The 67887-nt window shown below is 29.8% G+C and overlaps 2 protein-coding genes across 3 annotated transcripts in view; one reads left to right on the top strand and one right to left on the bottom strand.

Annotated features, from left to right (window-relative positions):
- Positions 1–9300: 9300 nt before the first annotated feature.
- Positions 9301–31630, top strand: LOC119682596 (nucleolysin TIA-1; the record flags this gene model as incomplete). 2 transcript variants are annotated; one of them, XM_038096074.1, is given in 7 exon segments in its annotated part: positions 9301–9388; positions 13080–13155; positions 13319–13415; positions 23187–23376; positions 23516–23890; positions 24062–24218; positions 31552–31630. In XM_038096074.1, coding segments are annotated over 5 exon segments (837 nt in total). In that variant the 3' UTR covers positions 31594–31630.
- Positions 31631–60827: 29197 nt separating this feature from the next.
- The window catches only part of LOC119677055 (homeotic protein labial-like), a 54346-nt gene continuing 47286 nt past the window's right edge, over positions 60828–67887 (bottom strand). The window contains exon 2 of the mRNA XM_038088324.1: positions 60828–61003. Coding sequence (XP_037944252.1) covers positions 60828–61003 — 176 coding nt within the window. The remainder of the gene's footprint in view (positions 61004–67887) is intronic.

Raw genomic sequence — 67887 nt, 5'->3', positions numbered from 1 at the left:
CACGCCTGACTTTATTAAATCATAATTCTCTAAAATGTATATTATTAAGTTTTCAGAATTTTTGTACTTCAAATATTTGCTTATTGATGAATTTTCATGACTAAATAATCAATAATAATTATGTTTTTAACTATCGTACGTCCTTGCCCAGATACAATACATTTATACAAATATAGAAAAATACAGAAATCAATTTATACCAAAATGCAAATATTTTTTTTTTTTTGCTTGTATAATTTCATGTTTATGAATATAGTTAAATGCTTTAAACAGTTTCATATCCTGTATGTCCTTTCACCATTCATTTCAATTCATATTAACAATTTTAGTGTACAAAGACCTTTTAGCATAAAAACGGTAGTAAAAACAAAAATTATTTATTGACGATATCCTTATAGATACTAATTTACATGGTATGTAGCAATTTGGGTTTTGTTCATCAATACGCATCAATCCAATCAAGGATATTTCATCAAATCAAATATTGTATTTTTCCTTAAACGGCAAATTTATGAACGACCGCATAAATTGCTCATATAAATATGCCCAAAAGGAAAATTTTCAAAGTGAAATCGTTACAACAACTACAACAAGTACAACAACAAGCAACAATTGGAAAATTTCGAAACAAATCAAAGGAAATAAAAGACCAATCAAAACATAAAAAAGAATCCTAACTGCATAATGATCAAAGTCATAAGTCAGGCAATACGAATTTCCATACAAATATTCCTTTACAGTCAAGTAGCCTTTTTGTGCTTTGGCCACCCTTAACCACACACTCCATCCAAGATGCGTTGTGTTGTATGCCAACTGGATTATTAACATTTCAATCTAACAACTGCCCACACTCTCAAGCTCCCATCCTTGGTTACTCTCGCCCTCGCCCTCGCCCTTACAAATATTCCACCCACATAACCAAATAAATTCATATTTTACAAGTCATGCTGCGTCCAAATAAAATGCGTATGTGTTCGTATTTTGCTGACGGCAGCTAAACAGCATCAAGAAAGGATACAGAAATTTACACAAGACATCAAAATCCAAAAACACACACAACACACAAACAACACAACAAAAAAATGAAACGAATAGAAGGAGAAAAATACTGTCCTCAATACTCGTAGAGCATAAAATATTCGATATTTTGTATGTTGATCCCTTTTGCGTTTTGTTATCCTTTTCGCTGTAGCCATTTTCAAAAATTTTGATTTGGATTTGTGTTGGGTTGTATGAAATTTTAACCTTTTTCGAAAGTTCGTTTGTGGTTGTCCACTGAAATGGACCCTTACTGAGTGACTAATTTTGGGCTGACTGTTGCGATTGTGGTCAATTCTCATGTACGTTGATCTATAGCATTACGCACACACATATATATAAAATGAAAACCTATACGACTTCCTACTCTACATGCACCATTCAAAAATTATCTCTGAAAACAAATGAAAGCGTAGCATTTTTGAACAAGTGATGCGTAAGGATTTGATGTCCTGAATGCTAAAACGAAATGTATGAATTTTAAATATTTCACTTGCGTGCTTCATTATTAGTTTTCCCTTTAATGAACTCACAAATGAGAAATTGGACAACCAAAATATAAATAGGTATGAAAGTGTCAATGGAATAAGGATATTCTAGAGTTAAATAGTAAATATCCAGAGTAGTAATAGCCAAGAGTTACAGGTAGAAAAAGTATTGATTGCTTTAAGCGTAAATTTCGTGCACATACCAATTTTATTAAAAAATTTGGATTATATATGACCCGACAACCGTAACTGCGGAACTTACTTAAAAAATATTTTGTAAATTTTTTCTAAAACCTACCCATGGAGCTTATATTCTATATTCAGTAGTGGGAGCTAGAACTATTTAACTGTATAGTGAAAAAAAAAACATTTCAGAAAAGATTTTTCTGTTGTCTTACTCCAATTTTATGGAGTAGTTTATCTCCATGTGTTATAGTTATATATTATTTATATATTATTTATGCACATCATTATAAATTAGTGTTAATTTAGGCTCATACACCACAACAAATGTTCCATTATCTCATTGTAATTAGTGTTAATTTAGGCTCATACGTCGCAACCTATGTTGCATTATTTTATTGCATTTAGTGTTAATTTAGGCTCATACGTCGCTATAAAATACCATTAAAAATATATATAAACTAAAGAAATGGACTAAATATAATATAGTATCTTACAACTACACAACTCATACAATACGTTTTTGCAAAGCATTTCTCATTTAAAAACTTCTTGATAGTTTGAAGTATTTATAATAGATTCTTGAAAAACTTCTTAGGCTCTTGCATAATTTTGGCACCACTTTTAGTTGTTGGAAAAGCGCATTATTGTTAATCAATCAAGCAACGTGGATTTCATAAATGCGGTTTTTATTACTTCCGCAGCCACAATTTCAATTTCCTTTTTTCGCAACTAAACGGAACACAAAGCGGCACAATCGTAGCTTGCACGCATCATATATTACTCCATTCTCATGCCACAATAACATACAACACTATTATATCGAATCATTCCAACTAGAAGGCGCCCCAATATAATATTCATGAATCCATAGAGCGCAAGTTTCTTTGAGGTACGGGTACTAAGGAATTAGCAATAACAACAGCACTAATTGAAACCAAACGTCAATTGAAAATGCCAAGAGGCGAGGTTAGACGGCCTACCAATGAAAATGTAGTTGCTGGAAAATATTGTACAATACGAGGAGTTGCCAACTCTGTAAATTCTATTTGGCAGAGTTGTTATATAGAGCGAACAATAAATAAAGAGATTAACCTGTGCAAAAAGCAAAGCCAACGCGTATTTTTTACACCTTAAAGGAAAGGATGTGTGTGTGTATAAAGTAATTAAGGGAAAATATAAGTAGCAAGTATTCTATGCAATGCTCAATATACTCGTAATTAAAATTGCAACTGTTCTACTTATCCTTTTTGAAAAACAAAATAAACTAGGCTTTGAACTATATACCCTATAAATGAAATACTCGGGCAAAGCTAATAAGTTAATTCGGCTCAACCTCAGTTCTTAACGTTTTGAATATACATTATAAATCCCTTGTTCTTTATATGTAATCGTTTTATTTTTATTTTATTTTATTTTTTTCTTTGCTCTTAAGGGTTCCCTGTTCCGTTTTATGTTGTTTCTGTGCTGTAATTTAATGCTTCCTTGTTGAATATGCTAGGATTGGCATATATTATCCTAGAGCAGATAAATATGTACCGACCGATGAGTCCTTATACTCTTCGCGTACGTCTGTGTTTAAGTGCGAGGCAGTGTAAATGAGCTGGTAGTGGGTTATTAGTAGTACAGACAAGTCCTTATTGTTGAGCGTTCCTCACATACACATATATGGTATATATGTTTTTATCCAAATACGCTTATATAGCTTTAGGTAGCGGTACCTGTGGATGTGTGTGCTTGTGTGAGTTGGTAAATGTTGTTAAACTCATCCAGCCGTGTGCATTCATTAAGTCGGAAGCCTTTGCCGCCGTTGCTGTGAGTATAATTTTATCCTTTTTACACTGCGTTGAGCTGTTATTCTTATTTACCTATGGTTATACGTTGTACCTATCCTTACATGTTGTAATGTAGTATTGCCGCTCATACATTTACTAAAACAAATTTGTATTCATTTACATTTATTTCGTTATATCTCTTATTTCAGTATATTTCAATTGTAAGTTGATTTTGTGCAAAAAAAAAAATGAATATCTTATCCTTACAGCGGCTTATAGAGAAAGAGAAGTGCATTCCATGCTGAAATTAAATATCTTCTTAATTATACGTAAATGCTCAAAGCAAAAAAGTTACAAACAATTTCCATGGTTTTCGAATCAATAATATAAAAATATATTATTCTCTATAAATTTGGCTTGTATTAAATTCTTAATAAAATTTTTTGAGTATTTTTAAAAACACTATTGTTCTGGAAATAAGAAATTTTAATTACAATTTAATGGTAAATCCGAATAAAATATGAAATGAATTTTACTTTCATGAATTTAGTGCATTCACTCTAAGTGTTAAGGGCATGTCAGATAATTTATTAAGTATATTTCTAACATAATATTATCCTTAATATTTTTTTGGTACATTTTTTTTAATTTAATTTAGTTCAAATTTAGTGCGCAAATGTGATGTGAGGAGTGCATATTAAAATATTTTTTTAAAAAAACTTTCAAGAATAAAATCATTCAAAAAATGCAAATTAAAAAAAAAATTTAATTGTAATAATAAATAAAAAAAAATAATACTTTTGCTATGTATTTTTCAAAATCTTATTTAACTGAAATTATGTACGCATATTCGTGAGGTACTCGTACATTATAAAATAAAATTTTGAAAATACTTCCAAAATTACTATCATTAGAGAATTTTAGTTTTTTTAAGAAGTTTCATTATGAATCTAAGTGAAAACGAAAAAATTGAATAGTTTATAGGCCGTGTACGTGTTCGTGTAAATTGAGGTAAAGTGAGTTAAAATTTTCTAGGGATTTTTTGCACTGCACTTACGTAAATACTTATTTATTGCACTTATTTATTATTTTTGGTTAAAAGTTTTCAAATTTATTTATTAAACATTTTATAAAATTTTTACAATGGTAATTGTAATTAATTTACCTGATTTTTTTCTAATTTACCCCACTCGAAATTCTGGTAAATATCAACATTCGCTGCCATACCTCAATTTACCATTAATTTACTCGAACTCGCACACGATTATAATTTCGTTCGTATTTAAATCTTCAAAAGTGCTTTGAAAGGTATCATTTAAAAAACAAAAAAGTAATACAAAACTTGGAACTTGATCATTGAAGGTTTGTGCAGCCTTGGTAACTTGTGGAATAACGCTATTGACAGCCACGAGTTCTAAGCCTGGCACATGACTGGCCTGGTTATTGATCATGAACAATGACTACTTTTTCTTTTCAAAATTAAAAAAATAAAGCTTAGACTTTAAATATACAGACTATAAACATATGAAAAAAAATTCGAATGGCTCCTAAGATCAATAAGACAATAATCGAAACTCGTATTGTCAGCCAAATTTTAATAAATTAACTAAAATTTTTGTTGTTATCTTTTCATTTCTAATCGAACCCTTCGAAGTTTAAAATTTTTGCATAATAATAGGATTATTTTTCAAATTATCAATTAATTTTAGTAAGCAATTATAAACAATTTCATATATATTATGAAATACAATATTTGCAATAAGTGAATAAATTGTAGGGCTCTAGGTTGCACTAAATTGTAACTCTCTATCAATTATAGAGCTTCTCTAGAATCAGAAAAATATTTAAAAGTTTTTTTTCGCAAGACACGGGTATTTTTATTTTACGAAAAGGAGTTGAAAAAAAATATTTTAACTAAATCGATCAAAAATCGTTAAGCTTAAAAGAAAGACCTCTACATATTTTACATTTGAAAATTAGAAATTAGAAATCAATTTCATACAGAAAAGGGGACATCTTTGAATCTAAAGCAACATTTTTAATCCAGTAAATTTTTGAGCTAACCAGCTCTTTCGTATGTCGTAATACATCCTTGAACAGTGATCTTAGGAAATATCTATTTATAAAATATTTTTTTTAATTAAAAAATATTTAATATTTAATTTATTCTTTATTTCTTTTTTTTTTATTTTTTTTTAATTTTTTTAAAATAACTTTTTATTATTATAAATTTATATATATTTAATCGATCTCTTCTAATTATTATTTTTTTTTTTCATTTGTATGTAATCTTCACTTACGTTAAACTTCAGCGTTTTCTTAATGTTAGTAACATTCAATAGAGTTCTTCGACTTATTTCTAATTGAAACACATTTTTTTTGTAATTTATTAGTATTTAAGAATAATGGCAATTTGTTGTATGCCTTCCTTGCGTCTTTTTTCAATTTAGCTTACTTTTCGCCAAGTTTCGTAAAATTACCGGAAACTTTAATTCCTTCACGTGCGCTTACTGTTTGCAAAACCCAAGAAATTATGTAGACGACTACAATGTAATCAAAAGACACAAGCATAAATACAAAGATTTACATACACTGCGCACACATCCACTAACACTAACATGCATACCTACACTCACTTAACAGCAGCACATGTGTTGTTTTTGTTTAATAAATCCTTGCAACGGTTTCTTAGCGTTTCGCCTCGGTGAATAGTGCTAATTATTTGGAGTAAGGATTTGGTTTTCAACTTTCTTGGGTTGTAGTTACAACAGTAACAGTAACAGAAACAGCAACAACAACAACAACAACAACTACAACAGCGACAACCGCAACAGCAATAATAACAATAACAGAGAAATAAAAATAAGAACGAGCACAGTAACACAAGAACATAAGAACAATAACAGAAGAAGCGACTGAAGCCGAAAATGTGGAAGACGCACGGTATAAAGGACAGGCATTTACAAAAACAACGCCGACAGCAGCGTCTTTTGCACAGACTAAGAACAAGAAACATAATGAATAATTGTGCATGTGTGCGTGAGTCTAAAGGCAAAACTTTACTTGATATTTTTTTTTTTTGGTGGCTGTGAGTAGGTGTGTGTATAGTTAGTGGCGCAAATAAGTTTATTGGTAAGGCAATGAATGACTTTGTTCATTGCTTAGTATGTGAATGAGTGGCTGAGTGTGTGTGTGTGTATGTGTGTGAATATCTTGCAATATGAGCGCACTTTAGTTCAAAAACTTGAAAAGTAAAAAGTAAATTAAAAGTTTTCACTGCAGTTCTGCACATCCACAACTTAGAATCGCAAATGCATTGCACGCAACAAACACAGCAGATGCACGACATATGAAGATACAAGTATATGAACTATTCATGCCAGCCTTTTACAAAGTGTAATAAATGTCTTTTAAAATGTTTAGCAGCGAACGTAAATATTTCAGACAAAAGATAGAAAAGAATTTCAGAATTTCAAAATTCCCTGTATCTTGTATCTTGTAGCTTCACTCTTTTAGTGCAGTCGAAGCTCAGCTGTGCCGTGTCTTGTATTGCATATGAAAAATAGCGAAATTTTGTTAAAGAATTTTTGGTGATTTTATGTTCGGATTTTGTGAATACAATTTGAGATTCTTTTTGCTTTTTTATGAGTGATAAAGTTTGAAATACTTTCGTTAACGATACTATAAAAAAAAACCCAAAAAGAAAGAGAGGAGGTAAGAATTGGAATTTTGTAAATTTTGATTACAAGGACGAGATTTGAAATACTTTATTACCTACGGAAACACTGTTGCTTTTTATTAAAAATAATTATTTTACTATATTCAATTATAATTTTTTTTAATGCCTTTATTATTTATTACAATAATTATGTAATTTATATTATTTATTTATTGTTTATATTATTTATTTTGTACTATTCACATAAACATAATTTATTTACTTACTTATTTACTTAAATGGCCATAATAATGCATAACTGGGTTTCGGTCTTACGTCTCTTACATCAATTTAGGTTAATTAATTGGTAACTTGATCATTCCATCAGAGACACAGTTTACCTTCACTTGTTTTTCCATTAATTATCGCTTCAAATAACTATAATTATAACTATAACAACCATTTTCATAAGTGGATTGGTTAGGCAACGAAGCCACTGAATGTTAATTTGCTAAATTATATCAATGTCGTGTTAAAGCTCGTACAGTTCGCAGTTTATTGGGTTGTGATAATCACTGCCAACTCCTAAAGAACGGAAGATCATACGAAAATGAAAGTCTTCCAGTGCTGCTTTATCATTCTGTGATAGCTTCCATACAAAAGCACAGATAGGGTGTGTCAAGAGAGAGCTCTACATCCCAATTGGTAATAGTGGTTCTCTGATCTTCAGACTGACATCATTTTCAAAGTTTTTGAAAAGTTAATGAAGTAGTCTAGAGCGTACTTTTAAGACTTAACTAGTCTTCAAAAATATAGACTATTATATCAGAGATACTACTGTATGAGTTTGAGTTAATGATCTTAACATCAGTACTAAGTTATAAATCCCGAACTTGGATGTTTGTTCTATATGCAGTCTGAGCTCTAAGTTCTACGGAAAAATGTAGGTTCTATTTATGAGGAAAATCGATTCGAAAATCACTACCATATTGTCAAAAATATAGCCTAGTAGACTTCGGTGAGCTAAGTGAATGGGGTATATAGCTCATATGAGTGAATGGATACTTGTTGAGCGGACCTTTAATACTTCATGCTATTATGGAGTATGGATGTAGAAGAATTGATAAAAACAAAATTTGTCGCCTAAAGGTCAGGTTGCCCAACTTGCTGACAATGGCACGTAGTCAGAAACAGTAAAGAGGACTCTAGAAGGAACCGAGCATTAAATTAAAATTTCAATGGTTTTATATGAAAATACTTTTAGCTTCAATTAAATATAATATGTTAGATCATTTCTTAAATGACTTTTAAGATAAATATTTCTGCTTTATACATTCAGAGCAATTGTGTTATGTTAATTTTAAATGTATAATAAATAAAGTGATTGAAAGTATATGAAATATAAAAACGAAATATCAATATATCATTATTTAAATTGATTAAATAAAATAACATATCTGTAATGCAGAAACTATTTTAATTCAATTATCCTGAAATGTAAATGTAATGAGTTCATAACCTGCCCTGTCGTAACTTCATATGCAGTTTTATAGTTTTGTAATTTTATTTTATTATTTTATTCATCAATGGAAGATGTAAATTACTACTTTCTTTGCAGTGGAATAATTTTTCCACATGAAATGACTTCGTAATGGAATTCACTTTTGAGCACTGCTCCCAGTGATTTGTAGGAGCCGAGCATTAAATGTTGTGGAATTATTTAATTAAAATATATGTAAATTTTTATAATAAAACTGTTTGATGTAATGCAGTGATTAATTATCTGCAAATGAATTTAAGTTCATCATTTCTTTGCAGTTTTCGATATTTATCAATTAACATAACAAATTAAATTTATTTTAATGAAAAAGTTATTACGCAATACTTTTGTGGAAATTTCTGGGAAAAGCTAAAGTAATTGATTAAATGTTTAACGTATATAAAAGTATTCAATATATAATTATTTCAAAACCATTTTAGCGTGCATTGCATGCAAATCAATATTTATTCAAAGTAGCTGAGTCCATTTTAATAACTCAATTAATATAAGTTTATAATGGAAATTTAAGTGCATTTAAGTAAATAAATAAATTATTATATACATTTTATATATAAAATTTAACTAATGTAGAATTATTTCTCTTATTTTTCTTTATAGAACAATTCCATATTTTCGTTGGCGATCTCAGCTCAGAAATTGAAACCCAACAACTGCGTGAGGCTTTTACGCCATTTGGTGAAATATCGTAAGTATTTTAAATTGTAAAAAAATTATCTCATTTTGCTTAATATTAACTTCCATAAATAAGAAAAAAAATATATTTAAATTTATTTTAAATCTTGTAATGACTTTTATGCAAATTACTCCCTTATTGAACCCTTTTAATCCCAGCAACATCCTTCGTATTTCTGCGAGGCAATCTGCCTTGTGCCGCTGTTTTTCATTTTCTTTCAATAAATGTTGTTAGCAATTTTATCCTTTTTCATTTGTTATTGTTGTTTTTGTAGTGATTTTGTATTTTCCATGCGTTGAAATTCAATTGCCAATAGATGAAATCATCTTCCAGCAATTTTAGGCGACGCCACTTATTAAAGACTAGCTCATTTGCACGCAGGACGCCAAAGCAGATGGCGCTAGGCACAACATTGATTTTATTAAAAAAAGAAATACCAAACCATGTTTGAAAAAAAAAATATAAAAATATACATCTTGTATACATAAATATATAAACTTAAATTAACTTCGATAACAAGAAAAACTCGGTCAGCAAAGTTGTTTAATTAACTTTTCCATAAAACTTATCACACTACGTACTGCCGCCTAGAAAGTCCATGGTTGCAATAACTTCAGTTTATGTAACCAGATTTAAAGGCTCCAGGCCTGAAAGCTGGAAATCACAGTTTACTTTTGTGTCAAAACTTGAAATAGACTTCTTCAGTTATTTACTTTAGTTAGATGATAGTGGCAGCACGTCTTGTGAAAGGTGGACTCACCTATTGCTTTACCGCTTATAACACCTGTGTTAGTAAACAGTATAAATTTCTTGAAATTACTGACAGAGTTTTAGTAAAAATAATTTAAAATAATAGAAATGATTACTAATGAACTCAGCTTCCATTGAGTTCCATTGAGGAGATCCAGAAATTCCGGTAAATGAGCAAGTCCAAAAACTTGCCATAAAGGAAACTTCTATGGCAATGTTAGGGTCTGAATCTTATTAGAATATAATTGAAAAAATATGAAACAGAGTACTTGAGATTCAAGAAAAACAGAAGAGATAATAAATTGTTGTACGGCAATTAAAGGAACTCTGTTTAATAGATAAATACATAAATAGATTAAAATACTATATTGATATAATCAAGAACAGATTAAGAATATTTATCGAACTATTGATCGACCATAAAAAACTACCTGAAAGTACACCTGATCAGCATAGCTGATGCATCGGGTATTGAACTATTGCATATTTTGGATAAAGAACATGAGTCAATAGAACTTGAGTCCCCAAAACTTAAGTCATATATTAGAAAAATTTTGAAATAAGAACTTGTAAGTCTTGCAGTTTTAAGCAAATCCAAAATGGGTTTACAGAACTATTGTGCAATAGAAAAATATTTAAATTCTGTATTGGTCTATACAATTAAATATGTTGTCTGAGGTATTGATTAACCATAGAATACTCAAAGGATACTGGGTCAGAATAGGCATTGTATCTAACTTTTTATAGAGACTCTTCTATAAACAACCTGAGCCATCGTAGTCTGAATCACCAGAACCTAAAACAGCAGATCCTGAGTTATCAGAATATGAATTATTCAAATATTTGAAAAATATCTAGAACTCATGCTCAAAATATAATATTAACTGCGAACCAGGCAAAGAAAAAGAAGCATTAAATCTAGTTAACCGTTTCGTTTTATTTAAGTTATCTACTAGAGATATATTAGGGTTACGTTTGTGGAGGAGTATTCAATTAATCTTTAGATAGTACTTTACATACATCAGTTAGTTATGTTGAGCCTTTTCCGAGTTAGTGCATCTGGGCACTTTTACTCTATGATGGCTAGGGGGTTTCTGCAGAGTCCCACCCATCTGACTGTCTAATTGGAGTATTCCTCATAATCTTTGTGATTATTCAATTATTGATCTAAGATCTGCGTACCGCCCCGTGTGGTTAGTGGTTACTCTGAGATTAGATAGTGCTAAGTAGCGCATCCTGTCGGTTTTCGCATATAGCTTCAGAGCTCTGTTCCTTATGTATATTATGGACCGGTCTATTCTAAGGCCTCTTACGTTGTTGGGAATATTCATATAAAATATTAATATAACTAATATACTCAGGGTATAAGTTCATAACCATAAACGTGGTTATGATGGTGACAAAGCTCTAGTTGAAGCTTTGTTGACTAGACCTTTGTTGACTTGATGAATAGAGGTTTGAGTATTATATAATGAATGTTTGAAATTGAAAATTGATTATTACAGTCCTAAGTTTTATCGATAATGAATGATTATAGCGTTATATAGGTATTCATAATTATGAAATTTAATCGAATCCGTTGCCAATTTGCAGCTCCCGGGAAAATCTATATAATGCCCCATAGTTTCAATTAGAAAAACTTCCATCAATTAGTTTAAGAATTTAATATCGTGTTTATGAAAGAATCATTTTAAATACTATCGAATAATGATTTACTGTAATTTTTTTGCGTATAAAGTACCCTAAAAATGATTGAACATAATGTCTATTTAATTTTCACTAATTAATGGGTATTAACAGTCCTTCCGCTAAATACCAAAATGAAAAGAAAAGCAATTTTGCGGTTTTAAAAAATTAATTTAATTTGCACAGTTAAAAATAAATATAAAAAACAAAAACAATTTCCGAAGAGAAGTTGAAATATTTGACCCATTTCCGGTATCAAGAAATGGTGAATTCATGAAAATGTTGAAATCTCCATTACTCTTTCTGCAAATTCGACTTCCGTCAACGACTTTCTTCCTTGGTTTGATGAAATTTTCGCGCGTGTGACTAATAACCCAGCGCGGCTCCTTTTCTTGCGGCTCCTCTTCGGCTTAACGGCAGTTGGGAAGCCTGTTAGCCTTTTTTTTATTATATTTAATCAAATTTTTATGCCACTTTGTGTTTGTACTTAATAAATTTTCTCTTTTTATATATTTTTTTCCTCTATTTTTTGGTGGAAGTAGAAAGTGGAAAGTAGAAAAATGGAAGGAAAATAAAAAACCGCAAATAAAAACGATAAACAGGGTCAGATTTCAAATTTGAAATATGTACATGCCATTATCCTATCAAAACTTATCCTTGTTGATCTGTTCTTATCTGTCGCCTCATATCTTGTGTTGTGTTTTGTCTGCAACTGCAAAAGTATCTGAGACTGAGTCTCATTTTGTATCTGTGAAGTAGCAATTCTTTTTTGTTTTTTTTTTTTTGTTGAATGCGTGAATTTCCAATTTTGTATTCCGCAGGTGGCGTGTGGCAAAGTAGTTTAGGTGTTCATGCCGCAGCAACTGCTGCCTTTGTCTGTTGCTGGCAACACCCACATACCCAACAGTTGCTGTTGCTATTGTTGTTGTTATTGTTGTTGTTGCTGTTGTAAGCGTTAAATTAACTTTTATTAAAATTTGCATAAAAGTTTAAGTTTCTTTGCAAAGTAAGATTTATGCCTCGCAAGCAGAATTCAGCAACGAAATTTAAATAAAACATGAAACTAATAAAACAAAAGCAGAATAACAGAATAAATGTTTCAATTTAATAAAAAGTTTCATACTCTCAAGATTTCCAAATGTTTTTATTAAGCTTAATTCTTAATTAAAATGTTAAAATGTTAAAATGTTGAAATGTTAAAATGTTAATATTTGTGCTTCCTTAACTGAATGAAAGTATCTGAATGTATCTTTCGTATTATTTACAGTGATTGCCGTGTCGTGCGTGATCCACAAACACTGAAGTCCAAGGGTTATGGGTTCGTCTCATTTGTCAAGAAATCGGTAGGTAACATTTCATCATAAATTTCTCTTTATTTTATTTATTCATTTTATTCATCATATTCCATTCAGTTCACTTCAGTTCAGTTCAGTTCGGTTCAGTTTATTCAGCTTTTCACTTTTATTTTGCGCATCTCAATTTTAATTAAAATTTTTGACATTGCAGGAAGCCGAGAGCGCCATTACGGCTATGAATGGACAATGGCTTGGCTCGCGTTCAATTCGGACGAATTGGGCCACCAGGAAACCACCGGCGAGTAAAGGTAAGTAAAACCACTTAAAAAAAAAACAAAAAAAAAAAACAAAAAAATCTGAAAGGAATATAAAATATGAAGCAAGAATGAAATAAAAGACATTAAAGGCAAACAAGAATAACAAAAGATTTCTTCTATTAAAAGAAGGCATCGTAAATAACGATGTCAAGGAAAGCCAGCAGTTTTATTTCTTTTTTAATGTTTCTTAATTTGTGTAATGTTGTGGACATAAATTATCAGTGCAGCACAGTTTCCATAGTCTCGAAATTTTCATAAATATTTATTAACTGCACAATCTTGGCACAACGGCAGTGAGGACAATAATAGTTGATTAAGATACGTTCTTGAATTTAAAGTCACAGCTTCATATGATTTAAACGCAAATTTAAAATTAACTGTGAAAATAAGTTTAATTGGTACGAAGTCATCAAGTACATCCCAACGAATCCAAGTAAGACAAATCAAAAATGATACAGCTCAAAATGAAAGACCTTTATAATTATTTTCGATCTATTTTATTTTGATACATTGCCACAAAATGTAACACACTACATCATACAAACATACTGCACAGCATATCAGCACAGACCGAATTCTTTTTGAGATAAAGTTTGAGGACTGGTCAGTATAAAGCTGGATATTCTCTAAAGATGGATGTGCTCTTTCAAACTATCGACAGTTAAAGTACTGTCTGCAGGTTCTCTCACAAAGGAAGCCTTTTAGTGACAAACAGCATAATCCTGGTAGCAAAGTCATATAATCCAAAATATATATCACCAAAACAGAACTTATTGAGTTGATTGTGTATACTATTGAAACCCACATTCATCGTCAAAAAAAAGTTTGGCAATCATATCTCTGTAGTAATGAGATTGTTTGTGTACCTCAACATGTCTATTTGATACTCTTAGTCAAAAACATTACTAAGTCATGCCTCTGTACCTATTAGATTGTTGGTGTGTATTAACCTTTGTCGTTTTAAAAGGAACCACTCTGTTACATCTCAAAACGGGATGAAGTCACATCATGAAGTGATTTTCTGTATGCAATGATCCTCTAAAAGTTATATATAGAATTTAGTGCCCTAAATGTGATCATTTTGTTTACTAACATATCCACTAAAAGAAAAATTAAGCTTATCACAAAAGAAAGTTGTATGAGTAAATAATTAGTACTTTAACTATCATAACATAGATGGTGTACTCTTTATGCTTAACAACCACGTTGAGTCTCTATTTGTGAAATATCTTGCAAAATATCGTGACTTGTTTTACAAAAAACAATATATACAACCAACATAAATAAATGTTAGTTAATTGCAAAAAATAAACATGGAACTATTCGAATATGATTGGTGTATACAAATCGATGCTTCTGCCTCGATGGAACGGCTACCAACACTTTATAATTATTTTTTAAAAAATTTTTTATTCAATCTTCTTTTGGTGTCGAGACCTCCAGTCATTCAGTCGGCTCAAAAGGCTGGAACTCTATCACAATCGTGAGCCCACAACTATTTCTGTGGCTGAAATACCATGTCTTCAGTATATTGTAAAACTGATATTCAACGTATCAAGTAAGCAACGCGAAATCTCGCATCCGTCTTCTAGGTGTGTCAACCCCATTATAGGTATTCCGTTCCTCAGTGCTTCTTCAAACGTATCACCGCTCTTTTACGCAAAAGTACAGTCTCTTAACCCGAATATACACCCTAAGAAAGGACATGTCCTTACTGATAACCGTGTTACCGGGAGACACTAAGTGAAGGTTATTGTCGTATTCTCATTAGCTTAGAAGTTATGACATAGAGATAGTAAGATGACTGCGTTAGTCATCTTACTACATAGGCTAATGACCGTGACTCCATCACAACCCTTCAGATATAACTAACTATATTAACTTAATCGGTTAATTATAAATATATAAGTTAGTTGCTTAAAAATTGTAAGATACAGTAACACTTCAATAATCTTAACACAGTTAAATTTTTTTTCAACGGTGGATCTCCCAAAACTTCTTAGTTAGTTTTAGAAAAGTAACTAAGATATAACCAATTGTGATGATTGTACCGATTTTTATTTTGATCTGATAAACTGTATTAAAAGTTTAACTTAATTGGTTTTAAAATAAATAAATTGAAGAAATGTGATCAAAATAAATTTATTTATTTCTTCAACAGTAATACACAAATTTTAAAAATCGTTCCATACGATAGCGCTATCCTTAATCTCAGAATACACTTGATATACCCTAAAGATGTCATGCTGACCTCTCTCAACCTAATTTAAAAAACAGGAAAATTATGCAGATGTAAACCTTCTTTATAGTCGAGTTTTTGCTGACACTTTAAACTTTTAATGCCTCCTCGAATAAAACGAGTAGCTTTACTGTTGTCCATTACACTTTTATTAACCTGCACCTCGCTCCCGAGAGACTTGACTAAGAGGTGTCATAAAGTAACTGCTGCCAATTGCTTTGCAGTATGCAATTTCTTTTCGAACCTTAACACCTACCTTGTGTATGTGTATTAGCCAATGCCTTACACGAGGAGTACCCGAGAAATATGCAAAATAAAATGACAGCACATAAGCATGTCATTCCAAATATTTAAATATAAATTTCACCGCAACCGTAAAGTTTTCTTAAGGATTTTTTAAGGATTGCATGCATTGTTGAAGGCGTTTCCATTGCGGATATCAGTTACAGTAAAAAAGAAGTGTTCACAGCTGCTTACCGGAATACGTATACTTCTGGTATTCTACACGTATTGCTTTGCATGTTTCTATTTTATTTTCATTCACTTTTTTTTTATGTTTATATCGTTTTTATTTTTGTGTTTTTATTTTCCTCCCTTTCTTTTATTTATTTATTTATTACTTTTTTGTTAAATAAATTTTTTTCTATTTTATTTAAAGATCTTTCTATTTTTATGATTTAACCAAGTTGAAGTTTATTACCACTCTTGAGTTTATAAGTTATACTTAATGCGCTAAAACAGCAAGGATTTGTGGTGTTATTTCCTCAAACAGTACATTACTTCATTTATTGCCCAACTTAGAGATGAAGTTTGTATTCGAAAAAAATTCTAATTTTTTTGAAATTTTAATTTTATAAACTTTTACGAAACTGCAATGAATTTTCTTCTCCCTATTCTAGTCGAATGCTGAGTTCATTTAAGTGAACTCATTGAATTTAATTACTTCAGTGCACAGAATGTCACCTACTCCTTGCCATTGTGCACTGTAAATATGATTTTATTCATTGTCGTTGTCATAATGACAAAATTAACTAAAGACTGCCTACCTGCTTACCTTCCTAGCTGTCTCCCTGCCTACCAACCCTGTAGTCTTCCCAATCCTGTTATTCCTATTAATAAATTTCTTCGCAACTATTTGACTTTTGACTGTAGATATTTACAGTCGAAGGAGTGCAAACGTAGTCGTCGGTACCAGTCTATGCGCTAATGCCGTAAATCAAAATTTTTGGTAGATTGCGCACAATTAAGCAAATTCCATTCATGTTTATGGTATATTTTTAGGCGCAACAGCTTAATTACGTGCATAATGAAAGGTGAATTATGTGACAAAAGTTTCTGGCATCGCACGCCACCTCTCCGATCCTGTTGGCAGTTAATTTTAGACAGCATCGTTACAATAAATGCGGTGCAGTACAGCTGCAACTGATTTATATTTGCATACATAATGACCTAAGATAGAAGAACTTTTTTTTCTGTGATGCCCACACAATTTGCATTGGGTCCTGGCACATCCTTGTGCCTTCAAGTACAATTCAAATTTTTAAATTTTCCATAATAAAAGTAAATAATTTTAGACATTAGTTATGAATAGTTTCAGGTTTTACATTAAATAAGATATATTTTTAGCTTGGAATTTTCTGAATACAAAGGAGCTTAAATACAGCCATAGCATTTGATATTTTAGTCATACTACGACATTGCTTTTCAGTAAATACCTTCGTCTTTTATACAAATTTTATTTTATATTTTATTATTAGCTTTTTTCTTTTATTGTATTTGACTACTTTGTCTTAGTCTACACAAATTCTGTATGAATTTTAATTCATTCCGAGTAGTCCTGTTAAGTGCGTTGTTCACCTGTTCTTCTCCATTGAGTTTTGAGTCACGTAAATATTTAATGATGACTTCTTTGAGTTATTTCCGTTAAGTAACTTCCTACTTACTTACTTATTAAGTGCTGTTTTGTAGCCATTCTTCCTGTTACTCCCACAGCCACAGCCTGATCTGCTTCATGTAGTTACTGTTGTTCTTCCTAAGCGTTTTCCAATTCGAAGAAACTCGCCACGTTATACTTTTATTGCGTAAAGCTACAATTTTCCATCCTTATCCTGGCTCTCTTATATATTGTGCGTCTTACTGTCAAAGGCAAACGCAGTATTTTTATTATGAATTTTATACTTTTTATCATTACTTGTCACATTTTTTTCTTATTTGCAAAATTGTTGTATCTCGTTAGTTTCCGGTATGAATTCAAACGGAAATTCAATTCGACTTCCTCCCAATAACGGCAGTTAAGTGCTTATAAATGCGACTGCACTTATCCGGCCTTTGCATTTTTAAAGCGATTTTCTTGGAAAATTGATTTTCATTTCTTCTGAATTCTGTCTCATTTTATAAGGCAAATCTAAGTTGCATCTCTAATCAACAGATTTTGTTCCTTGAATACTGTACATAATTCAATTTAAATTTCTTGTTTTTTTATTATAATTCATTCCTTCAGTTTGCTTGTTTCCTTGTTGATATTTATTTTTTTTTAATTATTTACTTATTTATTTTATTTTGCATAATTTCTCTGTGTCCCTTTGTATTTTACATTAATTTCACTTTTCATTAATATTTAAAATTCATATTTGTGCATATTAATCATGATGATTTATGTGTCACGATACGCCATGACTCCTTTTTTCGTCCTTTTTCGTCCTTTCTGTGCTTTTCATATTGTTGCAGTTGTTATGGTTATGCTTTTTGTTGTTGTTATTTTTGCTGCCATTGTTACTGTTTTTATTGTGGATTTTTTTCTTGCCATTACTGTCCTCGCAGCCATTGCTGATGTTGCCACTGCTTGCCACACTCTAGTCCTTGTTCGTTATATTTTAATTGCTGTCGCCGCGAGTTGCCACAAGGGGACGAAGTGTACGGGTCTGTGTACGTACTAAAATCGGTGTGCTTAAAATTATCGATAAACAATTTACTAATAATTTGACTACTTAATTAATGGGCTAAGATTTCCAATTACTACTTCGCTGACTAATGACGTTTATTAAAGCTGGAGCTTGGAATCTCCTATACCTCTTCTATTATTAAACATTTTTGTATTCAAATCGATATATGGTACCATGAAATTAGTTTCTATAAAAAAAAAGTCACAGAATTTATGTATTTATGGGCCGCAGTTTTTAAAATAGATAAACGCGTAAATATATTAGAATTTCAGTATATAAGTTCTTAGTTCAATTAATAAAAACAGGTTCCTAAGAAGGTTAAAAATAGATTAAGCTACATAAATTTTCTATTACTTTTGAAGATACATACGTATCGCAAAGTATAGAAACTAATGAACAAGATACGTGAAAAGTTTTCAATTAATTGAAATTTACTTTATAAATTTTCAAGAGGGTCCTTAATGGTGGATTATCACATAAGTTATAAGATCAGATGATAGCTTAACTAAATTATCTATTATAGAAAGATTTCTTCAATTTACATAAATCTGCTGCAATTCACTTTAGTATTATCGATATTATGTTTTATTGACCCAATAAAACTTTTCAATAGCCTCTCACTTAACCGAGTGCAGCATAGTATGTAGTAGTCTAACCAGTCATTCATATATATTTCTCTTAATAACTTAGCAACAGAAATCTTGAACTGCATCTGAGGTTATGAAAAAAATCAGTTCAAGAAGTCTTTCAAGAAATGGTATTTTTAAAAAAAAATTGACTAACATATCATAAACTCGTATGAAGGCTGAGAACGGCGCTTGGTCGATCCTATGCGTTTAGTTATTCCTAAAATCCATTGTAAAAAGGCTTTATTTTTACAAATTCTGGATATGTTTAAACCATAAATTTCAATATTCTTATTTGAGACTTACATGAAATATTTTAAAATAACTCAAATCTTATAACATAGTTGAGCTAGAGTTTTGTTATATTTACATTAGATAATAGGAATTTATATACTTAAAAAATGTTTATGATTGAACTTAAAAAATTTTCCGGATGGTGATAAATCTTATAATGTGTACTATCCTGTGAAATCAACAGAATCTTAATTTTAAATATTTATTTCTTAAAAATGTAGAAAGAGTAAATGCATGTAAGGAACAGAAAAATTGGATAGCAAAGAATAAGATATAAAAGGAATGGGTTAAAGGAGTTGCGTCGTGAGGAAGAGAAGAGAGAGGGAGAGGCACGGAAGAAAAATTTGACGTCGTCGATATCTGACAATGACTTTTGATTTATTTGAAATTTTGAGATGTGTTTTATTGATCTTAGTCACCAGTCAAAACGACGGCCATTTGATAATGCAGTACCAATTCATATGTCTTTGGACTAATTTTCTAATTTACCGTAACATTTTCTGTCATACAATCAAAGAAGTTATACTTTCACATTGATTTAATTTTCTTTCTTTATTTAGAAATTTTTATAATAACTGAATAATCGTCTATTACTTCAAGTGGTTGTTATTTTCAGATTAACAAAATACAATATATAAGTTTAATATATTTTTAAATACAAGTTGAGACATTCACATTGATAATATCCACTTTTATTGTTTTCCAAGTACACAAATGCACACCTTTCCCCTCGCAGATATGTCACGATTGCCACAAAATGTTCAAAGCAATTTATATACGCACATAAGTACACGTATTTTGCTTGTCATATTTATGCATGCATTTAAGTTAAGAAAAAAATTTACATATCTGCAATGCTATGTCATTTCACCACATCCGCTACACTTACACACACTTACGTACATATGTATGTATGTGCAATAAAGGAAATCAGACTTTAAGCGTAAGGCGTCCATCCCACTTGTTCACCTCAGGCTGAGCTATCGCAACACTATAATATCCTGAGGCGAGACAAGTGCTGTGTGCAAGCTACAAAAACGAACACACCGACACTTTCACCAACACCACTAAGTTGGTATGTATGTTCGTTCACCACAGAATACAGTCAATACCATTACAACATTAAACCGTTAACCAAGTTAAACACTCGCTTGCTACCAACAACAACAACAGCAACAATGAACTAGCAACAACAACAACAAACTACATTGCTAGTCATTACTGTGATTATTTCCATTTTTACAATTTTTGCATTTTTTTTTTCTGTTATTTTCTTTTTTTATTTTTTCATTTTAATTTAATTACACGTATTTAAAAAAAAAACCAAGCACAGTGGAGCACAGAGCAGCACAATACTCCATAGGCCAAACGAAGTCATGGGAGGCAGCAGAAGCAGAAGCAGAGGCAGAGGCAATGCTATTGCCCCAGCTTCAGACACAATTCACAGTTCAAATCCACTTCGGATGTATGAACACTAGCATTTCGTAGCAGTTGGCTGAGTACAGTAGAATAGAAACGAGGGCTGAGACGTGCGCGGCGGGCAACGTTGTTAATTCGAGTTGAGGAAATTAGCGCATAAGTGTGCGCAATGCAAATTTATAAATTTATATGTTTGTGTTGATTTAAACGTTTGTCTACATGCAATTGTTGTTCGGCAAAGCATGTGAGCATATGGGTGTGTGTGTGTGTAGGGTGTGTGCGCGCCAATTGGTGTAATACGGCGGCAATAGCGGAGAATAAATTTTTACCTTGTTATAATTTTACCGTTTTTGTTGGTGGCTGCGGGCTTGGAAGTCGGTTTTGTTTTCCACATGAAAATTCCTGTTGCATGTCGTGAGCTCATTTTTCCTTACATCCACCCGAAGGTGTATAATGTGCCGTGCTATTGAGCCGATATTGTAATATGTAACGCTACACTAGTTTCGAGTTGTTAAAAATTACAAGGACAAAAAAACGTTAATTATTCCGCCGTTTTCAAAAAATAAAAACAAAAAACTTTACACCATTTTAGAAACAACAGTTTTTAATAGACAGTGAGCCAAATTAAATGCATTTTTATAGATAAAACATATGAATGCGGTATGAGTAACACACACGAGGACCTTATTAATATACGTATCAAAACTGAAATAAACAGGTTGAACGTTTAGAGTTAACTATGTCCGTATACATAATATATATGGTTCTTCGATTAACGTTTTACCACTGAACAGAACACATATTGTAATAAATGGAAATGGACTGCATTTCAGTATTATTTATTGCGATTGATATGTTTAACTAATAAGAACCAATGACTCAGTATTTGGGAACACCGCAATAGATTTCAATCTCGGAAACCCCGACATAAGCAAAATCTGCAAAGTCTAATGTTGAGTCTTTTTCCCAGTTAGTGCATATGGACACTTTTACTCTTTGATAGCTGGAAGGTTTCTGCAGAGTCCTACCTATCTTATTGACTAATTTGTGTATTCCTCATAAGCTTCGTGATTATTCAATGACTGATCTGAGAACTGTGTATCGTCCCATGCGGTTAGTGATTACTCTGAGATTAGTTAGTGCTAAGTAGGGCAGCCTGTCGGTTTTCGCATATAGCTTCAGGTCCTATCCCTTATGTGCGAATATAACTATGTAAAACAAAAAATTTAAAAAAAATTGAAAATGAACAATTAAGTATGGTTTACAGATATAGATCACATTCTCGAAAATCTCGATATAAAAAAATTTTAGAAATTTCGGGACATTAAAATTTTAAAATTTGAGAAAAGACAAAATTTTTAATTATTCGACAGCCACAGTGTATGACTTGAACCCACTAAAACCACCTCTTAGGAACAAAGAGAGAAGATTTCTGTCAATGACCCGGAGGGCGGAGTGGTAAACTTTATTCCAATTATTACGTGAAGAGTTTTGATATAATTACGCTTAGTACTTTGATATCGTTTTTAAATATTACACATTTTACTCAAAATGGCCAATTAAAGAGAAGCATTAACTAAGTATTTTGGGACGTTAAGATGTATGGGCTCAAGTTAAAACAACTTTTTGAGGACCCATAATTTAAATGAATAGTTACTTAGTCATTATGATGTTTAAAAGGATGGGTCTGTTCATTGTCCACACTAAGTATATCAAAATATCTAAAATTGCAGTAGTATTTGTAGAAATTTATATATAACCACTTGATTTGGCAACAATGCAAAAGATCCAATTGAAAAGATGATACTGAACTTATCACTGAGTGATATGGAAATCTCTGTTATCTCGAATTCGTCAGGACTTTCTAAAGTTATTTGAAAGTTAGATGATTATCAGTGATTGACTAGCAACTCTGCTTTTTTACGGGATTGTGAATGTTTCTACCTGGAATTATAACTGTTATCAGTAATTTATATCGGACAATACAACAATTTTCAAATAGCGGTCGCATAACCACTTTTTTCTTGTTTTATATAAAAAAGAGAATATTATATGCATTGCTTTAAATGCTCTATAATGTCTGTGAAAAAAAATCATATACTTATAAGATATAAAATGCTATATAAAATGCATAGCTAATCATTTTGTTGTTAGAAAGAACAAACGTAATCTGCAATTCATAAAATTTATTGTATTTACTTTTAAAGCAAATCTTTACACATTTAAATTTTTTCGTTTTCAGAAAACGTGAAACCCTTGACATTTGACGAAGTCTATAACCAAAGCAGCCCCTCGAACTGCACCGTGTATGTTGGTGGCGTCAATAGTGCATTGACATCCCTTAGTGAGGAAATATTGCAAAAAACTTTTGCACCCTATGGGTCAATACAGGAGATACGTGTCTTCAAAGACAAAGGTTATGCATTTGTACGGTGAGTACAGAACTTATTCAAAATTTCAGCCTTAATTTTATTAAATAATATTGTTCAAATTTTAATTTCAATATTGTATTAGCAGTTAATATCAATTTTGTTTTTATATGTAATCCAACCCCTTCAACTATATTTACAGTTTCTCAACTAAGGAGGCCGCTACTCATGCTATCGTTGGTGTGCACAATACTGAAATCAATGCACAACCAGTAAAATGCTCTTGGGGTAAGGAGAGTGGAGATCCCAATAATGCCCAGACAATCGCTAGTCAGGCTCTTAATCCAGCTGCAGCCAGTTTTCCGTATGGTGTTGGTGCTGCCGCCGCCGCTGCGGCCGCTTATGGACAACAATTAGCTGCCGGCTGTTGGTATTCACCTACACCCACATACCCTGCTTCATCGGCTACAGCTTCTGTTACTCCGGCAGCATCCGCAGCAGTTCAAAATCAGTTTCTACAAGGTATACAAGGCTATCATTTTGGCCAATATGGTGGATATCAACAAGGTTATATGGGGTAAGTAATTTTTACCTATTCACTATAAATATTTTGTTACACTTTTACTTTTATATCAGTTCATTAATACCATATCAGTGATAAAAGATATTTCTTGCTAAAAAGATATTTGCTTTTATATGTATATTCAAAGCTCTATTTCATTTTTATGTGTTTTGTTTTCTTCTTCAGCATGGGCGTTCAGATTCCCGCTACTTGGCAAGGTGTTGCTACTCAAGCTCAAATCTCTCCTGCACAACAGCTGGCGACGGGTGTGGCAGGAGCTGCTATACCGCAAGCCGCCGGTGTTGTTGCTTATCCGATACAGCAATTCCAAGTAAGCCCACAGGTATGTGAGCAATATTTCTGGAGTTATTAGTGTTCAAATTGTTTATCGCACTTTCAATTTAACAAAGCCTGTTATACTTTATCTCTAGAATTATTTTTTACTAATGTTGCATGCCATTGCTACTTTTTATTTTATTTGGTTCTTGTTGAGTTACACATATATCTTATTATATTCAGAATTCTTTTTATTGAGTTGTGTTACTTTGTTAAAAGTTTTAAAAATGTTAAATAAAATACATAAAAATATTGTTTTGGTTTTATGATTTCATTGCAGATATTTTTATTTAATATTATTGATGCTTTTTATTAGAATTAATACAGTGAATGCACAGGATTTCAGAGTTTCTCGCTCTCTGATATTGGATAATATCAATATCTATCGGTATATAGCTCTTGGGTACACTTAATATGTGTCGTGTATTAAATTTTTACATATATTTCACATGACTCATATGTGAATATATCATAAATGGACTCTTAAATTTAACAAATCGGGTGATAAACAAAATAACAATAATATAATATCATATTGTTTAATTTGTTATTAAATCAATAACCGGAAAAGCTAACAATTTTTTCCTCTTTCTCGCACTCGAAGTTTTTTGGGTACTTCGAAGAAGATTAAAAGAATATCTAAAGACTATATTTGTCAAATACCCAGTGACCAGCATTTCAAGTTCCAATATCATCTCCTGTGACGCTTTGTACTTTTTTAATTTTGTTAGTTTTCGGTGATATTAACTTAGTCCTAAAGTCTAATCCCTTTGATTGATCAGAAGGGGTTGTTGAGCAACATTGTTCCGTAGCAGTATGTGGCAATAGGTTTTTGTATATTGCTTCTGTCTGTTTTTTTTCCAGAACAAAGTTATAAGTGCTAGTAAATAATTACAATAATATTTAGAGAATATTGAAATGTGAAATTAATTAAAGTCCATATGAATAATCTTCTATATTTATTGATATTAAACTAGGTTATTCCAAAAAAATTCAATTTTTTTACAGAACATACTTTTCTCTTTAAAACAAAAAATTATTGTTATATGAACGATAGCTTACAACTTCTATATAATATATGAGAATCAGTCCGAAGTACATCGTCGAATTTAAATAAATAACAACAAAGAGTGAAGGTTCACATGAATTAATAGTACCAAAATTATTCAATGAGGTAGTAACTAATAGGAAATAAGTTATGGTGTTTCTAATCACAACTTGCTGACTGCTGACGTAGATCAAGAATTTTCTAGATCAAGTTAGCAGAGCAAACATTTTTAATCAAAAAATCAGATTTTTCGGAGTTCTTGGAGACAACGTTTCAAAAGCCAACACATTTTATGCTGCAAGAAAGATACTATTCAGCTTTATGTTGCTACTGAATATGATATATATATAAATATAATTATATTGTATTTCTGACTTAATTTTTTTACAGCAAAAGTAACATAATGCTATATATAACAGTTATATAAAATATTTCAATTTTACAACAATTTACTTGCATTTTTCCTAAATGAGAAAATATCGGCTCACACTGCGTATGAGTGTTTCTTTAATATTTGGTTCAAGCAATAAACTTAGCAATAAAAAACTTCACTCGGTTACACTTTTAAAAACTCTACATAAACTCTACAGTTTATGTAGAGTTTTTTCTATAGATTTATTGTCAAAAACAGGAAACTGTTTGGAGCATAAATGGTAGTGAGTTAGTTTTACTTGCGTCGCCATTAACAGAAATATGGTGATATGGTAACACGGCGATCATGGTTTACAACTTCAGTTGTAGACCATATCAATAGAGGATTATTCCTTAATAAGTGTGTCGTGGTGCTGGTATGGTTGAAATTCAAAATATACGGATAGTATGATTGTATTTTTTTTGATTTATGATTGTATTAATTTACTTTAATCGGAGGTGCAGTTACATTCAATTTAACTCCTACTGTAAAGAAAATTATATCCGCAAAATTCTTTGAATTTTTAATGGACCTTTCATTACCACATTTTGTTACATGTGTTAAACACATAAAGTTGTCAACTTTTTATAGCAAGTAACAATGTTAAATCACTCTGGATTTCTATGAAGAGGCAGATCTTACCACTAAGCCCTTACTAGATACTCTTTCGATTTTTATATAGTAACGAAATTGTAGAACAGACTTTATCTTGTTACGTGTGTTAAACACATAGAGGTGTTGAGCGATTATGCCAGGTTACCATATTAAATCACTCTGGATTTATATGAAGAGGGAGATCTTACCACTAAATCACTATGCTTTTCCACGATATTTTATTGATATTTACAACATATAGTAACGAAATTGTAGAACAGACTTTATCTTGTTATGTGTGTTAAAAACAAAAAGGTGTTAAGCTTTTATGGCAGGTCACCATATTAAATCACTCTAGATTTCTGTGAGGAGGCAGATCTTCCCACTAAATCAGTAAACACTCACTAGATACTAAATGGATTTTTATGTACTAACGAAATTGTAGAAGAGATTTTGAAATAAATTTAGTTTGAAGTTAAAATTAACTTGTATTTTATATTTTTATAAAATATTAATGTAAAGTCTTGATATTTAAGTATTATTATTATTTTATTTTAAAATTTTTTGATGCATTAAAATATGTTGATACATTATTATAACATTTTGCAACTTTTAAAAATATTTTTACCAACTTTTATAAACTTTTTTACTAATAACTTTTACCTACAAATTTTAACAGTAATTCATGTGCTTCCTTTTTACTCTTTCACTTTTTAAAAGAATTTTTGAATGCATAGTTTTAAGCATAAATTTATATACATTTCGAATTAATTAAATATTTAAGCTTAATTAACTTAACATTAATTTATTATCTAAATTTTTTACTACTTTTTTCCAATTTTTACTAACACCCGTATTATTTTTTAAGGTTTATCCTTTACTTTTGCAGGCACAGTAAAACCACAAACAGAAATTATACAATGAAATTGCATAAATTAAAAAAAAACCAAAACTAATTTAATATAAACAATTTAGAACTGTAAATATAGTAAAATATATACGTATATATTATATACACGCAGAATAAAAAAAATCCATTGAAATATAATTGAGCTGCATATATGAAAGCTTAATGTAAACGCAATTTACTTACTAATAAATATATATCTCCACATATATATAAATATAAATATATATAAATATATATTTGTATGTTATAGAAAATCAGAGGAAAATAATATTATATATATATATAAATACATACATATGCGTATGAAATTATTACATGTAAGCACACACTCACAACTACACCAATACATAAAAATACACTCGCATTTATGTAAATTTACTGGCATTAACATGCAAATTAGCACGAGCATTAAAGTGGCGTTCACACGGAGAAGAGTTCAAGTTGGTAAAGCATCATAACGAAATTGTTAAATGAAACATAACAACTTTAATAGAATAAATTTCAGATACACAACTAAACATGCAGTTACACTAGAACATTCATATATTATCAATTTCAAATAAATATAAATATATTTTAATTGCAATAAGTGACTAAAATATTGAAATATTGAAAAAGAATATTATATTGAAATTGTATCTTAACAAAAAAAAAAGCATAAATGACTCATTGACACATACTCGTATATACATATTCTCAAGAAAAGATATAGACAAACTTAAGGAAACACTAAACACAAAAATTGCACAAAATCACATAGAAAAAAATTTTTTATAATTTAGCAAGAAGTTAAAAAAACACAAAAAATAATTAAAATAATAATAGAATATATGAAATATCAATATATATTTATGTAAATTGTATCTTAAGTACACATTTAAAAGAAACTAGTAACAAAAATTACAAGCTCACGTAACGAAACTAAAGAAAAATACAATTTTGAAGAAGAAGATTCATTCAAGAAAAACATTGCACCTACTTTGCGTATCTAGGAAAGCTTGGAGGCTTCGAGGCTTCCAGTCTTCGAAAATTAAATTTAAGATAATTCACTTAAAAAGTTCATGTAAAAATATTTTTGTTGCAGAGTTTTGCTTCAATTAAAATTTCTTTTCAAAATATTTAGTTTTTAATGCCTTTCATATAATTAATTGAGTTTATTTACTTTCATTTCATTTCTCAACATTTCATACAACTTGTAAACTAACGAACATAGTACTAGTGCCTATTAATATTTATCGAAAAATGAGGAAAATATTAAAATTTATCAATTGACACAATTTCTTACACTTAGAAAACTAAAACTTTTGTATGAAAACTTAAAAAAAATATATATAAAATTTTAGCTTAAATTTAAGATCACAAAAACATTTTTATAATATATTTTTAATAATTTTTTAATTATTATTAATTGATATTTTAAAATTCTTTTTATCATTTTTTAATCATATTCTTTTAATAATTTTGTAATAATTTATAATATAATTTTTTATTGACTTTTTAATAATTTTTTAATGATTTTGAAATGATATTTTAATATTTTTTTTATCATTATTTTTATATATTTATTAATAATATCTTAAGTTTTTAATTTGTAATTATTTTGTAATAATTTTTGAATAATAAGTTTTTAGTAATTTTCTAATAATTTTTTACTAATTTTTTTTTTTTACTAAAATTTTTTATTTTTTTCATTATTTTGTTAATCATTCCTTTAATAATTTTGAGATAATTTATAATTTAATTTTTTATTTACTTTTCAATAATTTTTTAATGATTTTTAAATGATATTTTAATATTTTTTTTTATAATTCTTTAATAATATTTTAAAAACTTTTTAATAATTTTGCAATTATTTTGTAATAATTTTTTAATATTTTTTGTATAATATTTTAATAAGTTTTTAATAATTTTGTAATAATTTTTTACTAATTTTTTGATAATATATTAATAATCTTTAATGATTTATTAATATTTCTTAATAATTTAATTTAATAATTTCTTAATAATTTTTTGTTGATTTTCCAATATTTTTTTTAATGATTTTTTAATATTGTTTTATAGTTTTTAGTAATTTTGTAATAATTTTATAATATTTTTTAACATTTTTTTTTAAATTTTTTTAAAAACTTTCTATTGATTTATTAACCCTTTATTTTTTGCATATTTGTTTTGTAATTTTTTTTTTTTGTAATATGTATTTTTAGCATAATTTCTAATTTGCATAGCTTATTATTTTGAACTATTTAATAATTACACATTTAGTACACAAAACTTATTAAAGTACACAGTAGCTTAGTTATCCTTGTAGCAGTTAACTGTTCAAAAATCCTAAGAAAAGTCCATGAAGTCATAAAACTCTAAACAAAGGTTTTAAATATACATTACTTGTGATTACTAATTAATAATAGAGTTCCTATGATAATAAAGTTTAAATTACCTTTGCACAAATTCCTACAATTTTTATAGTTCAGTTAGTATAGCAATGCGTTTAAAAGCTTGTCCAGAATTTCAGAAGAGCTTGTGACATATAGGAATATTTTACTCTTAAGACATGATATGAAATATTTGTGGTTGAGTTACTGAGAAAATTATTTATAGAGAAATGCCACATAAGTGTCGGTAAACTTACTGTTCGATTAGTAGTCGCTATCTCTCGATTTATATGATACATAATAAGTTCAAAACATTATGAGTTTTACAGATTAAAGAAAATCTATAGTTAAACTTCAGAGAACAAAAGTTCTCTGTACCAATAAAAGCATTCTGTAGCTATATATGTAATTCGTGATGGTAATAGGAACACGTCACATACAATATGGCTGTTTACCTTTCTTTAATTACGAACAGGAGCCTTGTGGGTGACAATACTCCACTCCAAACGTAATTCCAGCTTACTGTTGTATTTCAGACGCCTGCTGTCTATTAATAAGTGTCTAATAATAATTACTTTGTTTTGATTGAAAGGATTAAGTATGTAATAATCAACATTTTTACAAATTTTTAATTTCTCCCATTATTTCATTTGGTATATCAGATGGCATTATCGGCCTAACTTAGTCCAGTTTGCTCAGCTAGAATTAACACGTAGTTCATAGTATATCTAGCTCTTTTTCTTATAGCAAAATTTAAGAACTCTATAACTGCACGTTCTCTATTTTTTGTTTGATGGTTTCCACATCTTGGTCTGTCCATCTTAAGAGTCCTAAATGCATTGTTTTTAAGATTGTTTTGTGTGTATAAAGTCTGAAGTATATTGTGTGAAGAAGTTATTTATATAAATTGATAAGTGTTCATATGCAGTGTTCGCTACAGTTTTGGCAAAATAATGCTATCAACATATAAAACGTTGTCCTTAAGCTGATGAAAACCAAGTTTCGAATTAAGCAGGAATAAAGAAATCTGATGGCCTTTTTTTCTATTCATCAACATAATATAATTAATTTTTCGCATAGCAAAATTTGGGCCTTTTGTGAGTAAATATGTATATTTTGCTTATATATCGACACAAAAAATATTACGCTTTTAGTTAAGGCAGACCATAAAAGTATCAAAATAGTAGTAAAAGTATCAATGTGGTAGTTGGGATTTGACTGTTTGTATAACACATCTTCTCGATCATGATCATAAAGTGCATTAATCTTATTTACTTATTTTATGACTGCGCAAGCTTGCTCCTAGAGTTTTATAAAAGAGCTGATTAAATAACTAATAAGACATTAATTGTATTAATTACTACATCTGATACTTAAGCAGTTTAGATAGTAGTTAGTTCTTCTTCAATACCCGCTTGGGTTATTATTAGAATGAATGAACAACAGTATATTTCGTTTGTTGATGCTTAGTGTACTTAACACAATTAGCCCTAAGCCAAAATTATTCACAAATTTTTTCTGCTCAGAAGCTTATCTAGTCTATTACGATGTGAGTGGCGTTCCAACTGTTTCACACCAAATTCTGTTCATGGCTCTTTAAGTCTTTAGCGACGATCAAGAGGTTATAAGTCTCTTTCAATGGAATGGAAAAGAAGTATTACTATCAAAAATTTTACATGTCTCCATGTACACTATGTAAACTATGTCTCACAATATTAGTTCTAATTTAGTCAAAATAAAAATTTTATTTATTTTTTTTTGGTTTGTAAAATCACTTTTTGCTTTAAATGCCAATTCACACGTCAAGTACAAATATGTACTGTCTACTTATTTTATTAACTTGCTACTTTCACACCCAAAAGAGGCTTTACTATTTTAATAACAAAAAATTAACTAAAAATCTTAAATATTATTAAATGAAAAACAATAAAAAACAATAAAACAAATAAATAAAGAACAAAAAATTATATATAAAATATATTTTTATTTCTTTTATTATTTCAGTTGCCAGAAGATGAATGGTTAGCAGCAAATTTATTATGTTAGTTACTATAGACGAAAGTAAATATATTTAAAGCTAAAATGCAATTAAATTAAAATAAAATATTTCAAACGCATTAGGAGAAATTTTAAACAAAACCAGAATTAAATGAATTTTATTAAATTGCTTTCTCAGCATCAACACAAAGTATAAATATACAAATGTTTAGAATTTGTAACGAATACACGGGAAATTTGCTATATAGACAGATATCTATCTGTCTGTCTATATACACACATATGTAAATGCATGAAAGTATCTAAAGAAGTATATGAGCAGCAGGTGTATGCAGAGATACTCAAAAACAGTTACCACAGTACAGATACACACACAAACAATAGTGAGTAAAACTTCAATTATGTTAAGAACTTTAAATAAAAGTATTTTGAAACAATCAATATTCCATCGAATGATATTAATTAAAAGATATTAACACTAAGCAAATTAAGCATATGAGACGATATTTTTCAGCATTCATTTATGTATCTTATGTTTATTAAGTAAAGACAAGTATCACAATATATATCATATAATAAAACTAAATTATTTTAAATAAAATATATGTATGAATATATATATATATATCTTAAGATTTAAGCATAAATAGCAAACGAACTTAGCAGATACAAAGCAAAAGTTCAAATAAAGGCAAAAATTCAAAAAATATGAGCTATTTTCTTCATAAATGCAGGTACATTGATTTGTATCTGTTGCATTGTCATAAACTGAAGAAAGATGCTTATTACTTTCAAACTATGTTTAGATGAGATGGCATCATTTTCTTTTCATTTGCTTATGTATCGATTAATGATTGCAAATGCAGCTTTTCTGCTTTTGTTAGAATTTGCAGGGATACTAAGTTTTCTACTGTTGAACTTCCGTTTATGATGAAATATAAATCTCTTCACACTGTGCTTCCTGCTATGCATGGTTCCCAATAACTGAAATTATTTATATATTATAAAAATCTTAGTTGTCCTAACTCGTAACTCCTTGGTTCTCATTTATTGGACTGTCTTAACTATGAAAAAAAATTTAGTTATCCTATCTGGTAATTCCTTACGAATAACATTAATTTCTGCAACGCATAGTTCCCACTTATTGTACTGCTTTAACTATGAAAAAAAATTTAGTTTTCCTGTCTGATAACTTTTTTTTGGTTTCCATTTGTTGAATTGCTTTAGCAATGAAAAGAATTTAGTTATCCTGTCTGGTAATTCCTTACGAATAACATTAATTTCTGCAACGCATAGTTCCCACAACTATAAAAAAAATTTAGTTGTCCTGTCTGGTGACTCCTTACAAAAAAATTATTTATCCTATCTGGTAACTCCTTGGTTCGGATTTATTAATCTGCTTTAACTATGAAAAAAATCAAGTTTTCCTATCTGGTAACTCTTCGGTTCGGACTTATTGACCTGCTTTAACTATAAAAAGAAATTTAGTTCGTAACTCCTTTTTGGTTTCCATTTATTGAATTGCTTTAGCAGTAAAAAGAATTTAGTTATCATGTCTGGTAACTCCTTTTTGGTTCTCATTTATTGAATTGCTTTAACTATGAAAAAAAATTTAGTTGTCCTATCTGGTAACTCCTTAGGTATTATGTTAAATGCTTAAACATAATACTATTTTATTGACGAGGAAGTATTTTGATTTACACCTAACACACTACGTTGTAACTCTGAAGCCATTTATCCTGATTTGTTTTCTTATAAGGACTACAGAGTGACTTATTTTCGAAGAAACTTATTAACTTCTTTGCTTATTAAAGTTAGTTTAAATTGTTCTTTTGATTATGTATTAATACTAATAAACAATAATTTATCTGAACCTACGTTATCTATATCCCTTAACATTATAATATTTTATCTATTATTTGATTATTGACAGTCACATTAATATATATATACATATATATAGTATGTATATTAACTAGTATATACATAAGCAGTTATGCATTAAACCTAAATATAATCATTTAAATATATAGAGCAAAGTAAATATATTATATAAAAATATTCGTATAATTGATATACAGCAATATTATATTATAAACATAATTATAATTATAATTGTTTGTGTTATGTCCTTACATGTGTATTTGTATGTGTAAGTATAAATATATAAATAGCAAAAAAAAAATATGAAAATAAATATTTATAAATATGAATAAACATATAAATGTTTATTATTATGAAAATACATAAAAAAATTAATAAAATAGTTATATATATATAAATATGAATATGAATATAAAAATTATTTAAATGTAATTTAAGTTAAACAAAAAACAAAAACAAAAAAATTTGATATTGAACACAAAATGATAATGAAATGTTTATATACGAGTACACACGTATGTGACTATATATATGAATCGGCGTATATCTAAGTATGTAGATTTATATGAAAATGTGTAGATTGTTAGTAGAAAATTGTAGTTTATTAACGCAATTATGTGTTTAGCCTATGTACAAGTTATATAGAAGAATACATATACACAAGCCAATTAACTATATATATATATAAATATAAAAACATTTATTAATATATATATACAAATATACATACATATTACATACATATGTCTAGAAACTGTAGGTGAAATAGCTGAAAGAGGCCAGAAAAAGATATTTTAGCAAAATACGAGTAGCATGGAACTGTTGAGGTTTTGTGAATTAGCGAAGGAAAACCAATTTGAAAGTTTTGTGATTTTAAGTAAAACAGAAAAAAATATATAAATATATAAATAAATAAAATTTGATAAAAGTTATTATACAATAAATCCTAAAAGCGGAATTTTTGTTATTTGATTTGTAATACTTTTGTTACGGAAAAATTAGTTTAAATTATATTGAGTCTAAAAAATTAATTATTAAAAAAAATTAATTATTAAAAAAAAATTAATGGTTTGTAGTAAGAAAATATAAAGTGAAAATATAATATGGAATTAAAAAAGCATTCATAAAAAAACGAAGCTATGAGACGTGAATAATTTGAATTATAAAAAAAAGGTAGTTTAGTATATTTAAAAAAAAAAAAAACAAAAATTAAAAAAAATTAAAGCAAAAAAAATTGTTGACCAAGCATAAGAATTTGGCTCTAAGTTTTAAGGACACGTAGTTTATGGTTAAAAATTAAAAATTATACAAATGAATGTGTAATAATTATATATGGTATATATATATATATATATATATACACAGATTTGAAACTGAATATAAAAGCTGAAACGAAATAATTAAAAGTTGAACGATTTGTTTGTTAATGTTTGCGCTACATATCAGAAAAGAAAGTGAAATACATAAAAAAAATAAATAATTATTAATATAATAAAAAAGAAAACGAATAAAATTATTTTAGCAATAAAACTCTATAACTAAACATTTTGCTAATATTATTCTTATAATAAGATGATAACAATTAATAAATTAAATATAGTAAAAAGTAACTTTCATATAAATACGAGAAAAAAATATATTTTATTCTTTGTGCAAATGCCAAATGCTGAATATGAAAAATATATATTTTTAAAATTATTATCGAAACTGTATTTGAATCGATTCTTTTTTATTTTTAATTATCTTTTAAATTATTATTTTAATATTTTTTTTACAAATTAGTTTTTAGCTACAAGGCGCTAAAATTTTCTATTTACTATAAATCACTGTTCTATTCAATTTTATCCTTCATATTGAAGATACTGCCAAACTGATTGCCTTTAAAGCCAGAAAAAGAACTTTTACATATATTTGTGTTATTAATTAATAATTTTTTAAATTGAAATTAAAAAAGTTATTTTATATTCTTTCAAATTATTATTGTCGATGTTCATTATTCTTCTTTGGAATCAAAACTGATAGTTGAGTGTGATATCAATCTCTTATTTTGCTTATATATATATTGTGGGATGTTGGGGCAGCGTACTACTCAACAAGTGGCCCCACTGAAGCGAAGGATTAGCCGAAGTAGACCATGAAACGACTTTGGTCCTTTTCGTGCTTCGATTCTTGAATGCCCTTATTGACTTAAAGCCAAACTGGCCTCATTCTTGTTATTGCAAGCAACTCATTAAGTTTGAATTAAGGTGCCAAGTAAGCATCAACCCAATGGTGTCCCAAGACAGTCAGCCTCCTGCTTTCCAGTGCTGGACATTAGCACAATATATACACCACTGTTTCCTTTTCTTCGAGATAGAGCTTGCAAGTATGTTCCTCAACAAGAGTTATCTTTTTGAGGTGATACTTGACGTTCACATGTCCAGTAATCAATGAAGACAGCCAACTTAGGATGATCCAAGGATAGCTAAGCACTTTTATCGCTTATAAATGTTGCTAATATTTTTTATGAGTAAGATGCTTTATAGGTGGTGAGACAGAAAAGCACTACTGTATAGTTTGCAAATACGAAATTGTCTCCTGGTGTATGATCTTTTGATAGTAATCAATATATATTATGAAATATTAATGTGTTATTGGCAATATGAGATATCTTATGTTAAGCTCCCGATATCAGTTTTTGTAGGTCCGATGCAAGGGCGTTTCCAAGAATTGTATCTTCTTTTTCTATCATGAAATTGCAAAAATGATCAGTTAGAAATCCAAGACTGAGTAAAAATTTCATGAAGCTTCTAATATCAGTCTCCGGTAGTTCCTCGGTATGTGAAGATATAGTTAAGTCCCGTAGAATAGTAGAAAAATTGTAGTAGTAGAGTAGTACAATAAAGATCTTCCTCCTGGTGACTACCAAAAACATATTCAATTAAAATCAAGCTATATGTGAACATTCGATATTTCCAATTCGATTCGGATATTTCTTAATGAGTCCGGTATTTGTTTTTCATAATTCCTTGGTGACTGTTAAAAGAGATTTCTAAGTATTGTAATTCTACTCCACGTCAATGCTGAACATTTACATAATAGGTCAGTTATTGATTATTCTTTCCCCTTTTTAACTTCGCAGAAGCCGTACGTATTTTTAGTAAGAAATAGAAATCTCTGCGTATTCTTGCTTATTAAGAAATATTAAAATCGATTTGGGTTGGACATAATATAATTCATTTTTTCCTTGTGTATAAGTAAATGAGATAGTGTAATTGGTTCAGTCTTGGAACAAATACTTTGTGTTTTTAATCTAATTTGTGCAAAATATTTATTCATTTGGAGAGATTTGAACCTCAAATCTTTGGTTTTTGTACACATCACAGAGGTACGTTCTAATATCTATGAAACTTATGTACAATGAACGAATTTCGATTTAATATATGGAAAATTTGCGGCTTTAATAGCAGTTCCTGATATAAGTTTTTCAAACACCATACGATTGGAATAATGAAGTCCTATTACTTCTGCTTGATATATATTGGCAAAATCATGTATTCTATGTGATTCCTTAAGTAAGTTAATTACTAAGTAAATTCCGAACTTAACCTTGTTATCTAGTTGGAAGCCACCTGTCTAAATATTATATTGAATATAAAAGTAGAAAGTGTTGTTTTGGCACTTATATCGTTTCCGGCTTATTTTTTGTAATTTTAAATTACTTAAAAAATTCTTTATTTTTTCAATAAGTTTTAAACTATATAAAATATATTTTATTTTATTGCTTTTAAGTTCTTAAATATTCTGGCTTAGAAAGCTTTTGTTTATTCTACATTATTTATGTCCATAACATTTTTTTTATTTTAAAATGTATCTTTTTTCCTAAACTCTTTATGAAATGCAGAATAAAATTATTTAAATAAAAGAAACTCATAGTCAATGGGAAATTCAAGGAAATTCAAGCTACAAATATGAGAAACTAATCCAATCAAATAGAAGTATTATACAATAAGAAAGATATATAGCACAATAGTAAAATACATAATTTTCCATAAAACAAATAATAGCAGAAATAAAAGAAAATATTAATAATTGATTAAAGCAAAAAACTATAAATTAATTTAATATATTTAAGACATTGGGAAAAAATAATGTAATGCAGCACACACATGCATTTCAGTACACAAATGCATTCACTTGCATCTACAAGATATAAGAAGTACGTAAGAGAAATAAGTATCTATAGTTAATAAATATATTCATATAAAAACAAAATAAAACAAAACAAAGAAAGAGAAGCACAAAGCTTACAATTATTATATAAACAATATCATTTTAAAAACATAGCCTATAGTCCAAATATATAAGTGAAATTATGGAATGCACCTAAGCAGGCAAAAAGAGACAGAGAGAGAGAGGACGAAAGAGAAATTAGCAAAATTCAACTAAATATGTCTAAAAATCCTAAAATACGAAATATCTTAGAAAAATTAATTAACATTAAATTAATGAAATAAAACAAAAACCAAAGTAAAAATCTGTGGAATACTAAAAACAATTATAAAAATATTAAAATATAAAAATTGTAAATGTAAATGTTTATAAATCAACTGCAATATTAATAGCAATACTCACTTAATGAAATTAATCAAACATGCGAATTCAAAATCAAATGTCATCAAATTTACTTAAAAATATCGAATATGCAAGAGCAAAAATTCAAAAAAACTAAATTTTAATTTAAAATTATTAATTAAAAAAGGAAATCAAACTGATTAACGAAAATTTTATTAAATATAAAAATAAAGAAAAAAATTGACTGCAGTATTTGCAAATATTTTGTAGAAATTTAAGCAAAATGAACGTTTGTTTTAACCATAAAAATATTTATAAAATAATAAAATTACTAAATATCTATAATATAAAAAAGAAGAAGCAAATTATTACTATAAACTAAATTAATATATACACATATAAACCAATATGTCTCTGTAACAATGTCTAACATACAAACATCTTAAAAATTAAGCGAAATTAAGAAATATAAAGTAACGAATATTCAGTTTAAATATAAGTGAAAAATTATATATTTAATAAAAAAAAAAACAAGAAACCAAAGGAAAATATAAGTATATTATATATGTTGAATAGGGACTCTATTGTCTCACAACAAAGTTGTAAAAATTACAAAAAAAAAAACAATTAATTCATAATAATTATGATATAAAAATTAATTATTGCAAAATTATTGCATTAACAGAATATGTTGAAAAATTAATAAAATTATTAATAAATTAAAAGCAAATAAAATGAAATCTAAAAAGTGAAATAAGTTATTATGAATTATTACTTAAGAAAAAATACACACAGCAACAAAATGAAAATTAAAAGTATAAAATATTATATTATATATATATAAATATATATATATACATAAATGATATTGACAGCAAAATAAAGAAATTTTGTAAAAATAAGATATATGTGTTTCAATTAATTGGAGAGTTGTAAGTTTAACTTAAAAAAAGTAATTATATTTGAATATAAAAAAATACTCAATAGGACTGAAGCAAAGCTCTCATTTAGACATCGAATTTTTACCTAATTTTTTAATCCATTAAACGACATATATAGCATTAAAATTGGTTAAATACTGACTTTCAACAAAACTTCACAGCAAATTCAGAAAGATTTGAGTCCCCATCTTTTTCCTATCGTTAAGATTGGTAGGTATAAAGAAGTGACTTCTTAACAACCACTTCAACATTAACAAAAAAGGTTTATATAGAGGAAACTTGAAGACAACAGATTAAAGTAATTAAATCGATTTAATAATCCTGGATATAAGAGCAGACTGTCTGTAAATTCTATAAAAACAATGACAGCTAGTGTTGAAATAAAACTATGTTTCTGGGTTCTTCCGATATACCCAAGAATAAGATTATGAATATTTGCTGAAACTAACGTAATTGTTAGGCTCCGTATATTTAATTAATAAAAGTTTAATAACGAGAAATATCCACCATTCCGAAAGTATCCAGAGTCCTTTGATAATAATTTCTATCTAGTCCTTTGAAGCAATTATTTTAAATGTTGATTTATACAATTGGCAGACTAAACAAATAAATTATCATCAAGCACGCTTAAGTTATCATTTTTAAAATACTCCTATAGACAGTGCTAATTATTATTAAAATTAAACTTTGTAGGAAGCAGCTATAAATACAAGATATGATGGTTAAGTTACTAAATTCTAATGCCTAATTGTTAACCATATAAGAATTCGAATGACAAGCACATAAAATCGATATTAGATTCATCAAGGTTATATCAAGGTTATAGCTAATATCCTAAATAAGTGGAATTGTTCTCCAAAATAAGTTTGACACATATATCATATCACCAGATATAAGACGATGGTCTAGCATTTCTATTCAGTATTCGATCAGTACTATTCTTATATTTGGTCAATAACTTTTTGGACTTTAATTACAAAACAAGGTGATCTGATATGGAAATACATTAAAAACTTACTTAACAATAAGCTAATGAAATATTTTCTGTAATTAAGGAGAAAAAGCCTAAGAGCACTTATCTAGGTCATCACGGAACATATCATTGGTGGGTACCAAACAGTTAAGTTGGATACTATCACAGGTACTGCGTATCAGTCACGAAAAATTTTGTTTGCTCTGTTTTTAGAAGGACTATATAGTGATGGTTGGGTTATAATATCCTAATATAAACAATGTTAATATGCTAACTCTACCCGATTGAAAATTTTTGTACAAGAAACCATTACAGGTCTTAACATCAAGCTAACAAAGTTATCCATAAAATCTGCAGAGAATAATCAACAAATGGTGACCAGAACCTCTTCTCCAAACTGAAAGCAAAATAAATATACGAAAGCTAACTCAACATATTACCACAAAACTTTATAGACAAAGAACCAACTCTAATCCAAATATGGTGTAATATATTTGGAAAAAAAGAGTTTATGGTAGCGTCTCAATATTGGATCAAATGGCACAGATATAGTAAATGCCATTTTAGATTAGACTTAAAGATGAATCTAAGGAAACCGGAAAATAGGTGCATCTTCCTAGCTCTAATCCACTACTGCGTACAGCGTATAAAAGTGTTTATACTGTTTATTAAGACAAATATTAATAGATGAGTAAGGAATGCTCTACCTTCATATAGGTATGTGTACTATTATATGAAAAATTTGTAATCTATTGGGATAGATTACTGTTAGTCTATATAATTCCAAGTACTTCTAAAACTTAACTTACCTTACAGAATCTCAATTAATTTTACTTACTGTTTCATATGAGTCCAATTTCTAAGTTACTTTTAACAGTAAAATAAATAAGTTCATTTATTTTGTGATAGAATATTTATAAAAAAATAGTTATAAAATAATTTTTATTACTAATATTCTAGCTAGGTTTGATTGTAAACACTTATGGCCTTAATGCAACAATTGTTATTATAAGACCACCTATAATAACGCATAAAGCACGATTATAAGCTGGATATAGTCACCATACTATCTAAAGTATTACGATATTTCTATTCAGAAGACTATCTTATGCTGCAAGCGGTTTGTTGAATAATTGAGAACCAGTACTGACAGTCAAATCACATTTAAGGCACCTATTAGTTCCTCTAGCCTTTTACATAAAATGAATGAATATAAGATAAGACTAAAAACAGTTTCAAAATGTAATTGACTACATCTTGTGTGGATTCTAGGTCAGTGTGGGCTCTAAGAGAATAAATTTGTTGTAAGTATTTTATTATTATTATTTATTACTAACTTAAAGAAATTCATACAGCACTTACAAAAAATGATTGAATTTTATTCAAAATGTATGTTGACAATAACATAATTGTTGTGTGTCAGTATAGCCAATTCAGACTCTACTAGAACTCTTACAGACCCAAAACCAGTATTCGACTTTATCTCCGTACTATACCTAAGTGGGATTAATGAGTTTGTGAGGCTTTTCCACAAAGTAAAGCAGTTTGAAAATGAATGGTGTTGTATGACCCGGGTATAAAAATTCCTCCTTACACCGGTATGTGCAAGAACTTTATAATAACAATAAAAAACAGCAGTGGCGATATACTATATTAAATACAATAATATTAATAAAAAAATTTTAATTATTAATAGCATATTATTATTTTTTAAATTTTAATTTTATTTCACAATTAAAATTAAAATTAAAAATTAAAAAATAAATTTTCGCTTCCCCTCACCAGTTGAACCATAAAAATATTTTTATTGTTTCAAGCTTTTCAATTGACTTATTTTGCATAATAAAAATAAACTTTCACTAAAAAGAATCTGATTAATACAAAAAATTGTATAATTACGTTATTCGTTGAATTCTAAAATGATTTGTTTGTGAAAGTTATTTTTGCTCCACGGAATACGAAAAAGTTCAGATACATTTTTCAATACACCAACAGTCGAATAAAATTGTTTGAAGGTGCGCAATCTATTATGCATTTATTCCCTTGTATCTTATTTCACCCAATGAGGTCAGCCACATTCTCAACTGGCGGAAAAAAATATGATTTTGATGAAATTAGCATTTGAGCGGCGGATGACCAAAGAAACTCTTCATCTCTACCGGTGAGGTTAGAATAAAAGCTGCACCGTGAGGTTTGCATGATTCATACCGTTAAGCCAACAAATTTCCTTGCCTATTGCACATCTATTTTTCGGTTCCTATTATTATTATTATTTTTGGCAGTTAAGATCAACAAGAACTCATAACACCGCAAAAAATTGAATTAATCAAAATAAATTTCAAAGATTCCCCGTTAAATTCACTTAGAATTTATTAATTCAAGTATTTCGCCCCTTGTGTAGCTTTTCCACAGATATTTCTTTTTTTTTTTTGTTGCAAAAAACTGTGGCCTGCGTTTGGAATTAGCCTTCATCGCATTTGTGGCTCTTAACGGTTGCAAGCCGCATAGCAACATGGCTTGCGCGCTCGTGCCTCGAACCAGCGGATGCAAGTGCAGCGCACCGCTGGGGCGCAAGGCATGTTTTGCTAATTGCAAATGCATCCACCGGAAGTAACTTCCTCACAAAATCTAACTGAAATGCTAAAATAAAGCGTTAAATTTAATTTGATTTGTATTTGCGATGAGGAGGAGGCATGCTGTCCTGCCCCCAAAAACAAGCAGAAAGCGGGTCAGTTGCTCTGTCAGAAGGCTTTGCTTTGCAGATTTTTGTGTCAATACAAAATTCATTTCGCTTTGAAATGATACGAGTATCAGCAGAAAGTAGTTAAGACGTTGCCCAAAAATGTGTGCTAATTAGTAGCTTTGGTTCGTTAAATTAATAAATTTTCAATTGGGATTAAAATCACTGACACAGAAAGAAAAGCTTACGATTAATTAATCTCCAATTAATTAATCATAATTTTAGGTGTATTAAGAGAATACAACAGTTTTGGAGCTCTCAACTCGTTATACTATATATTAATCAGATTGATGAGAGCTGTGTGGTATTTTCCCAATTGCTATTTCTTTTACCTGATACATTCTTCAATATATAATATATACATACTTTATTATTATACAGTATTATTGTTAGGGAATGTGGCACTGCGACCGTCGGGTCTATTGTTCGCCCTTCTGGGCTTAGATTTTAAACCCTATTGCAGCAATAAAAACTTGTATAGAACCTACTTTACAGAGTTTTATTACCTCTTCTGTAAGAATAAACATTCCTAGGAGCCTCTTTCGTGTGTATTAGCGCAGGGCATTCTAACTGCACATGTGTGGCCGACTCTTCATTCTCTTCACACTTGTCATCCGTAAGTACATATACCCATCTTTGTAAGGTGGTGTTTTAGTCTACAGTGCCCTGTTATGATTTCTGTGATGATTCTAAGTTATTCTTTTGATAGGTTCATACAATCCTGGTATCCTTAATTGGTACAGGTACCCATAAGTGATTTGGATTATCCCAGTAATCCTTTTTATTCTGGTTCTCCTTTATTTTTATGAGAGAAAGGAGCGTACTATATCTTAGTCCACAAAAAGTTTCCGGCCCATCAACGGTGTGGCTGCTCCTTTCCTAGCTAGTTTGTCCGACTTTTCGTTTCCGAATACGAATAAGGTGATCTACAGTTATATTTAATAAATATTAGACTTAACAAAACAAAAAAGACGTATCAACTTGGCTTATATTTTGATTGATTACTCATCAGCACAGATTAAGAAGGTTTATAGGTCAACCTGACTTATTTAAACCACGCATACAGATGAATCCCTGGCTACACCAAATCAAAACCGGTAAAGTTAATTACGATATATTTTAGAATAACTAACAGAACAGAATAACTAACAGTCGAATAAAGTAGACTTTTACACCCATGCATGTATTATATGCAATAATTGTGTTTTAGTGATTTTCATTTTTCTTATAGTGGATTAATAGGTCATTATTAAGGTATATGGCCAAGTAAGAGCTCGAAGCACAACTCCAAATTATCCAAATGATAATATATGTATGTTTGTATACATATAGCACTTTTACTCTTTCTTAACTAGAGGTAGTTTTAAAACCCCTCTTGATGCCTTGACTGGATTATTGTTTATCGCTTCATCAGACTCAGCAGTAATTGACCTCAGATCTGCATATCTTCACGAGGAGCCTATAACCATGCTGGGATTTGATAACGCGGTGCTGGTAAGTCTGTCAGTTGTCGTAAATAATTTCAGGACTCTATCTTTTATGTATTTTTTGATGGGATTAATCTTGAGGTCTCTGAGGATGTCATTCGTCCTAATATTCCATGGAACTTTGAAAAGTCTTCTCAGAGCCTGGCTTTGTGCAATTTCTAGCTAATTATATTTCATATAGTATATATAATAATAATGCATTATAATAATGCATTATTTATAAAGCACTAAAATTATCTGAGAAGCTTTTTCGGTGGTATATTTTTAGATATAGGGTTATCTTGTGGTGTACTTTCGAGTTTTATCACTTATTTGAATTTATTTTGCAAAGTCTTTTACATAAGTCTTTTATATATATATTTTTATATAAGAATAAGTTTTTTATAAAAGAATCGACTGTCTTTAAAAATATACTTGAAATCTATGCATAATTTACTGCTTTCACTAAATCATATATCAATTTATAGGCTAGTTAATGTCATCAATAATAGTGGGAAAAATCGTTACATCTGGAAAAAAGCGAAAATATATAAGGGAATTAATACCCTAAAATTTATCTTTATTTAAGCCATTACTCAATTATCCATATCAAATTGATTTTCGTTTGATCTGTAATTAACTTTTCATAAAAATATGTCAGGTCAATGCCGGTGGGTAAATATTTTTAGAAGAAATTGCACATTAGTTCTAAACTAATTGTAATCTTGTCAGATATTGTTCATCCTATTGATGTTTGAAAGAAAAAATGTGCCAATTACGATAGAGTAATACCACGTCATCAGACACTAAATGCTAAGAAAATGTTTTCCTCATACTAGAATATACCGAACACTGTAGTCACTCCAACTAATCTATTTCTTTGTATCTACATCTCAAGTTTGGTAGTTACTATTTGTATGTGTTGAGTAATATATTGATCCAGTTACATCTGTTTAATGACCTTAACACCTGCATATACGGAGAATACGTGCGGAAGTTTTATTTCATGATTTTAAAAATTAAGATACTAATTTACGGAGACCTATATCAAAAAATAGATAAGCTGCCGACTAGTCTTGTTGCTCTGATGTACACCCCGGTGTCGGTGTCGCTCTATTATCTACGTTATATTATAGGTTAAAGGTTAATGTTTAAATTAACTATACTGATTGGTTGACTTTAGTAATACTTTAATCCAACTTTAAATCCTATTTCGTCTTAAAACACTTCTACGTAGTTTTCGTGTTAAATTGCTTATCCTTAAAGTGAATTCTTATTCTTGTACAAAATATATTCTACTCTATGCTCTGTGAGAAGTTATTAAAACAACCTAATAAAGTTTTTATGTATGCCAGTAATCAATTTCATGTTATTTGGTTTTCAAAGAATGTACTTTACTATTTTAAGGACAACGCAAAGTAAAATTCCCGTCTGGACCGAACTCTGCAGCAGTAAATTTGAAGCGAATAAAGAAAAATATTTTCAATTTTCATAAATTATACTTTGATGTTTAATGGCGTTCGAGTACGTGAGAGGCTGGGAATGTCTGAATGTTTATGTACTGCAGCAAAAAATATTCTGTACTGAAGAAGTACAAAAATATTCTATATAAAACATATACAATACAGAAAAAAAGTAAATTTAACTGGTTTTGGTTATGATTGGTTACAAGTAGTTTAATTACCAAAAAAAGTATATCAATAGTGGGAAGATAGTGAGAGAAGTTTAGTGAATACATGTGTAGGTATATTGTATAACAATATATCTACAACCTTTTCAATGCAGAAGAATAAATTAAGGGTTAAATTTTGAAGAATGATATGAATACAACTTCTATAAAAACGATATATTAAGATTTAAGTATTTTATGGTTCCAATTTGTCGGCATTTTATCTGTGACATATATTGAACAGAGTTACCATCCAAGGAAAGTTAAACTAATTTACAAAATTTCCAATGGACCATATGGCGGCATGAATGCCTACCAACTCTCAAAGAAAGGATACCAGAACACCTGTTGTATCTATGTTCAGGGCTGGCCAGAACTAGGTTTAGGTTCTTGGGGGTCCCCTACTTTAACACACTCAGCAATATTTTCAGTATAAGCATTGGCCAGACTCTCGTCTTTATAAATGCTTTTGACTGGTTCTAGTTCGACCTTCCTCTACCCACTATTATGAGGAATTGTGGAGGATTGGTGCCTCCCTAACTAACTATGTTAAATTATTAGTTATAACATTTAATGACAGTCCATATATTCAGTTCTCGGTAAAGGATCATTAAATAAAAAATGTTAGTTATATATGGGCTATAAAAACATCGCAGAATACGAAGTTTTTTCTGAAATGATTCTTGATTATATTTCAAAAAACTTTGCATATATTTTTATTTACCTTTAGTTAAAGTTTAAAACATTTTTTTTAAAGTATATGAGGAGATTAACTCACATTTTGTTGCAGAATATTTTTTATTGTGCTTGACGTTGATCAGGTTTTCTAAAATGAAGACATCAACCTTTAACATTTTGCATTGCAAGTAGCTGTTTTGTCTGCTTCTTGGAAGCGAAGAAATGCAAGAAAATTGTGCATTTTTGCAATATTTTTCAATCTTTTTTTTTGTATTCTGATATTTTAACAATTTCCATGTATGAGCAAAAATAAAGATTTCACTCCTAACAAGATATTTGTGCATACACACGTTCCTACAGGAGACATAAATGCATTTTTATTTTGAATCGTTGCAATATGAAGCGGAAACCGGAAATGTATAAAGAACAGGAAAGTAACTATGCTTACTAAGCAATGCTCAAATTTAAATTATTAATTTAAAAATATTATAAGAATACATAGGCAAATTATGATTGGATATAGTTGAATTCATCTTATACTAATCAGTATAATATATAACATTTAATGCTAATATATTTCTACTATGTATTTGTCCGTTAAATTCAAATATATTATTGCAGGAGTATAGGTATCAAAGGTACGGGCCTATAAATTTTCAATTTTGCGGAGGAAAGCACTTCCATTGAGTTTAAAGCAGGAGCTTCAATCGAACCCATTTCTCGAGTTTGGAGTGATAGATTCAATCGGAAGAGATATTAATTAAAATAAAATCCTATTTCAATAATTTTGCTTGGCATTATTTTCTAATAAATATAGAATTTTGCTATTATAGACTGATATACAAAAGAGAAATCGATTTTTTGGGCTAAGATTAAAATCGAAGGGTTAGGTTGTTTTCAGCCATTGCCTCTCAAAAATATTGGGTGCTATAAAAAATATTCTTGATTTTTTAGTACATTTTAATAATTGGAAATGATTTTTTTTTTATGATCCTAAGTCATTTTGTAGATAGCTTTATAATTATATCAGTATATAGTCTCTGTTCAAGTGATATGGAGCGGCTTTTCATTCGGCCAATTGTTAACCATTAAGAGACCATTTTGCAGAGACCGTCACAAACAGTGTTCAAATATTGTAATATCCGGGCTATACAGTGGATACATCAATATTTTCTAACCAAGATCTGTCAATTAGTTGCGAGTCTTCAAAAAAGAGTATGCACTGACATTGTCAGAACGAAATACAACTCCAGAAGCCCAGAATACTAAATTAACCATTGTAGCATTGCAGCTTATAATGTACCATTTCTTTTCTTTTCCACCAAACACTTAATATAACCTTGTTAGCTGTCAATCGAGGCTTTGATATCATTCTGCACTATGATCGTGTGTGTTGGATAATCTTATATTTAATCTATTTTTTTCGAAAATGATTTGCATTATAAATGATTCAATTTCTTTTTGTTTAAGCCGCGTTTTACTGTTGGTCATTGGGTCAATGCGGGTCAAAAAGTTGGGTTGTAGTATAATTCTAACTGCTTTAAAATAATCAACACCAGGAAATAAAGATATTTACAAGAACTTTAAATTTGATTCAGAGTTGCAATCTCTCAAATCATATGCAATATGTATTCCGTCAGGAAGATATGATGTGCTTTAAACTAATTCTGTAAAATCACCTGAATAATTCATTATCAGAATTTTTGCTATAAGCACTTGTTACAGTGAATTATCCAACTGAGCACAGAAACTATTGAGTAAAAGTACTTTAAACATCACATAACTGTCGATTCATCAACCATTTAAAGAAAAGTGAGATTCGGTAAATCAAATTTCTTTAGCTAAATTTATGTGGTACCCAAACATCGATCGAAGCTATGTAGTCTGCTCTTTTGAAATCATTCCAAACAATCAAGTGGTTAAACTTTAACACATCCACCATCTCTTGACAGTTTAAGTGTCGTTCTTGCTTCAGCAGTTGCATAATTTCACCGAGTGTCTCGAGAGCTTTTGCGTCCAGAAGTTTTACCTTATTTATAGTTATAAAGCACTACATAATTTTTTCTTCAGATACTGCACTTATTGTGAAATCAATATAACTTTTTTAAAGAGCAAAAAATCACATGATTGTATTTACAAAATATATGCCATAATGTCACCTTTCCAATATCTCTTTGCAAGACATAGTCGGATTAGTGTTGCCAAATATTTGGACACCAACATCATCTAGTGACAAAAAGCGGTGGCAACTTTTTTAATTTATAGATATTGTGAAAAGCCTAAAATTTTATCATGTACGAAGAGTCTTATTGAATGAAAGTATCAATATTTATCATTTTCTCTGTTAATAACAAGACAATTACTACGTAACTTAACTGTTGCTTGTTATGTATCATCCAGTTAGGTACGAGGTAAAGTAAAGCATAAGTTTTAAGTACATTTAATAAAAAAAAAAGAGTAAAAACAAGTTCAACAAAATCACAACTAAGGGGAAAAAAAACTGATAACAAGAACTTAAAAGGCTTGTTTAATATTTAACATATATTTGAATATAAATTAGCTGCAACTGCAGGATAAAACTCTGCATTGCTCACAGTTTATCAAGCCATAAACAAGGATTATGTGCACATGCAGTTTGCTTAAATAGTTTCTTAATGCTGCAAGCAAATCTGTCTAAAGAGCTTATAAAAATAATTACGATTGCATATCGCATTCAGCTCCTCGCCTTGACGATATGCAAAAAAGTATGGAGATAAGTGAAAGCCGCTCTTTAAAGCCAGCCAGTGGCAGCAGAGTTGATGCAGTTGTGCTATTTCAGTGTAAAAGGATAAAGTAAGCATTAAAATATATTAGAGCAGTGCTCGTATAAAATATAACACGACCTAAACGTACAAGCACTAAGAACGAGGATTTGCTAAATTGTAAATTGTATTAGAAGAACACGAAAGTCAGCACGAGTTCGGCTTTCATTTAATACAATTAAGCATACAAATGAAGGATTCTTACTATCCTGTTTTTGCCTGTAACGTTTTTAAAGCAAATTTGCTCACTTCTGATGCTGGAAAAGTTTTGCAATTAATGTTTGCGTAGAATGCGTATTTTATTATAATGAAGCCATTAAGAGCGCATTTCACCAGAATTCCATACAACGCACTTTTCTTTAATGGCACATGTCGGCCACACCCACTCATCATTATATGAATATAATAACATGGAAAACAATAAAAAATCAATGAAATTCTTAACTGTTTCCAATAAAGTCTAAAAGCGGTCAACGAGATGGACAAGGCGAGCACAACAACAAAACCAGAAAACAAAAGATTAAATGACACATAAAAAACTATAAATACTCGTACACATTAAGAACCCAGACCGGTGGCATAAGCCGAACAGATACCCTACATTAGGTAAGGAAGTAGTAACTGAAAGAACAGCATCTCAAAGGATATATGGGGTTAGTGAAAGAAAAATAATGGATTATACACTGGAACTAAAATAAGTATAAAATTTTTTGGATTATTGTAGATGAAAAGTTCTTCGCTAAAACTAATTTATTAAAAAAGCTAAAAATCTGAAACCTAATACTAAAATCATAACTCTCTAAAGAGACCTATGGAAAATAAGTAATTTAAAGTAAAAATGCAATTAAGATTTTTACAAATATTAGTGATGAAACTTGAAAAAATAATTTTTAATATTTCAGACAATTTATATAACTGTAGTTTATGCGTTAGTTTTCACAATTACACAGCAAGGAAAACGAATAGAGTATAAAAATCGACTTCTAAATTTTAATTTTAAATAAATTATTAACTTTCTAACTTTGACTTCTTGTTTCAACACACTAGCCCATTTTTAAATATAATAGGCAGTTCACACATTATATACATAAAGCAATAAGATTTGTCTGAAGATCACTGATAATGGAGATTTAGCAGTGTCGGAAATACCTACATGGTCAGCCACAGGTCAACAATTTCTGATACTGAAATTTGCTTTCTATTACACCCTTTTCTAGTTAAAATAGATGTCTTAGCAAAAAGATTTATTTGATTAGATCTCTGGCAAGAGTATATCTTACCAAATATAAGACCTCAGATTAGAAATTGGTAACTCATAAAGACAATATATTTTTTCAATAAACGAAATGTTAAATAAATGCATATTATTTAATTAGTACTAACAGAAACACTGAGCTGAAATATTAATTTAAATTTTATTAAATGGAACTGTATTATTAAGCTTTAAAAAATAAATCTCTTCAGTTAGAACAAAAATACATAATCATAATCATAATCTTTACATAATCATAAACTAATACTAACTAGAAATTTCTTATCATTTTGACTAGCCTTTTTTATAAATATTATTATCAACTTCTAAAATAACAGTTATTGGAGTCTTAGTTATCTCTATAACTACATATCCTACATAACAATTTAAATCTGGATTTTAATAACTGAACTGTTAACAATAGGTATATTTTGAAGCCTCTTAAAATTTAGTACTTAGAATAAAAGTTGTATCTTACACTGATTGATATAATACTTTTATACTCTATGGTAATACCATAGGCTATACAAATTATGGTATATATCGTATATAGCATATAAAGTATAAGCAAAGTCAATATATTTGCTGCTAAATAAATAAAAAAAAAATAAAATTATATGAAATCTAAAATCAACTTATTATGAAAGCCTTGATTATATCGTATATAAAGTGATATATACGATATATCGTATATTAAAAATACCATATTATTTTTAATTTAATAAAAATATTGTATTGTTAAAATGTGGGAGTATATAATTATTTGGGTGATATAGACAAGTTTATTGACCTGTCAGCTTGGTTTTAGTTAAAAACCGAAGTTCTGTTTTAATTAAGATTAAAACGGTAATAAATTACAACAATAAAAAATCTTTTGAAATCTATAAAAACCTTTGGCGGCCCCCAGTACTTCTTCGAGTATTACCAAATGCGCATCACCTTGAGAAATATTGGGCTTATTAGTTCATACATCATCAGAGCTATGTTATATTATAATAATAACCACTATTTGTTGTCATTATAGCAATAAATAATTTTGATATTTATTTTATTTATAGTTCAGTTAGGATGTTAGTAATTAATCTATTTTTGAATCCATTTAGATGTTTACAGCATTTGTATTGTTATTTTGAATAAGTTATTTTGATTGCAATAGAACTCATACACTATCTTTTAAATAACAAGTATATCCGGGAAGTGGATATTTCTCGGAAATGCTCGTATCCTCTAAAGTAACTTCAAAAGCTTTCTGTACCGAGCATATATAGAAGGTTCTTCAAGTAAGAAACTTTTCAATATTTTATTTACTGACTTCAATAAACTGTAAATATGATCAAGTATAGAAACTTACTATATGTGGTACAAGATAACTTGGGATTAATAAGGGTAGTTACCTTAACATTCTTCGGACCTATCTCGTTAGAATAGTGACAAAGCTTCAAAGACTTGGAGCAGACAATGTAGCTTACTTTGCAAGTTAATTAAATATCTTATTGCCAAGCACGTAGTTATTAAAACGGGGTAAGGTGATGAGTTTAAGAAACTAAAGCCACTTCTAAAATGAATCGAGGGACTGTGTGATTACATTTCTTTTCATTATAAATGTAACACAACATAATTGAATGATGACCAAAAGTAATATACATTTATTGCAACGTTTTTTTCTAAAATTCTCCTGAAAATTCTCTCCCATGTCCTCAAGAGTTGAGATATATAATATTACATGATTAACTCATATCTGAGTTAATCGATAGCAGATTTTTACAGTTCTTAATCAATTTGAGTTTAGTTGTGTGAACATAAATGCACGATTGTGATTTTGAAAAAACAGTTTAGTCCATTATTACCAACATCACGTAGTCTAGTTTCAAAATTTGATCCATCGGTGAACCGAGCACATTCAGTGGACATTGTGTTAACATCTATTACTTCATTTAGTTTTTTTTTTTAAATTATTGTACTTAAGTTACATGAAAAAATTCTTAGGGGTATTACAATGGATCTCATGGCCTAAGTGCGTCTTCGGACGGCCCCAGTAACCTACCTGAAAAGAAGTCACATACATGTATGACTTCTATGGGATATGAGACGGGGTTGAGTTTTTAAATTTTGAAAAAATTCCGTTTGTTCGTGTCTGATCGGATGTTATTTTTGCAGTATTAAGAGACATTAAATACAGTTGGGACAACATTAAACTAATCAATCGAAATCAAGATGTATCTTTTGATTACTAAAGTAATAATCTTTCCTTAGTACTAATCTCATTAGGAAGTAATTTCATGAGAGAACTTATCACTCCATTCTTAACTTTAGGATAATATTAGTAATAACAATTATTGTTTACATTCCAAACTTTATAATCCAAAGCTGTTGTCTTCACATACGTTCTAATCAAAGATTCTCTGACTTGAGCTATATTTGCATCTGAAATGAGCTCCACAAATTGTAGCTTCTGCATAAATTAGCCACTAATACAATGACACACAAATTTTCCATAGTCCATAGTCGAAGCGAAGGCCAAATTACTGAAGTAATCTAATTAGCCAAACATCAAAATGGCGATTGCCTTGCCCGGCAACGGAAACAGCACATCTAAAAGTGCGAGGACTCTATGTGTTACTATTTATACGCATTCGCCAGTGTTCGATGGAGTGAGGGTTTCGCTGTACGCAATGAATGAGTGAGTGAGTAATAAAATTAATTTTATGACAATGCATAAAAATGTTGAGCGAAATTAATAAGCAGAAATCGAAATAAAAATGCGTTTTGTCTGTTTCTCTGCAGCGTTTATGGGTTTGTGCATATGCTAGGAACTTCTATTGGGGCTGAAGCTGTTATTGTGGTTGGGGTCCTTTTATTTGATCAGAAAAGAGACATTTAAGTTAAGGAGGCATAAAATTGCAATAATAATACTATTTGCTTCATAATCGAAATAAAATGCAATTAATTTAATTTATTGATAATTTAGTTCCTGCGACTAAACAAACGTACGGTTTGTCATGATAAGCAATTAATGATTTTGTGGTTGGGGTTGTGACGGTCGCGTTATGACTTCCAAGTTATTAATTTTATTCATTTGAAAATTTAATATTCAATTATGACATTTATTTGATATTTATATATTATATGTAAAATTTTCTCTAATTACGCAAACTACTCAGTTCATTTCTGCACTTATTAATAGCAATAAATTTTATTCAGAACTTCTTACCACAAAATATCTAATATTTATTTTATTGATTTGTGAAAGCCAATCAGTTTGAAGTGCTGAGAAAGCATTATTCAGTATTAAACATATTTAATATATTTCCTTATGTATTAGAAGAAGTTGTATTGTGAAAAAATAAATGCCTCTCTGACCTCACATTCACTCATTGATTTTTACAAGTGGACTATGTTAAGATTTGCAATTGACGATTATAAGGTATGAAGAAAATTTATATTATTAAAAAAAACAGTGAAGATACGCTTAATGATGAGATGTTACTTATCTCAACTGCAATATGCAAAGACTATTAACATATAAGTTCGATTTTGAATGTATTGAAAAAATAATTTAAAGTCCTTAAATGTCTGAAAGCGTGATGTAGTAATATCGGGGAAAAAAAACACTTTTGTACCCTTTTGTTAAGATTTCTTCGATACCAACTGATTATTCGATTGTTTTTGTACATTTGAGAGTAAGATACATCTCATGTAGTATAAGAACTTCTACAGTTAGTTGTTAACAAAAATTTCTGATGGTTCAAAAATTTAACTAGAGAAGAGTTACCTTATAGTAGCTTCTATCTAACTCAAAAATAATCTTGAAGCTGTTAACAAATCACCATTGCATCCATTAAAATTGACTCTTTGATGTAGTTCACACACTAACGGCATCGTCGGAGCCTCCGATAGGGTGAATGGTGTGAGGTATCGAGCCATGCTGACTGCATCTGAATTTATTTTTCCAAAATTCATTAGTTAAACATCGACGACATATGGTTCCAACAAAACCAAATATCACAACCTGTCATACAATGCGTTTAGCAATCGATTTTAAACTCAGTTAAGAGACCACCTTAACTGATCCCATCGTTCCTGCGATTTAACGCTTCTCGATTAGTTTTTATGTGGCTATGTTAAATCATAGGTTTATGCCGACTATTGTAGTATTGAAAGCAAATTTTCATGCCACCATTAACATCATTGACGGCATAATGCCACATTTTTTAGTCAAAAATTGTACTGTTCTAATGAACCATGTTATTCATAGACACGACGGACATATACCGGAAATCATTATTAGAAAATGAATGCCATAAAATTATCCACCAGATTATAATAAAATTCAATTCAATTGCATTTCAACTATATTTCTGTCTTGTATTATTTTAAGTTCTCATACAGCTAAAAAAATCCCTATATATGTACTCGTATATTTAAACATAATATAAGAAATGTGTAGAATTGATTATAATGCATATATATATAATAATGTATATAATAATAATATAATATGTATGTAATGCAAAAATAATATATAATTATATTGGAAATTTGTGGTATTAATTATCGGATCAAACGTATGTGTAGGATTGCAAATATTTATCAGAAATCTATTTGTTGAATCAAACAAATCTCATATTATGTGTTTCTAGACATTTTTTATCAAATTGTTGACGGATTTGTTCTATCAAAATATTAATTTGAAATATATAATTATAAAATCAGCATCAGTTTATATTCATTTCCATATAATATTTAGTAAAATATATTCGTAACTCTTTTTTGATTGAATTTTGACTCCATATCAGTATATATAGATACCCGTAACATAAGTATAGTTTTATTATAAAGATTCAAAAATCTTAAGTGAGTATTAACCTGCATCTCTAATTTTGCCAAAAAATATTTCCTTGAAGGTTCAAAGTGACAAGCAAATGAGAGTCGATACTATAAAGGGTCAGAAAGTTGATGAGCCCACGTGTCTAGGTTGATGCAATTATATTTGGTATCCCTCAACGTATTCTGGACAACGCTGTAAACATAATACAGATTACATAAAAGATTTATTTTCGACTTTATTTAAATACTGCAAACTATTTTTAAAATTCGAAATAATTTTATTAAAATCAATGCACTTATCAATGCAATTATAATTAAGAATATGAAGGTACAATTTTTAGGACACACTGATTTGAAGAAAAATTTTAAATTAGCTTTAAAAAAAATAAATTCTGTCGTCTCGTTTATAACACAAAAGAAGAATAAAGAATTTTATTCAATTGGAACCCATTATGTTTAGTAAATAATTTATTTCATTGCAGCGCCAAACAATAGGCAAACAAAACACCAGAGTTACCGCAAATGCTTGAAAAGCCTAGTGAAGCTTCTTGAGCAGCCGTTTCCATGTCAACGTGCAACTTGCAACTGACATTGGAAAATGTGGTTCCAGAATTTTCTCACTGACACTATGCATACGTACCAAAAGGATTACAGACAGAAACGAAGAGGAACTATAATGCATCACGGGCGCTAGCTTGGTTAACAAGCAGGCATATGGAAATATAGACAAATGCATAAAGGAGTATCCATTTCCTTTTCGGTACTAAATGAATATCTCTACATGTAGGTGTGTCTGCAACTGTGTTTATATTTATACAAACTGCACTTAATCGCAATCACATATACAGATATATACATAACTATGAATTGCAGAAATATGTGGGTCGATATGTGGGTGAAATTGCTTCAGTTTGGTACCAATTACCATTTAAAAATATGTGTATGCAATCAAGAAAAAGTGTAATAAGCAAACAAAATAGAAGTACTGGACAAGTGGCTTCACGGAGCTCTCATCTGTCCGGCGAGCAGTGACTGCAATAAAACCAGCAGTCCAACAGACTTGGACCCTTTGCTTTACCATGATTTATGGCAAGTGAACAAGTGTAATCCTGCGATCATAAATTTGTCTGTTGAAATAATTTTGAAATGAAAATGTTCACGCCATTTTTCAAATGAATGATGCAGAAGGAAAAATGCTGTTGCAAATAAAACAATTAAAAATTAAATTAATTAGTTGTTTTCAGTTACTAATGATGGAATGATATTTTATTTTTTACGATTCCACAATTAATTGATTTCAATCAAATATTTTGACACTATTCCGGACATGCTCATTTCTCAAAGGATTTTCGTACTAACACTCTTATTCTGGATAACATTTTCCGCTAACCAATATTAAACATTGCTCAGTTTTTGAGATATCGGGAAGCTTTCAACTTTTATTTGAAAACTATCAAAAACAAGTATCCGTCGTTTAGGAAACCAATGTATAAATATTAATTTTGCCATGAAATATTAGACCTCTTCCAAACTACTATAAAGCATAGTCTTCAAGATTTTTATGTAGTAAATAGTTCAAGTTTTGAAAATAGCTAAATTGTTTATGCTTAAGTTAGGTTAAGCGAATTGGAGAAAGGGAGAACAAATCCTCTTTTATTAGCTAAATGAGCCGTTTTGATTCCAGAATTCCTCGTAATAGTGGCTAGAAGTATGATCAGCGGGAAACTTTGATAAATACGAGTGTCTGGCCAATGTGCTGGAAATATCGCCAAGTGTGTTAAGGAAGTAGGTATCCAAAACAAGCTTTTGGACTGGTTCCAAACAAGCTTGTACATACACATGACAGATGTTCTGATAACTCTTCCTTGAACGTCGGTAGACATGTACCATAAGATATGCTATATGGTGGGCCGACCACTAGCTTACTATTTGTTGCAGCAATGTCATGAGTCTGAAAGTGATATAAGTGTTAAATGGTATACATATCCACTTGTTTTACTACTCTGGCAGGGTTAAGATCACGGTGAAGTGTTTTATAAGCAACATACCACAAGGTATTTGTTATCATAGAATAAACTTTTGATTAAAAATGCTAAAGCAATAAGTCATAATTTAATACCATAAAGCGATGTGGGCTTCAGAAATGCTCTATAAATACGAAATTTTTTGTGATAAGCAATAGGCATTTAAAACCAATCCAAATTATTACTTATATATAGGATGGGAATAAAAATTCACTGAAACTTACCGATTTAGTGTCTAAAACACTATTACTCAATAGTCTCTATGACCACTTGGATGATCCACTCTAATAAGAGCCCCATTGAATCTTTGTTTTCAATAATTTTAGCATTATAAGGTTTTAGTAATTTTATAAAGTTTAATTAAATTACAACTAGTTACTAAAGTAACGAGTAGTTTAATTTTAGTAACGATAAATGAATATATGCATTAATATGATAACTGCAATTAGTCTCTAAATGATTCTAGTCAATATGTGGTCCAAAAATCTGTTGGCACCACATGTATGTCGGTCTATTTTGAGTTGGATTCGGCTTTCATCATCAAATTTTATAAAAGAAACTATATTCAAAATATAAACTATTGTTTTCAATTGACTATTGTTTTGAAAGAACAGTAGTAAAATTGCAACAACAAGTTTTTTAAATATTTTTAATAAATTAAATTTTTGACTGATCATATAACTGTTTTGAATATTGCTAAACCATGAAAAGAATTTAGGTTATGTTTACTAATGCATCTGCTTAGTTATTTTACATAATGTCAGACCTGCTTTAAGATGTGACTACATAGATGGATATTTTTATATATAGATAGATCGCCCAATGAACCAATCCATTTATTTAGTAAATTTAAGCGAATAAAAGATGTTTTTTAACAGTGAAAATGCAGTGCTTGAATTTATCAGGAATATTAAAAGTTCATTTCGTAACTTTTGCGAAGTAGAAGAAACGCCGCAATGTATCTATCGAACATATGCAATAAAGTTTTGTATTGAAAGATAAGTGCACATACAAATTTGTGCCATTTACATAGGAGCTCTTGTATTATAAATAAAAATGTTACTATTTACTTGTGTACAAATGTAATTTTCAAATACAACATTTGATGTCACGTTCCTGTTCAGCATTTTGTGACTTGTGGTTGGGCGATAAATTTTATTGCCTTCTCTTGAGTTTTATTTGCTCAAAAATAACATACTTCTACTGGCTTTCCACTTGTTTGTGTAGAAGATATATCTCGGCAGTGTGGATTTATATATGTGCATAACGAATATATGTGTCAGTATATGCTTGCATTATTCATATGTGTACTTCTACCGTACCTATGTGGCAGTGTATCTGTATGTGAGACCATGCTAACATTTTTATGCTGCAGAATTCATTTATACGTTTCACAATATATCATCGCTTGCCATAAAACTTTCATATACAGCTATCAGTTAAATCCCAGAATGACAAAACTGCTTCGAAATCAGTCCGAATTCTATTCGTTTTATCCTTCCGTTTGTCAATTTAGTCAATCCGCTCTCCATTCGTCAGTCTACACCATTGCGTAGTCAAACAAATTTTGACAGTAGCCATTATTAGTTTAGCGCAAGGATACTTCAGCATATCCTTGCTATACACTGTTTTTACTTCTCGTACGATTTCTATGCTGTTTGGTGTGCGTCATGTGCTGTGTGCTCGTTCAGATCACCCTTCCAATTGTAAGTCACTTGCCGGAATACCTTGAAACAATGGCAGAACATACCGAATTTGTTCAAATAGATACCAAAAGTAGCAATGGTTATGAAAAGTTTGCTTGCGAGGGCGGAGGATTCGTTCGTTTCGTGTATTCGCCTTAGATGAATTGTGGTAATAAACACAAACCTTGAAATTGTGTTTTATCACACGAAAAACATGCTTAATAAACCATGTCCGAGAGGATGTTTTATTTTAACGATGGTATGCGTCACTAATTAAACATACCCAGATATGGCTACATTGCATGTGCCAGGATAATATTTAAATTTATTAGATAGGTTAAATTAAACAAACAAGATACATTAGTCCACAACCTGAAATGAAGCAATTTTTGACGAAAATTAAAAAGTGTAATTAAACCAAGGAATATTTTTATGTATACTGTATCTTTTATAATACCATATTTTTGTATTTATACAAACCATATATAAAATTATTAAATAAATGCTGTTCCGTAGTGATATGCCAAAAGGTAATTATCATCTTCGTATTCAGCAGGAAGTAATTTAGTTATAATAAGGCAAATATAATGATATAAACCAATAGTTATGTACGAATGTCTATTTTAATAGTAATAACAAAAAAACACACTATCTAGTATAGGAAATCCAAATAGTTAAATATTATTTAAATATTTTAAAATTTGTAATTAACACTTATTAAAATTAGTCCATTTAAAATCATAATAAACCTGTATTTTTTAAACGCAACTGAGAGCGATTTCTTCTTTTATTGGCTCTTCATTATCTCCTTGACCAAACAATACTTTCAATGAAATTCAAATACCCAGCTACTCGCATCACTAGGCTTAAGAAAATATACCTCATCCGCTACACTTTTACTCAAGGCAACAACGTAGTTAATTCCATTAAAATTTTTACCCAGACCAACGCCTGATGCACCGAAATCCTGAAATATTGAAGAAATTCTGAACACCTTCGAAATTCTTAAAGCACTCATTCTCAGTCCGATATTTTGGATGTGATTTAAGTAAATCTATTTTTGTTTAAATAAAAAATATATGTTAAATGTGAAGCATACTATAAAGCAGTACAAACTAACTTCCTGCAGATTCTCGGCACCATCCACAGTAAGAGTTTCAAATATATTTTGATCTGTTCTTTAATTCTAATAGAGCAATATCATTAATTCATTAAAGTCTGTAATCTGGATGTATATGCTTTGCCTGGAAATATATATTTAAGTATGTTCTATGGTATGTACGGTTAGTTGAATTTTGATGTGTATGTTTTACCTTCACGCGTTGACGTGCCGCTTGATCAAGGTTTTGTAGATTATTCATATCAACTGTAACCAGTCAAATAGTTTACACCGGTCAAAATGCTCCTCCACACAGTGAGGAGCATTTAAAATAAAACGATTTATATTCCAACCCATCGCCTCTTTCGTCTTTAGTAACTATAGCAGGCAAATGTGGGCGATTTCCTTGAAATCCGACTAGTCTTCTCAATGGTTGATGGTAGAAAATTTTTTAAGACATCCTTTGCCATTTTAGAAGTTTCTAATTCTGCAATAATACCCTCTTTATTTTTCTTCACAAATATTAATTTCGTGTCTCGAAATTTAACATTTGTCATATCCATTTTGTATCGGAAAATTGCCTCCACGTCAGTTGTGTTTGCCTTATCTTTTAGTAGACCCTTCGACAAGTCTGCCAATTTCTCTCCTGTTCTCATCTCTATCGTTTCTTAATTGTTCGACTTCTAGATTTAACCTTTGGGTTTCAGTGATACGTTGCCTATTTGTTCCTTAAGTTCGCATATTTCTCTCTTTGATGTTAGTGTAGCTATTTGCGAATCAAAGTTACTACTCAGGTCTGCAGTATTAGATTCGAATTTTTCTGTCATTTGTTGAATAGCTTGCTTAACATCGCCGAGAGAAAAATCTGGTGAGAGTTCAGATCGTATACGCTTTTCTTGCTATGACCTTGCTTATTTGGTGTGCTTAGGTCCGATTTACTAGAGGCGATCTTTGCAACTGTTGGTAGCAATCTTTAGAATGGATTTCTTTTTTTTTTATATATTTTTTTTTGTTTATTATTATAATATATTGGAAAAGTTGTTAAGTTTCTATATTCTACTTTTAAAGCTTAGAATTCGTTAGCACACAAGCCCTACAGCACAGACACAAACCACTCTGAGCTTTATACTGAGTATATTTGCTATAAGTTTTAATCGAGCTTAACGCTGAATATGATTTTAAGATCCGCTGATCGCAAGCACTTTTATTTCTATTTGATTTTACTGTTTTTGCCACAATGGAAATGGAAACCAAATACCATGTAGTGATAAAGTCCTTTCTTTTAGAACCTTTATCAGCAATAGAAATTCATACAAAAATTGTTGATGTGTTAAAACAATCTGCTCCTTAATTTCTAAATGTGCGTCGATGTGTTTAAGAGTTCAGACGTGAGCGTGTACAAGTGTTAAAGATGAACCACATAGTGGGCATCCGAAAAGTGTAACTACATCAGAAATCATTGAGAAAGTCTATGATGTTGATCCAAAGGTGACTAAGCGCAAAATTGTTGTTCCATATGCAGTTCAGAGGAACAAGTAGTCTTTATTTTAAAAGAAGAATTACGTATAAAGAAAATTTTCGCTGCTGCATTCATTGACAATTCTACAAAAACTGAATCGTTAACAAATTTCTCAGAATAATCTGCAGCGTTTTGAGCACAATGATACAGATTTTGTTCGTCGTTTTTTAAATATGGATTAGAGTTGGACCTACCATCATGGTCCTAAATTAAAACAAGGTTGCTTACAGTGGACTAAAACTGCTTGTTCAGCCCCAAAACAGGTGAAGTTAGAAAGATCTAAAAAACAAGTTATGACAATAGTTTTCTGAAATACAAAAGGATCTTGAAAAAGGTAAAATTATTAAATCTAAATAATTTAACAAACTTTTGAAGCAGTTAGATAAAAAAATAATTGAAAAATGACCCGGCTTACGGAAGAAAAACGTCATTTTCCATGAAGACAAAGCACGGGTTCATGGAAGTGTTTTGAGGATGATGAAATGTGATGTATGAAAGTACAAATTGTTTGAACACCCATCGTATTCTCCAGTTCTCCAGTTCTCTTTAACTTTTCCTCTTCCAAAATTTGAAGCAATTTCTTTGTGGAAAGCGGTTTTCGTTGAATACAGCTTCCGGAATATAATTATACAGATGGTATAAAGTTATAAACGGATCGTTAGAATATATATATTGAAGTTGCAGGAGACTATAAATAAAAATACTGATTTAACTAAAAAAAGGAAGTTAATTTCATGTTTGCTTTCAATTCAACAAACAATTTTAATAATAATATAGTTATTAGCGAATGGCAAAATTAATTTGATGATGAGACATTATCTATACTACAGAAGAGACACTATAAGAGATTGCAAAATTTTTATTCTACCGATGTACAGATATAAAAACATTTTATGGAATATTTTATTACACCATAATAAACGGTAAGGTTTAGAAATCTCCTTTAATGTTTCTTTAATATCCAAAAAGGAACAATCATTTTTTTTACATATATTTTGAATAAAATTATTTAAAGACTTAAAGAAATTTTTCGGGACCATTTTGTTCAGCCTCCAATGAACTCGGAGTAAATATTTTATGAAATTTTGTACATCGCTATGAGTCGAGTATGTTGTGGAAAATTGTTATACTTCATAATGTGATGTGCCTCCATGTCAAAAAAATAACAAGAAATTTTATTGTTAAAAATTATGTGATCCTTCATAACTTAAACGGTTCATTATTATGTGCATTAATTTCAGCAGAAGACACTTCCCTTCTGATTCTTGAGCATAAAGTGAACCGAACTGAATACCACAAATGTCAAAACCACAGACGCAAATGGGTAAATAGGTGGGTAAATGTACGCTCCTGCTTGCCTACGAGTATGGAGCATGTTAAGAAATAAACGAGCGAAGAAAAATAAAAAAAAAAACAGAAAAAACAAGCTGAAGTCCGTGTTAAGCCTCCCAGGCAGATACGTAATTATAATATTTTTTATTAGCTTATCTGATCCTTAAACAAGGAAATAACATAAATTCTACTTTTTGCTGTACTGCTATTATTGTTGTTATTGTTCTTATTGTTGTTATTGTAGTTGTTCCTTTTTTATTTGGCTCCTTTGTCATGATTGTATGCTAAAGTGAAATACACACCTACTTTTCGTTGTAGGTTTACTTTATTTTCTTTATTTTCATTGTTTATTTTTTATTATGCGGCCACATTTTGTTATAAATTTTTATACAGATTTTCCTGGTACTGCAGGTAAGGCTCGGTGCACCAGAGTACGAGTACCACATTAACACAGAACCGCTGTAGTGGGAACATAAGGGATATGTACGGCCGCAGTCGTTTCACATCTCACCAATGGATACGTGTGATGAGCGGGAGCTACGGCGGCGGCGGCGGCTGCGAACGTTTACGATAATAGAAATGGAAAAACGAAAGGTCGACATTTATTATGAGGCTTTATCAGCAAAGGACATTTGTCCTGTGTTCTGTTCGGTAGAGGTTTCTTCCTCACTGCTTCGTTTTTTTACAATTTCATATTTTAAGCATTTTATAATACATTTGTTGTTGTTTTCGTTGTATCAGTGTTGTTTGTCCGCAAGTTGTTTTTGTTGTAGTGCTTGTTCCGCTGCGGCTGCATCTATGACGCTTCGACCATGAAACTTACCTACAATGGAACAATTTTTTGCTAGCACCGGCAGTCCAAGTGCTAGTAATAGGCCATTCTGTAATAAACCGCCGACTGCAGTCTGCACGTGTCCTATTGTCGTAGGTATCGCAGCTATTCTCGTTAAATAGTCGCAAAAAATAAGCTAAAAAATATATTAATTCAATGATGAGTATGAGATGCTTTCGGTCAAACAATGCGTTGCGATATTATCTGTGCGCCTCTTTTTTCTGTACTAGGTGTGCTCAGTTCGTTTATGAAGATTTATGCATGTTAAGATTGTTGTATTTCTCATTGTTGTTGTTATTGTTATGTTGCTGTGGTTTTTGCTGCTGTTACTGAAATAGCGAGCTGCGGTGACGGTGCCGGTCCCGGTGCCAGTGTCGTTGTCGGTGTCGGTGGTTTCAGTAATAATGTTGCTTCTGTTGTTGAATGTCGCGGCTGTTCATAAATTTATCTTCCTTAGTATATGTAAATGATACTGCATATTGAAAATTTGTTGCTGGTTTTCATAACAGAACGTTGTGCTTGGGGGTGATAAGCACATCTTGAATGTGATAAGACGTTGTTCAATCGTAATTTCACTTAATTTTGTATTATATTTGTTCTGTGCTATCGTAATTAGTTTCCATTATTTGAACAAAAAGGAGCTAATAAATTCTCTGAGTGTGCGTGGTTTATTGCGGTGCAATTAATGATATTTATTGTTGCCATAACTCTACACTCGTCTTTACCCCACGTATTTCAAGTAATATATGAATCCCAGGATACTGCGACTGCTGACTATGACTACACTTTATTTAATCGACAATCGAATTAACTATAACTTTAATAAAATAAAATCAAGTGTGTTAGTTTTTATTGCAATTATCATGAACAATTGTGGTAATTATTGTTTTAAATAATTCAAAGACATTCTTAAGAGGATCTTTGTTTTAGTTGTTTCTATCACATCATATATTTTTGGTTTTTTTTTTGTGGTGAGTAGTTGGACTGTTTTATATAACGTTAAGTCGACCGTAGTCGGAATGGTGTGCCCGATTCACTAACATATTAGTATGTAGCAAACGGATTGAACACCTCCTTTCGGATAAAATTATACCCCCCAGAACTGTCTTCTTATTACTTCAGAGTAGGTCTCTTGCATGTTGACATTTTAGGTCATGCTTATTTGATTTTTGATCTACGTAGCAATCTCTACTTTTCCAACACAGTTTTTGATGCCTATCCTATTTATTAACCTGTTTTCTGTTTCTCCGTTCTTGATCTAATTTTTTTGCTTTATATAATACATTATATAAACCTTTTAAGAGATAGTGAATCTTGATTATTATGCTTACTTAAAAGACCTATATATGAAAATTTTTTCAAACAGGATTCATGAACAATCCATTTTATCATAAAGTTCATAATAATAGGAGTAAGCAGCAATTACATTTAATTACATTACTTTTCATATAAGTTCAGAAAGTCTTGTTCAAATATCTTGTTTATTAACGAATTGAATATGTTTACATATCTTATATAAATTTTTTTAGGAACTATTCATAATATATTGTATATTGTTATAGGTAGGTCTATTGATTCTTAAAACCTTTTCAATTCCATCCATATGATATATGAATTTTAAAATTCCTAAAGCCTTAGCGTTGGTTGTTGGAATTAAAGATACAATCTCAAATGTTCAAATGTGCTATATTAATATATCTACTTTAGACACAGCATTTGTTGTTTTTATAACTGCACTTATCATTTTTTTGTTTTTGTTGCAATGGGGCGCGTCTAACCCATCATGGACCGTCAGTACCATTGTTATGATACCGGTGTACCAGAATCTTACCGACTAAAACATCATACTTCTTCATCAGGGAGACCTTTCTAGGATCACTTTCATATTACTTCAGGAAGGTTTCGGTTTTTTCTTGTCTTCCACCATCTTCTTTGTTTGCTAATAGACCCGTAACCCGCATCATCTTAGCTTTCTGTCGATACTCTGCGTCGAGATATATGTTCTTTGTTATAACTGCAGCTATGATAATCTGAATCTTAATCCTATTTTAATCCAATTATGAAAATAAAAGCAGAAACTACTGATATTGTACATAAGTTTATTTTTCAAAATATTTGAAGCAAAGACTTCATTCAAAATCGATTGCCGTTTTAATTAATTGAAGGAAGAGTATCTTAAGATTTCTAATACACTGATTTTTGTAAGGATGTGTCTACTGCAAAAATATTTTTTCCTTGACAACAATGAATATCATAGTACTTTCATAGTACTTAAATGCTATGTTTTACACTTTAATTTTAATAAAAAAAAATACAGGCGAGGGAATTAAGTTTCGTCAAACAGAAAGGCAAACTGAAACGCCTTAATTTACGGGATTTTTGTAGCCTTCACAGTTGTTCGCATAATAAAAATTATTGCTTAAAATAAAAAATGTATACAAAGTAGAATAAATAAATTGTCAACAAATATATAAACAAAAACAATAATTTCCACCCTTTTACCCTTCTCGTTATTCCATTCCTGTTGTATTGTATGTCGGAAAAGAAAACGTTTTTTCCCCGGAATAAATGGAATGAGCAATGTTCATGTTCATTTTATTTTTTCAACACGAATTATTTTCTGATGTCGTGGTAAATACCTATTAACCATTAACAAATTTCTAGTTCGCCCTCCCCACCACCGACCATGGACTTCTAAATTGGTTTGTCAGTGGAACAGGTAACAGGCAGCGACATTGATTAGCCAAGCTCGTCGGCTGTGTTGCGCATAATGGCTGTCCCGTCGTTCCAGTGACAATTGATTCCCATTAAATACACCGCCGAACATCGTAAATTCTTGTCAATTTGTACACGTCGATTCGTTATCTTTCTAGATACACAAAAGCACTTACAACTTTTTTTTTGGAAAAATGTTAATATTTCTTTACTTATAATCGTTATGATTTTTAATGATTTTTAGAAGAAGGAAATCTAATTTCAACCTTCCAATTATTGACTTTTATTATTACAAAGAAACAAATGAAATAACAAATGAAATACTCAATAGACAACCCAAATCCTTACAAAGGCTGGAGTTAAACACGGGGGCTGGCATAAATCACGAAATATTCATAACTTAAGTGCTTTCGTTAATAAAAAATAGAATTAAAATGATTATTACTTTTCAGAAAAAAAGAGTTAATAATAAATAAATATTTATTTTTGAAATATAAAGTCGAATGTTAATATTTTAAAAGCATTATATACGACGTGGTCTAAAACAAGTTACTTACTATTTAATTTACTTTCCCTGAATTTGGGGAACAGTTTTGTGAAAATTCAATAATAATAATTTATATATCAGAGTATATACGATACGTAGAGTGTTCGAAAAGTTTTCCGCCTGAATATGAAACAGATGCTTTATGGTGAAAATATTTTTTCGATTTTATAAACAAAGCACTATAATGGAATCCTCAAAATACATATGCAAAAATGGAGACAAAAAAAATACTTCGAGATAGTTTATTTAAATTTAAGAAATAATAATTCGTTGTAAATGCAAACCAATTCACTTAATATTTATAAGAACTCTGCGTCATCACCATAATCTATTCATTTGGTTCCTAGAAGAGCACAGGGCCTCGAATAACATTTCAAACGTAAGTAGTTTTGTTTCTTTTCATTTCAGACACATCTCTTTCCTTGACTGTCTCCCTACAGTATGACACCACATAATTTTAGATCCTGTTTTTCTTCTCTTTCTTTGTAAATTTCAGCTGAGTATCTGCTGACAAATTTCTATTTTAGAGTAGGTCCCATTCATCTCTTCTTAATATTGCATCATCGGAACAATTTAAGACTACTTAATGCATTTGTCTGTATAATTTTTGGGACGCACTGAAGACATCTTGCAGTAAATGCGAATGGCTTAGGACTACATCCATTTTCTGCTAGATCTAACATTCGTAAAGCAGCACTGATAACATTTCGAATTTAAATAGCCAAATCTTCGATGTTATTAAAAGGAAGTCAAAGTTGTCTCAACTTTTCAACATCCTATATATCTATTTACAAATCTTGTATT

The sequence above is a fragment of the Teleopsis dalmanni genome, chromosome 2, assembly GCF_002237135.1.
Source record: "Teleopsis dalmanni isolate 2A chromosome 2, ASM223713v2, whole genome shotgun sequence".
NCBI classification, from domain to species: Eukaryota; Metazoa; Arthropoda; class Insecta; order Diptera; family Diopsidae; genus Teleopsis; species Teleopsis dalmanni.
The sequence above is the reverse complement of the archived record's forward strand: the minus strand, read 5'-3'. Positions and strand labels throughout refer to the sequence as shown.